General features: G+C 34.5%; 1 protein-coding gene across 2 annotated transcripts; it reads left to right on the forward strand.

The window, feature by feature from the left end:
- Positions 1–32,805: 32,805 nt before the first annotated feature.
- LOC143258234 (uncharacterized) lies at positions 32,806–48,523 on the forward strand. 2 transcript variants are annotated; one of them, XR_013032218.1, is made up of 5 exons: positions 32,806–33,060; positions 37,988–38,190; positions 46,277–46,412; positions 47,089–47,244; positions 47,550–48,523. XR_013032218.1 is itself a non-coding variant. In XM_076517221.1 (4 exons), the coding sequence occupies exons 1-4, from the start codon at positions 33,015–33,017 to the stop codon at positions 47,648–47,650; spliced, it is 486 nt and encodes a 161-aa protein (XP_076373336.1). In that variant the 5' UTR covers positions 32,806–33,014; the 3' UTR covers positions 47,651–48,513. The 2 variants fall into 2 exon arrangements, 1 of the variants encoding a protein (XP_076373336.1); XM_076517221.1 differs by lacking the exon at positions 47,089–47,244 and having other exon boundaries at positions 47,550–48,513.
- Positions 48,524–72,089: the final 23,566 nt, after the last annotated feature.

A 72,089-nucleotide genomic window follows, 5' to 3' on the forward strand; every position in this document is an offset into this window, starting at 1 on the left:
AATGAAATATAGAATATGGTGCAGGAAGAGCCCTTTCTCTTTTTACGTTTGCCGCTAGGAAAAGTACTGTGACGCAATAGTTGCCAAACAAACCGCCAACGCCAGCGCGTTGAATGTAAATAAACATAACCAGTGGATACGGAGAAACAGAGGCGGAGTCTGTTTTGACTTTGTGTTCTGAACAGTGTCGAGTAGCGCCATATCATTTCGAACCTACTCTGAACGAACCTAGAACAGTTACTTTTGACACAGATCTGACGAGTTCTAGTGATGAGGACAGTTCCACTAGCGAGAGTAGCGGAACTGTGAGTGATTCTGATAGCGTCCAGGCCGGTTGCGAGTCGGTCATACCTCCAGTGAAAGAATGATGAGCCTAAGACATGACAACAAATATGGTCTGTATTATTTCACGTGCAATTGTAAGCATCTCGAAACCTGTCTGGTGTTTATAAATTATTGGTATCACAGACTGGGTTTTATTTGTTTATACTTTGCCGACTATGGAAACTAATACTCGGGCCTTCCACAATCATTGTACCGGGTATTTGTGACTCGTTACAAAATGAATTTCAATTATACATCATAATTCTGTCAATAAAATCAAACTAGATGTAGCAGTTTGAATAGTTAATTTAATATTTACCATAAATGTATAATTTATATGACATATTCCGTATGTTTGTGCAAGGTGTAGGTGTGGTTTGTGCGAGCAGATGCCAACCAGGAGAGAGTGCGTTTGTTGTCTCTAATACGACAAGGTGTCAAACCGATTAAAAGATGAAGAGTGCATTACCCAGACTCGAGGCTTTGCTGGAAATTGCCTGAAAATCGATGTCTTGGAAGCATCATACTATGAATTTGTTGACCAGTAACCATGTTATCATAAAACAAACATAAAGTAGGAATATCAAGACAAAAAATAGTATCACAAAGTATGTAATCCGAAAAAAGCACCGACAGATTTACATAAAACACCAGCACTGAAGGGAACAAAATTCTCGACGCGCAACGAAGCGTGTTTGGCAACTATTACGTCATAGTTGTAAAACGACATGGAAACAGCCGAACGACCGAGAGGAACTTGAGTTTGAGGACCCGCATATTTTTTTTTTCATTTTTTACTCAAAAACTAAAGTGTTTAAAAATATGGCAACCACACAGGAATTATACCTAACCAAAGTACAATTTCTAAGGCAATTATTAACTTTGTTGAAAATTCATTTTTAACAAAACTCTATTGTAAGAAAGTAGCTGTGAATGTTAAAGTTATGTCATAAATCAGCTCAAAATAACCTGAATATCTAAATTTAAACTTGATATCTTTCGTTATTTTATTGTACAGTGTTTAATAAAATTGAGATATAAAATTACCAGTAATCGCCAAAAACAAAGAGGTGATTTGGAGCGCTATCTACTGTCACTATAGAACTTCAAACACTTAGTTCTCACAGGCAACTCAACTGTTGTTGCGACATTGTTATTTTTAATTTTCAAAACGCCACAGAAATAAAATATCAGTCAATAGAACATAAGAAGTTAATTCTGATACAATTCAAGTATTACAGTACCCGTATAAAGATAATTTCAAAAATTAGATGAAATAATAATAGCTTTCTGAATATCTTAGTTTTGTTTATTATCATTGCACGTGTAAATGTACAATATAACATTACATATTGTCGCACATCATCACACGTATATCTACTCAATATAACATTACAGAAGCTAATAGGATGTGCTTTCTTCTCTTAAGTCAAGATTACAGGCAATCCTTGCGGGATCACGCCTGAATCTCTCCAAAATCATTACTTGTATCGACAGATTCAAAACTGGAGTATCCATCGACTCCACGGATCCTTCAGGTTGAATATTTCTTCAGCTTTGAACCAAAGTTGACCTTCCGTACTTAAACAATCCATAGAACGCCCATCCTCAAGTAACTAACACAACCACTAAAATTATTATTAATACTTCGATCTTTCACAGAGACGTCGATTCTTCAATCATTCAGGAAAAAAAAGGAGTAGGAGAAGAACTAATACGAAACTAAACCTGATTCGTTCCAGAATAATAGGTCAAACCACTCAGTTCATCCAAATTATTACGACATCCAAACTACAGACTACACCGTATTCTACGGACCAGCAGGACAACTTCTACAAGGGACTAAGACACCCAAACAGGATGTCCACACTGAGTTCACTGCCAACCACCAGTTTGATTCTCACTCGCCGTCTTTTATTTTCCAGCGAACCAGATTCCTTTCTTTCAGTAGCCAAAAACTTCACTGACATCTCCCAACAAATTTCTCTCACACTGACATCGACTTACCGTGTCTTCACGACATTACAGCTAGTTACAGACCCTAACTTGTTACTTTAATCCACTGATATCTATCCAAGGTTTGTTTTATCTTTCATTTCTGTACGGGCAATGCCCGTGCAAATTACTTCAGTCCCCTGGGCGTGAAAGTGGATTTACTCGCCACCCCCCATCCACCCCAAAAAAAGCAAAATTATTCACGAGTATAGGATCTATAGATCCACACCCTGAGAAGGGACCGTACGTGGTCGTCACCTTTCGTTTTCCACTGTCAGTCTTTGTTTTAAGTACCTTATGTTTTGCACTTAAGGAATAAACACGTCCGCTCAAAATGTTTAATTTCATTTTTATTAAAGTTAAAACTTTAACATTACAATATTTACAGTACCTTCAATGGCTTAACCAGCATCGCTTTACGTATCCTTCTTCTTACTTCTCCTGTTTTCTGTTTTCACCTTGCGACATTCATGACTCTTCCGGATAACTTTAGATATCTATTAGTTACGCTACATCCCACACTGGACAACTTAATTGATCAACGAATCACATATTAATAGTCTTCACCCCTACTAACTTTAAAATCTGATCGATTCACCTCGGCCAACAGCTCAAAGATTTTCACATTCATTGGAAGTTTAAACCTAAATTCCGCGGACGGGGATCGAAAAGAAAAAACAGTTTCTTAGCCTCCCTTCCTTCCTTTATTGGTCTTACAAACCCCCTAGGGAGCTTTGAAATATTTTTAAACCAAAATTGCGACCTGGCATGGTCAGGTGGTTAGGGGGCATTCGACTCGCAATTTGACGGTCGCAAGTTCGAATCCCTGTCACTCCAAACATGCTCGCCCTTTCGGGGGCGTTATAAAATTACGATCAATCCTATTATTTTTTGGTAAAGAGTAGCCCAAGAGATGGCAGTGGGTGGTGATGTCTAGCTGCCTTCCCTCTAATCTCATACCAATAAATTAGGGACTGCTAGCGTGTATAGCTCTCGTGTAGCTTTGCGCGAAATGCCAAGCAAATTGTGTGATTGAGTCTCAGTCCATCAGATTCACGGCTCAGCTGCTCGGACACACCCAGCCTTCTAAGATGTTGTTAAATAACAATAACTCCCAAATATCATTTATAATTGTTCTTACATTTGTTTATAGTTTCGATCGACTGTCGATAATGACTTATTCAGTTCGATTCTACCTTGTTATCACGTGTAGCAAAGGTTCGAATAGAGCAACACCTTAATAAATTATTTTGTTGAGATAATATAAGTTCTCCCACGTCATCTAGTTCTCTTGAGTCTCCGAAAGTTTTTGGTGATTTTGTCTGTCATCTACTTACAGACGATTCGGGTTTGTGAGAGAGACATTGAGCACAGTCACGAATAAAACAGAGGTTTTCACTCTCGTGTATCGAGACTCCATTACACACGAGATATTTACATAGTTTGTTATTATTTTCTTCATTTATGAGGTAATACTATATCTCCATAGGAAAGTATGACTGTTACTCCAGTTGATACTATTGTTATGTTAGTTCAAAAAAACAACGAAAGAAGAGTCCTATAGATAGGGCTTCAATGTAAGAAGTGTATTTACTAATAAAGGTGTTACTTAGTGAAAAGAGAATGCTCAAACAATAGATTATTTGAAGTTGTAGAATCGTTTGCACAAACTTTATTTCACGTGTTAAAACATTGGTTTAACTTAAGTTGTAGAAATGTTTGTTACGTTTTTTGTTGTTTTATTGTATTTGTTGTATACTGCTTTGATATTTTCTCCGTTTGTACTGAAGTACTGGATCAAACATATTAATGTAATGGACGCAGCGTGTTTATCATTATCTATGCATGCAACCGAAAGACTTGCGCCATCTACTGAATGGCACCACAAACAAAAATCTTTTGAAAATTCACACTTTGAATGTTCAAAACTCAGCCAAGAGGGTTTGGTTATATTGATGTAACCTTTAAATGTAATACTGAGAAACTGCAATTTAAACAAAAAACTAATATTCTTTCAATAAACACCACCAATTTTATTGTATAAAAATATTACAGTTTATATCAGTAAAATTTATGTAAATTTTGAGCTCTGTACATTGAGTCATTTTGACGTAATGAGTTGCGTATGACTAGAGATCACATTCTGAGCACGTGCAATATATCACAAAAAATCTAAAATAGTTTAATTTTTTCTTAACTTACTTTATTTACGTACGAATACCAAGATAGTAGCACAAATAATCTCCCTTAGAGCGGCGTTTCTGCCTCGCATCAAGAACTTTACTTTGTTCGAATTAAGCACAAAGTTACTCAATGGGCTATTTATGTTCTGCTCACTATTGGTATCGAAATCCAATTTCTGGAGTTGTAATTCTACAGGCATTCAGCTGTGCCACAATGAAGACGAACGAACGGTGATTTAAGTTACCTAGTTAATATCATACATAAGAAATATATTCTGCTTTTGATTTCTAGTTCTGCAGAGAACGAACCATGAATTCCATTATCATAAGCACTGAACTCGCAGCGGGCTGCTGCCTATGTCCATATATTCCTTGTTTTGTTCTTATTGCTCGCAAATGGCTAGCTTAGTGGAAGTGACACGATAAAATTAAACACATCCATCTGAGACGAGCAAATTAACCTTTGGTAAGATTTTTTGAAATATATTTCAATACAAGTTCTCCACGTTTACTTCCCCCGTCCCTCCATTAGAAAATAATTAAGGTAAAGAAAGCATAGCACCGAATGAAAAACACCATTAAACAGTTTCTGATCAGTAGTTTCTATAATGTAGCTAGATAATTTGTAAAGCTTCAAATTCACGTGACCGCGAGGGAATTCTGTCACAAACAAACAATAGATGGTTTAATAGGATTTATATATAACCATGACTGGACTTATTTGTTGTTATTATAACTCCAATGTCGCTGATTATAAACCATTTTTCTGAACAGAATTGTTTGTTTAGTTGTTTGGTTTGAATTTCTCGCAAAGCTACACCAGGGCTATCAACACTAGCCGCCGTCCCTAATTTAGCGGTATAAGACTAAAGGGAAGACAGTTAGTTATCACCACCCACCGCCAACTATTTGGCTACTCTTTTACCAACAAATAATGGGATTGACCATCACATTATAACAAAAGATGTATGTTAGTGATCACCCGACTGATCTTAACAGTATTTCACTAGTAATTCAACGAACCAGCTTAGGAAGAAACTAACTACTCCTCTAGCCTTTAGGATGGCGATTTTAAGTAGCTTGGGCGCAGATAGCCCTCGTGTAGCTTTGCGTGAAATTCAAAACAAACCAAACTAATCAGTAGCTTGGAAAGATGAACCTTCTCTGGAAAATGATTTTTAATGCTATTTAAAATTATTTATTTGAAACTATCCGTCACACCAAACATGCTCGCCCTATCTGCCGTAGGGGCGTTATAATGTGACTGTCAATCCCACTATTCGTTGATAAAAGAGTAGCCCAAGAGATGGCGATGAGTGGCAAAGACTAACTTCCTTCCTTCTAGCCTTACACTGTTAAATTACGTTTAGTTTTGCGCGAAATTCAAAACAGACAAACAAGCTATAAAGTTTGCTTTATGTTTCTTCAGAGATGTACACAAGATAAAAATACAATATGAAAATGGCTAGACTATAAGCAGTTTTCACCAAATGAACTCAATGGAAGTTATGTAAATATAATAAAAGTTTTTAAAATATCGTTTCTAAAAGTGACACTTCTATACAGAAAACAAAACTGTTATGAAATATTGAAGTAATACATGATCAAAGTTGTAGTTTTGTATAGTTATGTTTATGACAAAGTTACCTAGACATTCTGCCACTTGTCCTAATTTGGAAATATTGACCAGAAAGAGGACAGTCAGTCAACAACATTATAATATCTGTCATCCATGTTTTATTTAGACACACACTGCTTTATTTAGATGTACATGGGATATTTAGACACACACTAGTTTAGTTAGGCACACACTGTTTTATTTAGATATCTACTGTTTTATTTAGATGTACACTGGTATATTTAGACACACACTGTTTTATTTAGATGTACACTGGTATATTTAGACACACACTGTTTTATTTAGATGTACACTGGTATATTTAGACACACACTGTTTTATTTAGATGTACACTGGTATATTTAGACACACACTGTTTTATTTAGATGTACACTGGTATATTTAGACACACACTGTTTTATTTAGATGTACACTGTTTTATTTAGATGTACGCTGGTATATTTAGACCAGTGGTTTCCAACCAGGGGGTGCGAGATAACATTTGTTTTGGCCACCTTCACCTTTATTCTTAAATAAATAATTACTGTGAGGGGTGCGAGAACATATTAAAATTTTTTAGGGGTGCGGGGCATAAAAAATGTTGGGAACCACTGATTTAGACACACTGTTTTATTTAGATGTAAACTGGTATATTTAGATACACACTGTTTTATTTGGACATAGACTGGTGTATTTAGACACATTTAGTTTTATTTAGATGTACACTGGTGTATTTAGAGACACATTAGTTCATTTAGACATACACTTCTTTATACATTCATTATTTTATTTAAGTTCATACTGTTTTATTTAGATGTCACTGTTTTATTTGGATATACAACGTTTTATTTAGACATACACTGGTTTATTTAGACACACACTGGACATAGACTGGTATATTTAGACATACACTGTTTTATTTAGAGTTACATCTAAATAAACCATGTCTACATAAATCATAAATTGGTTTATTTAGACGGACATTGTATCATTTCAATGTTGTTGATATGTATTTTCTGTAAAAACATTACACACTACTATTTCCGCTCTGTGCATCTCGGGGATTAAGCCCTGTATTTTATCGTTGTTAAACCATTTTATCATAATTTTCGTGTTTGTCTGTTTTGAAAGTAAAGATATATTTTGATCTATCTATCCGTCAATTTACACATCAATACATCCATTTGTTTATCTATCTATTAATATCCTACATATCTATCCATTCTTCAATATTTTCCTGTCTAGTTTATTTATTTAACTACCTATGTATACCTACTTTTCTTTCGTGGTAAAAATTCTTTTCCACTAACGTCATAGCGACAGTATGGTTTGGGTTTCAGTTTTGTTTTTAACTTTCAGCATCTGATTAAGGATTGCTTTAGGAAATTACTTACATTCACGCTATGTAAATACTGTAGCTTGTTAGGCCTATCGTGATTCAAGTCAATTCCACAGCTAAATCAGTAGAAAGTCACATAAGTTCACATAATAACCTTTCACTTCGGACTCTTTTAACAGCTTGCATATGTATGTTTACAAATGATTAATTATGCCTTAACAAATGCTTTCTTGTCGTGAGACAGCGTTTTGAAACTGTTATTTTTGTTTTGTTTTTTGAAAAAACGGTTCTATGACAATTTGCTCGAATCAGGGTTTGAATTTCTATTTTACGAGTGTGTCTATACTCTAAAAACACCGCGAGAAAAATAATAGAAAAATAGACAGATAGATAAGGTGTTAAATCGAAGATAGAAATGCATCTTTTTGTCATATTTCGATTCTTCTAATACGAACAACTAGCCCACAATCTACATATCGTATGGGATCAGAACACGATCTGCGATGTAAAGTTTTCTATGGTAAAAAAACAACAAAATTCTGCATTAATTAGGAAGAAAAATATTAAAAAGTATGCTATTCCAAATAACACATCAAAGTTAGTGGATGCTATCAATATATTCTTCTGTGACTAGCTGTTTAAGACACTTCTTGTTTTTGATTTAGCTCTAATTTATAATTATATTTAATAAAACGTTTAATATTTTATTTGGATGAAGTTACACGAACGTTTAAAAAGCTTCGTAAGAGAAAATAAATAGAATATTCGTTATTCGGAGCCTATAAATCAAACAGTGTGTTATCAATAAGTTTATGGACTTACAACTAAAATTCGGTGTTCGGTTCTCCTTGGTAGACACAGCTTTGATAACATATTGTGCAGCTTTGTGCTGAAACAAACGTGCAGATATAAACATACGCCCCCTAACTTTTTCAAATAACCGTTTTTGTGTTTTATAGGACTGTTAAAAAACACCAAAACGTTTACACAAAAATCGAACCTAATCCGTACCAAAACCAAAAAGTCGATATGATAAGAGTTCAGTTTACCAGTTTCTATGACTTCTCACTTCTTCTAACACTATGAGACAGAGTCACAAATCATTAGATTGTGTTTTTTCATCTATAATATTTAACATTCTTCGATTACCATTAGAACATTGCATCTCTGATATTTCTTTTACATTTGAACACTGGGGAATAAAAACTGGGGGTTATAATTCAAAACAAGAGTTCTGATATTTTGTAAGAAAACTTAACCCAATTAAAAATATTTATTCCGCCATATTTGTAATTTCGCGACAAGCAAACGTAACTGATGATTTTAGATGAAATTTCTTGCAAAATACGTTGAGCATGTTAGGTAATCATGTGAAATGTGTATGTGTTTTTTATAGCAAAGCCACAACGGGCTATCTACAGTGTCCACCGATGGCAATCGAACCCCTGATTTCAGCGTTGTAAACTCAAAGACTTATCGCTATCCCAGCGGAAGACAGCACGTGAAGAATACAAAATATGACAGTTTGATACGAAATGAAGTCCAAGTGGAAGTTTCAGAAAAAAACATTTGTTGTGTGGTTCCCGAAGCAGCCGCTAGGTGAAATATTGAGCATGAAACACGTTTTTATAATTTGGAAATTTGTTTGTTTCTTGAAACTCTTGCACAAAAATAGCACGTGAAGAATACAAAATATGACAGTTTGATACGAAATGAAGTCCAAGTGGAAGAAAAATAGTCGTTTGTGTATTTACTATACTAAACAAATTACAGTTAGATTACTTTTTTCCTCTTTTATATAAATAGCCTCCACTCTCAGTGGCACAACGGTATATTTGCGGGCTTGCAACGCTTGTATCTTGGTTTCCTTGATGGGCAGAGCACCCATAGCCCATTGTGTAACTTTGTACTTAATTTCTTTCCCGTTTTGTTATCAGCACAAAGTTCCGCTGGTCAGTAATGGTGGTCAATAATAAATTAGTTTTATAGTGCTTGCGTTTTTATTTTTTTAGGGCTAATGGTATCTTAATGTGTATGTGAGGGAAGGTACAGAAACCTAAATATATATATTCATATAATGTTATAATCTGGAGGTCAGGCCGTAGGGTTGAAGTGACATAATTAAGTGTTTTATGTCTGAAATTTATATCGGGGCTTTGTCGTAGTTTTGTCGAAAGTTTTCATTACTTGTAATGGAATTTCTGAGCGTAAACTCATAAAAGATCTATTAAAATAAATATACAGACAGATATATATAATGCTGTAAAATATGAATAATTAAGGAGTCAGGTGGAAAACGCAAATTTGGAAATAAAGATAAAAGAAAACGTAATTCGATATGCTCGTAGTAAAGATAAGTGACATATCGAGATGTCCCAGTAGGACGGTTTACTTATTAACTGTTGTATAAAACATATCTTAATACATATTTAATCAATCACAGTACGTGGATATCGTGAAGATTAGTTTCGTCTTCTAACACCAGGGAATCAGTGCAACATTTAAACTAACTGAAATGTATACCGTTTCTGCACGTTTTATCGCGGACAGCAGTAAGAAAAACTGTTAGGAAAAAAAAGGTAATAACTTATACGAGTCACCCAAACGAGTAAATAAAAATTGATACGTCTTATTGAAAGTAAAACATCACGAAAGCTTAAGTTACCAGCTTATACAAGTCGTGTCATAAGAAAACATTAGGAAATATTAAGTTACCGATTTGTACGAGTCTTATTATAAGAAATATATCATGAAAGTTTAAATTACCGGTTTATAGGAGTTGTCTTATAAGTGAAACACTAGGAAAGCTTAAGTTACGGATTATACGAGCTGTGATATAGGTAAATAACACATAAAAATAAGTAATATTCTATCAGCCACACACAAAGTAGAACATCAAAGTTTAGCGCGTTGCCACTTCATATTTATATTACATTCTGATAGAAACACACAAATCTCTATGAAATAGAAAAAAATTAATAAACTGAAAATTAATATGTAAAACCTTTCACGATTGGTCCAAAGATACGTGCTAGCGGACAAATGGAAGACTCTGATACACTTAAACAAACGTATTGTATGAAATAGTGGGAATCTTAATGGTCATATTTGGGGGTCAGCTCAAAAATAAAATTTTACAAACAATATGAACAAAAAAAAATACATCTAAGGAAGGTTTTATGAATTCTCATCTTTGGCTAACTGGAGTTTTCCAATCAGTTCTCACGCACTTCTTTCTTTCTTCATACCAAGGCTAGCAATGGATAACAAAACTAAAACCTAACACATTAGGTTGGCTAGCAATGGATAACAAAACTAAAACCTAACTCATTAGGTTAGCTATCATTGGATAACAAAACTAAAATCTAACTCATTAGGTTGGCTAGCGATGGATAACAAAACTAAAACCTAACTCATTAGGTTAGCTATCAATGCATAACAAAACTAAAACCTAACTCATTAGGTTAGCTAGTAGTGGATAAAAAAAAACACTAAAACCTAACTCATTAGGTTGGTTAATAGTGGTTAACACAACTAAAACCTAATTCCTTGGAGGTGTATAAATAAAGTAACTGACAATCCATCTTATGACATATAGTTATGCTGTTCATAATTAATGCTGTACTAATTGTTATTTTTGGACATTTAATTCTTTTGTTTCAAAATAACAGAGTTGATATTCGGAATTTTCATTTCGTTTCCACGTATAAGTCACTGAAGGGGAACAGAAATATTAAATATTCTGTACATGATAACTAAACACGAGTCATATAAAATGTTCGTTCAGCCATTGTTAAAGGACGTGTGTTCGATTTTGTTTTTTAGATTCCAAGCATAAGATAAATATTAGTTTGATAAGTTTAGTTGCAAGGCTCACGCAAAACTAACAGTTCAATTCTGTTAGGACCGGGAGTGAAATAGGAAGTAGTGTTCCAAATCGTGATTCGAGGGTCTGTGTTCTCAGAGCCACAAAACTGCCCTTCGCACTTTGAGAATATGGTTACGTTGTGAGAGTAGTAATATTTAGTTGTAAGAGCCCAAGAGTGTTACTGACTAGCAAACTTCCATCCACTCTGAACTAATGTTGCGAAGTGAGGTTTTGTTTTCCAGAATTTCTTGAAAAAATATTAATTCTACATAGTGTTTGTGTGTTTTTCATATAGAAAAGCCACATCTGGCTATCTGTTGTGTTCATCGATGGGAATCGAGCCCCTACTTTTAACATTGTCAATCCGAAGACTTACCGCTGTCCCAGAGGGGGACAATTCTAGAGAGATGATTCTAGAAAAAAAATAAACTAATTATCTGAACGTATACGTATAATAGAGATGTAAAGCTGAATTTAACGAAGAGAAACAAACTGAACCTCAATAGCTTCCTTGATTCTGAGTGGACATAAATGTCGATAAAAGAACAGTGTTGATTTGAAAGAAATTCTTACATTCTTCAACAAAAATCAAAAAGAGGCTTTGCCTAAAGACATTGTTGAATTTTCGTCCCTCGTCTCAAGAACACATCGAAGAATGAAATATATAACTTCAAATAACAAAGAGTTTTCCTAACCACTATTGTAGCACGTTAAGGGGTCTTCACAAAAGTTCGCTAACTGTAAATAATAAATTATGTTTACTACCCTTTGTCTTTTACGGATCTGTAAAATTATTGAGTTAGGTTTTTGTAGAGTGGATAGTGTAAACATGAATTTCTTGGTGGTACAGACTAAAGTTTCTTTTTGACTAAGATAATCTTAGTCAAAGATTTCTGTTAATCGTAATACTTTTAAACGTTACTTCAGACAGATTCCAACATCGTATTTCTGTCAATGTTACGAGTTAAGAACATCAAAGTTTATGGTTGTAACACACATGAGAGTATTGATTACATGGATTATAACCACTGTAAGATTGTTTTAATTACACAACTTGACAGATTATAACTACTGTCAGATTGTTCTGAATTACACAACTTGACAGATTACAACTACTGCAAGATTGTTCTGAATTAATTGTCAGATTGAATTACACAACTTGACAAATTATAGCCACTGCAAGATTGTTCTGAATTTTACTGAATTACACCACTTGACAGATTATAACCACTGCAAGAAAGTTCTGAATCACACAACTTCACAGATTATAACCACTGCCTGATTGTCCTGAATTACACAACTTGACAGATTATAACCACTGCAAGACTGTTCTGAATTACACAACTTGACAGATTATAACCAATTACACAACTTGCAGATTATAACCATTGTAAGTTGTTCTGAATTACACAACATGACAGCTTATAACCACTGTAAGTTTATTCTATATTACACAGCTTGATAGATTATAACCACTACAAAATTGTCTTGAATTACACAACTTGACAAATTATAACCACTGTATGATTGTTCTGAATTAGACAACTTGACAGATTATAACTACTGTCAGATTGTTCTGAATTACACAACTTGACAGATTACAACCACTGCAAAATTGTCCTGAATTACACAATTTGACAAATTATAACCACTGCAAGATTGTTCTGAATTACACCACTTGACAGATTATAACCACTGCAAGAAAGTTCTGAATCACACAACTTTACAGATTATAACCACTGCCTGATTGTCCTGAATTACACAACTTGACAGATTATAACCACTGCAAGACTGTTCTGAATTACACAACTTGACAGATTACAACCACTGCAAAATTGTCCTGAATTACACAACTTGACAGATTATAACCATTGTAAGATTGTTCTGAATTACACAACTTGACAGATTACAACCACTGCAAAATTGTCCTGAATTACACAACTTGACAGATTATAACTGCTATCAGATTGTTTTGAATTACACAACTTGAGAGATTATAACCACTGCAAGATTGTTCTAAGTTACACAACCTGACAGATTATAACTACTATCAGATTGTTTTGAATTACACAACTTGAGAGATTATAACCACTGCAAGATTGTTCTAAGTTACACAACCTGACAGATTATAACTACTATCAGATTGGTTTGAATTACACAACTTGACAGATTATAACCACTGCAAGACTGTTCTGAATTACACAACTTGACAGATTACAACCACTGCAAAATTGTCCTGAATTACACAACTCGACAGATTATAACCACTGCAAGACTGTTCTGTATTACACAACTTGACAGATTACAACCACTGCAAAATTGTCCTGAATTACACAACTTGACAGATTATAACTACTATCAGATTGGTTTGAATTACACAGCTTGACAGATTATAACTATTGAAAGATTGTTCTGTTTTACACAGACAGATTATAACTTATCATTGTTTTGATTACACAACTTTCTGCAAGATTTGTCACAACCTGACAGATTATAACTATACAGATTGGTTTGAATTACACAGCTTGACAGATTATAACTATTGTTTTCTGTTTTACGTTTGTCATGTCTATAAACCCTTGCTTTTTCTTTATATTTCGATCTGTATTCAAATTCATATATTAGAAAGTTTATTGTTTCTTTTTCCTTCTGTCTATCTTTTTATCTTCAAAGATAGCGTATTGTATAAATTACGATACTCCCCAGGAATAGTGTACGTTTCTTTTTTTATTTTTAAATTAAGACTAATTACTGTTAGTATCACTGGGTGTGTGTTGCGTGACACGTTATGGAACACGCGCGTTCTACAATTTTAGCATTTCCACTGACTTATTGCTTCGTAACACGATAACACCACCCTCCTTCATTTTATCTCCCCGTCCTTCGTGACAGGTGAGGGTTGGAAGTTGTTAGTTATGAACACGTCAACGTGAAATTAGTGGTTACATTGAAAGTCAAACAAATGTATTCGTTTAAATAGGTACTCTCGTATTCAGAATAAATGTTTATTTTGTGTAATCTTTCTTACTGAATTGTAAGAATTAAGTTAAATTGTGTTTAACGTTCCGCAATCATCTTAATATTAAATTGTGCACACTCTTGATTGGCATGGCCAGGTGATTAGGGCGTTCGAGTCGTAATATGAGAGTCGCGGTTTCGAAACCCCGTCACACCAAACATACACGCCATTTCAGCTGCGGGCGCGTTATAAATTCACGGTCAATCCCACTATTCGTTGGTAAAAGAGTAGACCAAGAGTTGGCGGTGAGTGACAATAGTGATGACTAATTGCATTCCCTCTAGTCTTACACTGCTAACTTAGGAACGGCTAGCGCAGATAGTCCTTGTGTAGCTTTACGAAAAATTAAAAACAAACAAAAAAACACACACGTGAAATTAATGGTTTGTTTCGTACGTTCGTGCAATGCAACACGAGGTCTGTCTCAGTCATCTGTCCCTGATTTTCAAGTGACAGACTAGAAGTAACCCTCTAACTCTCGGGTTACTCTGTCTGACCGAATAATGTGGCTTGACCTAATTTTTACATCCATTACTCAATGGACGAAGCACAACTTTGTTTTTATCATTCATTTTTTGCAGCAAAGGGACTCGAGCCGTGACTATCAATTGTACAGTCTACTACTTTAGGCACGAAGTAAATAAGAATCATAATCCAGTGTTAACCGAAGTTCTACACGTGTTCATGATAATATATATTTACTCTGGCCATTTCATTGAGTAAACATCGAAGTATGGTAAGCTATCGATGGACATCTTGTGGTTCATTACAAGATGCCATTCAACATTGTTCACTTTGAAGGGTATTCGTAAAAAAATGAATTAAGTAACACGACTGTAGTACAGCACATTTTTCGTGTCATTTCACAATAGAATAGTATATTCACGTTTAGGTATGGTAGGCCACCCTTTCTTGATAATTGCGTGGGCAATATTCGAATCTGTTTGGCTCACTTATTTTATTCAGAATTTAACTCGCGCATTCGCTTCTTATCTAGATGATCATAATTCGATTCTTGTTTGGTTTTTCAAGTTCGAGTTGGATAATGAAGTGTTACTTTATTTTATCTCTTTCAATATAGATAATTTCAGGTTGACTGCGTGCCCAGTTGGCTGTCACTATTATAACGCGCTCATGGGCCCAAAATGCAGAGCACGTTTTTGCACGAAATCTAAGAATTACAGTACAGGTACGCTAATCACAAGTGGCCCGGCATGGCCAAGCGTGTTAAGGCGTGCGACTCGTAATCTGAGGGTCGTGGGTTCGCATCCCGGTCGCGCCAAACATGCTCGCCCTTTCAGCCGTGGGGGCGTTATAATGTTACGGTCAATCCCACTATTCGTTGGTAAAAGAGTAGCCCAAGAGTTGGCGGTGGGTGGTGATGACTAGCTGCCTTTCCTCTAGTCTTACACTGCTAAATTAGGGACGGCTAGCACAGATAGCCCTTGAGTAGCTTTTTGCGAAATTCCAAAACAAACAAGCTCACCACAAAGTCAACTATCCTCGTGAAACGTATTACAATAGGAGAAATTCATAGTTATTCTTCAATTTAAACACATATTACCTGAGACAGAAGGGATTGACCTCTACCCCCCCCCCCACATACACAGGAGATATCCTGACGTCATTTTCTGTTTAGAAACCACATGTGATTAAACCTGGTTTATCCACAGCATAACCTTCCTGTTTACCACGTAAACACAACTCTAGGCCCAACCTTCCTATCTGATGGTTGGGAATGACGTATTTTATCACTTGTATATATGTTATTTTAACCACGCTTGATAGATAGGTCGAATACTCCCCATAGGTTTTCCTCATTAACATTTGCAATGTAGGTCAAAGGTCACACTATCTCTATTCCACCGTGTAGCATAAAGGTCACATATTTTAATGTATATTCGTAGACGTTACCATGGTTAAAATGTTGAGGGACACGAGGATTGATTGTAAAGATTGAAGAGCCATCTCTCAAGTTATGTATTTTATAATGTTTGCTGTAAGAGCCTAACACTGAAAGGGAATGTTTTATGAATGTCCTTTTAGGGTTTTTTATTCCACTTCCTCAAAGGTTCCATGTTCGAGTTTCGTAGCCTTCATTGGTTATTCAGCTGCTTTTGTTGTAGGAGTAGCTACTAACCGCCTTAAACAGTCGCGTGTGAAAATCTGATAAACCCACACTTTCGTCATAAGACTACGAACCTTCAGTTGATCACGTTTCGAAATTAATGTCGATGTGCATATATTTGTGATGTTTATTGTACAGTACAAGCGAGTTGCACCAGTAGTGGAAACCTTAAGTGCTCTATTAACAGTCTTAGTTTCAAGAGCGTTCTACGTTGAAACCGGGTATATGAAACCTTTTCGAGCCAATTGATCATCTAACTCATTTCCATGGAGGCCATGCACTTCCAGATTCCTAATGTAAAAGTTTCTATAGACTTGCTTTGCAGGAGTGATAAATAATAAAGAGTGACAGCTAGTTGAATCTACAGTTCTCAGACTTTGGTCAACTCCTGACGGTTGATTTGTCCATAAATACTGATTAAATGTTGACAGCTGACGCTGTTGTGGTCCCCAAACGTTAGTCATGTGATAAAAGTTCGTATTTTAGTCTGTGGTCCTAGAACACTGGCCAGATAATGAAATTAGATATTGTTTGAGTCTATTTCTCTCAGACGCTGGACAGGTAATGAAATTTAATTTTGTCTGAGTCTATGTTTCCCAAACACTGGTCAGTTAATGAAAACTGACTCAACCTTATATTGCAGTTAAGTGATATGTCCTGATCAACATATTTTCCTTAAGACCATTGAAAGGGGTTATATTTAAATCTGTTTACAGACAATTTTTGATGAAATTACATAAACAAAATACAGTCATTATGATGACCGCTTTGGTTTATGTTATATTTCATGGTAAATTATCAGTCAACATTGGATTATCTAAGACAAAACAACCACCAGAACGTTTTATATCATGTTTCATACATGTGTTACTTTCGAATATTTTTGTCAACCAAATCTCAAAGGTAAAGAAAGTCAGTGATCGGTTGTTTAAATTTTTACTTTCTGTTCTATATCATTTCTTTACTAACCCCAAGCGGTGACTAAAGAAACTATAGTTATTCATTCAATTATGTCTTCATCCTTGATTCACTTCTCACCTGTTTAGTGATCTTTGGTTTACTGGCCTTGTTTTAATCCACACAAAAAATAACTTCTTATTTCTTTATTCTATTTTCATTCATTATTTTTATTTTTTTTTTTACTTTCCAGCTTCCTTATCGTTATACCGTCTGACAGAACGTTTCATTCACTTTAACTCTAAACATTTTATTCTTCCTAACCGTAAATACTAACCCCAAAACACAATATCTTCAAATATCATTTTCTCGCTGTTTCTGTCTTTTGCGTTTGTAGTAATCTTCCATTGTAATTGGCAACATTACAGACAAATCGGAGTTATTTTCCTGAAAGTGGGTGGGGTCCTGACGGTGAATTTTTTAGGATAAGTTTTATATCTCACAAAAACTGAATGCTCGTCACATACGGTTCGATTAAATTTTCATTTTTTCAAATATTCGTGCAACATTAAAGATGGGTTATCTTAAGTTTTGAGCTAACGTAAAATCCAGAGCCAGACGTTGTTTAGTTAGCTTAGAACCTAACGCTAGATGTTGTGGATAAGTAATATAAAATCTAAAACTAAATTTGTTACGCAGTTGATTTCTAATTTGTAGCTAAACGTTAATGTCAGAACGTTATACATAGTTAACTGGGAATCTGGAACTAAACATATAATTTGTTTCAATGAACAACATTTGCTTTTATTAGAGAAATTTTATTATACTGGACAACGCTTGTTTATCACAATACGTATCTGAAAAATGGTTCTTAACGGATTTTTGTTTTATAATGTAACACCACAACATTGAAATTTGATGTTTTAAAAATGAACGTACTAAATGTTTAACGACTAAGATAAACATCCACTACAAGAAAAATAAAACTCACTTCGTATTCTTCATTTCTCTTATTCCCTCGTTTTCCGCTTTCTTATTTTTCTCTAATTATTTCTTATGGTTCAGTAATTGTTAATGTAGCTTTCCCCCAATAGTGTAATAATTTAGTTCTAAGACAATGGCCAACATACAAATATACTTGCCTGCAACTCTAAGTACTTCTGTGCACGAGGCTAGCTTTAAGCCTAAGTAATGGTTTGAGCTAAGCTTGACTGTATAATATGATTGAATCTTTTCTCTCCCTTTCTCTTTTATACACAAATTACATTCATCTGTAGATGAACGTTGTTTATCTGATTATCAAAGTTAGATTTGGATAACTGTAATAACATTAATCAGTTGTTAGTGAGTCGGGCTGTGAAACTGACTCTTTTAGTGAAAAGGTAGTTTGGAAAGTTGGAGACTATAACGTTGGGCTTCAAAATGAAGATATCTTTGTTTCAGGATTTTCGCGCTAAGACATACAAAGGCTATATAGTTGTTCCTAATTTTGAACTGATATTATAAACAGAAAGCAGCTAATCGACAGCGTACATCGCCAAATTTAAGACTAATTTTGTCCGACCAAATGACATAGTTTTTTCATTGACTCATACAGATCACTTGAGGCAGCAACAAATCTCAAATCCTCAGGGATTCATATATCGAACGTGCTACCTCTAAGAATATAAAAGCCTGTTTTAGAGCCTATAATTCGTATATCTAGTATAATAAGTGATTCTAATTAAATATCTCATTAGCATAACTGGGAAACCACTTACTAAACTAAATTGGCTCATGCTAAGTTATGCATTATTATACCCATCCACCCTCTGCAAATAAAACTGTCCATCGCACATTGATAGAAAGGCATATCTTTAAGCTTTTGAAATTTCACCTTTAAACTCGTATCACTTACAACATAAATCAGCTACATACTAAACAAAGCTTTTACTAAGAGAAGAAAAATACCGTGAAAGATAACGGTTCATATGAAAGCATGAGAAAGCTCACTGGGTTCGAGATTTCTGTATGAATATATAAGAAGGTCGAAACGTTGTTCACTCCTCTACATTAAAAAAAAAGAAAAAAATTATCAACCCAAACGAGCCGTTTTTACATATATATTTCTCCAGAAGTGGGTTTTCTCGACATCACTGATATATTCATTTTACTTTATTTTATTTGACTGCTGATGCTTCGAACAGAAGGAAATAGAAAAAACGAAGTCTGTTCTAAGTGTTAAATAAAAACATGAGAAACGTTCATTAGTTGAAACGGTTTACCCAAACATTGTGTGAATTTAACTTTCCAAATATTACTGATTTTCATACATTAATTTTTGAGAACACATCGGGGACTATGTGTTTATTTCTCAGGACTAATCGGTGATCGTGTGTTTATTTTCCCATTCACCAAGAAATGGCATGCGATCAGAACGTAAAAACAACAATACTTTTCACATATTTGGCTCGTTTAAGCTGTATTCATGGCAATATTTTATTGTATAACATCCATTACAATATGAAATTTGCAATATCCAATATAAAGTAATACTATAATATCCATGTAAGTGTTGTATATATATATATATATTGCACTATTTCTTTTCTAATGTATTCTACTTTACCGTAGAATAATAACACTCGGCGTATTAATCAATGAAATTTAAACTTTGTTATCTTTTTTTCTCTCTATCGTTTACAAAAGTTTTTCAAAATATTATCCAAAGCTATATAGGCTTATCTACGTATAACTCCCCTAATTTTTAACTGATAAACTAGAGAGAAGCTAACATTTCTTATGTTACTCTCATGTGACCGAATAGTTGGCAAAAACAAACAAACTCCAAACAAATACCCAAGTTTCACTATTACTGTTGCAGCCCACAGCCTCATGTTGCAGAACTGTTTCGGGAGCAATGGGAAGCGAACCATTAACTCTCGGATTCCCGGCCGGATATACTGACCATTAAACCACATGGTTTATAGAACTGAAAATAAGAAACACCACATTGATTACACTCGGCACGTCCTATAGCTTAGACTAACTTCATTGGACAGTGGTCAGAAAAATGTAAAAGGTAATCCTATTGAAACGATGTAGTTAGTAAACGAAACGTTGAAGACAGAAATGTTGACGTTAGTCATTTCAACTAAAATTATGACAGGTCTTGTAACTTGGTTTTTACAGAGATATTAATTTATAGGAACTGAAGTCGTGCCACATGTTTCTACCTGACATCAAATAACTCTTTCATATTTAAAACAAAAAGGCATTAGGCCTAACTAGTTCATGGAATGGAATCTTTAGCTGTTGCATATCTCTTCAGTACGTAAACTATAGACTTTGTTTTCACATTTATTGGAGTTGGATTTCCAATTTTAGTGAAATTTAGTGAAACATTAACGACATATTTTTCATCATTATAAAATGTCGACAGACATCAAACAAATATTTTCTCAAGTTGTTGGTATAATTCAGACAGTGAAGATAAACTTATTCTAATTATTATAGGTCTGTACTTTGAAAATACCTGTTTTAAAAATATCAGAGTTTGTTACTGTAGTCAAATAAAATGATCCAAATGTTAACCTGATTTAAGTTCTAATGTAAAAAAAAACAAACGAGCCTATTAGTGTCTAGTGGCTAGGGTGTTCTGATTGTGAATCAGAAGATTTATGGTTCGCGGCACGTTGCCTGAAAATACTCTCGGTACTAATGGTGAAATCCCACTATTCGGAAAGACAACAGTAGCCCAAAAGTTGGCGGTGTGCGCTATCGATTAGTTGTCTTCGCAACTCTACCAGTTCAAAATTAGAGGCCGCAAGGTACCTTTGTATCATACTATAAAGCAATAGACGTTAACTTATCTGTTTCAATTAAGAATTTCACAGCGATACAGGAGAGCTTTGAATTTTAACTTTGAAAAATGGTTTCTGTTACCAAATCAGAAGGACAAAACTATCTCACCTGTACAAGAGTAGCTCACCAATACAAGACTAGTTCACTAGTAAAAGACTAGCTCACCTGTACGAGACTAGTTCACGAGTGCAAGACTAGCTCACCAGTACAAGACTAGCACACTACTACGAGAGTAGCTCATCTGTACAAGACTAGCTCATTAGTACAAGACTAGCTCACCTGTACAAGACTAGTTCACTAGTAAAAGACTAGCTCACTTGTACAAGACTAGTTCAACAGTGCAAGACAAGCTCACCAGTACAAGAGTAGCTCACCTGTACAAGACTAGCTCACTGGACAACAGTAGTTCACTAGTACAAAACTCACCTGTACAAGACTAGTTCACTCATAAAAGTAACTCATCTGTACAAGACTAGCTCACCTGTACAAGACTAGTTCACTCACCTAAAACTAGACTAGCTCACCTGTACAAGACTAGAGACTAGTTCACCAGTACACGAGTAGCTCAGACAAGACTCATCAGTACAAGACTAGCTCACCTGTAAGACTAGCTCACAGTAGCTCACCAGTACAAGAGTAGCTCACCTGTACAAGACTAGCTCACCTGTACAAGACTAGCTCACTGTACAAGACTAGTTCCCTAGTAAAAGACTAACTCACCTGTACAAGACTAGTTCACTCATAAAAGACTAACTCACCTGTACAAGACTAGTTCACTCATAAAAGACTAGCTCACTTGTACAAGACTAGTTCACTAGTACAAGACAAGCTCACCAGTACAAGAGTAGCTCACCTGTACAAGACTAGCTCACTGGACAACAGTAGTTCACTAGTATAAAAGTAACTCATCTGTACAAGACTAGCTCACCAGTACAAGACTAGCTCACCAGTATGAGAGTAGCTCACCAGTACGAGAGTAGCTCACTACTACGAGAGTAGCTCATCTGTACAAGACTAGCTCACTAATACAAGAGTTGCTCACCACTACAAGACTTACTCATCTGTACAAGAGTAGGTCACTAGTACAACATTAGCTCATCTGTACAAGACTAGCTCACCTGTACAAGACTAGTTCACTTGTATAAGACTAGCTCACTGGTACAAAAGTAGCTCATCTGTACAAGGCTAGTTCACCAGTACAGGACTAGCTCACTAGCACAAGACTAGCTCATTTGTACAAGACTAACTCACTAGTATATGACTAGCTCACCTGTATAACAATAGACGACCTGTATATGACTAGCTCACCTGTACAAAGGTAATTCATCTGAAGGTACACCAACCAGACATTTGAAATACTTTTAATTAAGTACCCCAGGGATTGGACGTTCAAAAATATAGTGGGGCTGCTACCCCCTGACTGGACGTTTCAAGAAACTTCGAAATAGATCCTTTACGGGCAGGCTGTTATGGACTTGTTACTGTACAGACAAAACGTTTCAAAAAATCACGAAGTTGTGACTTCACAGACAGAACATTTCGAAAAATTTCCGAGTATCTACCTCTCGGACTGGACATCTTGGTGCTGTCACCCAACGAAACGGAACCTATCTACTAATATTGTGAGTTGACTTAGGATAATATTTTGATAAATACAAAACAGAAAAACTCAGTATTTTTAGTATTATCGATTGTTCGTGGTTTAATTTTCTGTCGGCCAGAAGAGTAAAATAAAAAAAATCCGGTAATTGATTTGTGATTTTTTTAAAACGTAAAACAATTAATTTTGGCTTAAAACAATTTTACAAAGAACAAAATATAGAAAACTGGTAGATACCTAACATTCATGAAGAGATTATTTTAAAAGGATGTGTGGTTTTACGTCACTTTTCTCTCAACCACTCAGAAGACTAGATTTTTGTGTTTAATCTTGTGGAAGGTTAAAAGAACGCAAGCGTCTTGTCTAATTACACAACCAACAATGAATTATGTGGACTCGTATCAAAACAGTTATCTTTCACAGCACAGAGATTGACTGCATTTGTTTATTTTTAAAAGATGCATTGTATCTCTCTCTCTTTTTAAACACTTTTACGTTACATGTTAAAAATGTAAGATTTTTATATAATATCGATTCCATTATAACAACCATTCTGAAAATTAAAAGGCAAATAAAATTAGGATATGACTCATATTATGTGTTCATCCATGAGAATTTGATCTGAATGTCATATCTTGTACACCATGAGCGGAATTTGACCAGAATGTCATATTTGGAACATTATTTAAATGTCATTTTTTACATAAAATCAGAATAATTTTATCTAAATGTCATATTTTGTTCATAATTATCGGATTTTGAGATAACTCACATATTTGATGCGTAATGATAAGAATTGGATCTAAATGTCAGAGTTTATGTTCTATCAGAGTAATTTAATCTCATTGTCATATTTTGCATTTCTGAGGGTAAGTTGATATGAATGTCATATTTTGTGTTATATCATTGTAATTGAAATTACTGTAGTATTTTGTGTTATATCATGGTAATTGAGTATGAATGTTATATTTTGTGTTATATCACGGTAGTTATGTCTCAATTCGTATTTTGTGTTATATCATGATAATTGAATCTGAATGTCATATTTTTTTATATAATGTTAACTGAATCTGAATGTCGTATTTTGTGTTATATAATGTTAACTGAATCTGAATGTCGTATTTTGTGTTATATAATGTTAACTGAATCTGAATGTCGTATTTTGTGTTATATAATGTTAACTGAACCTGAATGTCGTATTTTATGTTATATCATGGTAATGGAATCTGAATCTCATATTTTGTACACCATCCGATCTGAAGTTTACCAAGATAACTTAATAATAAATCATTACCTCATGAAGCGGTTGTTTATTTCTCCAGTTTTTGCCTATTTGTTTTATTGTTTATTAAGACGCCTGAAGGTGTTTCTGAGAAGATCTGAAGACATATAAATAGTTGAATTTCTGTTATTGGAAGAGTTGGAAGAAAAACAACATTCTAAAATGTGATCGAATTTTGTAACAAATGTCTCATTACTCTCCTCATTTTTTACCCCATTAAACGAAGTGCCCCCTATTTGGGTGAGATTCATTGTTAATTACATGAAAGAATTGACAGTCAGGTATCGTTCCAAGTTGCCAAATCTTGAATAGTTCATTTGTTACAGTTATCTACAGGCCACGAGGACCATAGTTCATAATGGAAGTATTGACCCACAATTCGCAGCTTTTCCTGGAATGCTCAATCCAATTTGTGTCGTCCAGTCTGGTTCTATTCAGATAGCAGTCATGGACCAAGGAGCCTCAGTACTGTGAATATGAGGTGATTGTTTCCTTAATTTGTATACTTCAAAGATTTATCAGCAGATAGCGCTGTATTATTTATGTCAAATGAGCCTGATTAATTTGTGATAAATAGTATTCTTTGTTAAGATGGCTGATATACACATGCAGTCTGTAAATCGTAAGTTAGGCCTAAGTGAAATATAATTATTTTAATCAATTATTCTAACCTTTTCCTATTTACTAGTAGAGTAAAACTTTTAAAAACTGAGAATAATATAAGGAAAGAATGCCGGTATTGAAATATTGTCTTCCAGTCCTTAATTCGTCTGTGATGGTGGAACTTTTGATGGATTTAAAATATTCGGAGCTTCCGAGTGGCTCATCGGTAAGCCGACAGACTTACGACGAAAAAATTTGGATTCGACACTAAATAAACAAACCAAACCAACATTCAAGTCACACATATGTGTACATATGGAAGGTCCTCTGTTGGATTTTACTGATACTATGTAATTATATTTTTCATCTACTTCGTAAAATCCTTATTCCTAGCTGAGTTGTAACGGAGATGTCTAGATTCCCCCATCTTCAATACGGGGAAGGGGAGGGCAACACTCACTTCAAAAATGTAAAATTAAGATATTAAGATAATAAGTAAAAAGAATTGAAAAGATAAGATTGAGTTATTAAGATGATAAGTAAAAAAAAAAAGATTTTCCGTCATGTCTTGGCTTACAATACATCAAAATAATCCGAAATTGCCGTTTTAACTATAAACGTTTCCGAAGGAGCATACTCCCCCTGTCTTCTTTAATTTAACGCCCGTGCGGTAGTACCACTAGAACAATTACTGATACAACTGTTTAAAAACGTGAAGATAGTAGGACTTATTTTACTTCTTATACAAAACAAAATTTATGGATACATCATGTCTGAGTGTTCATTCTAAAACCACACATTGCCCAATACTTACAATGGCTCTTGAATATGCTATTGTATTTACCAGTTACACATCATCTTATGCGTACTTGAACAAAACAGCCAGGTCAGAAACCTCTACCTGTCAGTTGTAGTTATTTTCAATTTTTGAATTAAATAATAGGATGATAGTGTTCCTACAGTGAGACGTCGGTAATGTTTCTCGAACTCTGGACCTTTCACCTGCAATTTATCAAGCTAAATACTAGGTTTAATTAGATCCTCACTTGGGTATTGGCCCGGCATGGCCAGGTGGTTAAGGCACTCGACTCGTAATCCGAGGGTCGCGGGTTCGAATCACCGTCGCACTAAACATGCTCGCCCTTTCAGTCGTGGGGGCGTTATAATGTGACGGTCAGTCCACTATTTGTTGGTAAAAGAGTAGCCCTAGAGTTGGCGGTGGGTGGTGATGACTAGCTGCCTTCCCTCTAGTCTTACACTTCTAAATTAGGGACGGCTAGCGCAGATAGCCCTCAAGTAGCTTTGTGTGAATATTCAAAACAAGAAAAAACAATCACTTGAGTATCTGTTAATAAATTCGTAATGTTTTATTTTCGTAACTTGTTAATGTTCATATTATTCGTACTTGATTTATGAGATCCCCCCTCTCGTTGGGCAGCATTAAACACTGGGGTTCGATTCCCTGTAGTGTCCAGAACACACATAGCCTGTGTTTTAGCTTTGGGCAAAGAAAGGAATATAGTGACCACTGAAAAAATCTCACTTTTCCACCTTTAAAACTAAGAAGAAAAGCACGTGTTTCTAACTCTGATTCTTAAACTAAATTTCAAGTAATCACTCTAACCCTAACTTCTTCTCAGTGTTGTGAACATTAGCATAAACGAGGCAGGAAGAAAATCGTAATTCCTAATGCCCGATTTTTTACATGTTATATATCATCGAATTAACAATCAATTAAACTTTCATTGGGAATCTCGAGCTTAAAGACAATATACGTCAGAGTTGCTGATTAGAGCTATTTGTTATTCCTCAAGAAATTCCATTAAAGTTTAGAAACTGTTAAGTAATGAATGTCTCACCCTTCGCTTTAATGTTTCATCGCGAAATTGTGAAGTAAAGAGGACAAGAGTAAGTAAATACGTTTACGAAAAAAAATATGCGAGTGATATGAAGAACGCATGTCAATATTTTCGTTTAGATCCTTACGTTTCCAAACACAAGTAAGTAGCAAAGGATCCAAGGTTCGAGATGTCATAGCCATTAGCATAATCCGCCCTTGCAACTGTGAGGACTTTATAAAAATGGAGACCAATCAGGTTATTCGGTTCAAAACAATTTAACAAAACTATAGTGGCTATGGTTTCTGGTTTCTTTAAGTATTTGAAAATTCTGAGTCACTATAAATGAGCCCTAAGGATCTTTGTCCTGGTACTAAAGGCGCCGTTCGAGATGGAAACTTCTATTACATTTAATACTCTAGAAATATCTTGAAAGTAAGAAAATAATAAATGGATAGACATGTCGTAAATACAAAGACAGCGGAATAATTGGTTATATAAGTAGATGGATGTAGGAATAACAGAACTGGTGGATAGATATGTAGAGGGGAAGTAAAGATATTAGAAGACGTGTATATTGACGTAGTGGGAGCAAATAAAATGGAATGGGGTGACATCTATGTGGCCTGGCATGGCCAAGCGCGTAAGGCGTGCGACTCGTAATCCGAGGGTCGCGGGTTCGCGCCCGAGTCGCGCTAAACATGCTCGCCCTCCCAGCCGTGGGGGCGTATAATGTGACGGTCAATCCCACTATTCGTTGGTAAAAGAGTAGCCCAAGAGTTGGCGGTGGGTGGTGATGACTAGCTGCCTTCCCTCTAGTCTTACACTGCTAAATTAGGGACGGCTAGCACAGATAGCCCTCGAGTAGCTTTGTGCGAAATTCCAAAAAAAACAAACAAAAAACAAACAGACATCTATGTCGATGGCAATTTAAGGATTGTGTCTAAGAACTAGTGGTTAAATTAAAATGAAAATAGGGTTGGATAGATAGACGAATGTATACGTAAACGGGAGAATATAAAGATGCAGAGCGTATGACATAAATAGAGAAAAATATACAGACCGTACAATACGGTCCAATTTCGCTTCATTTTGTTTGTTTGTTTTGAATTTCGCTCAAAACTACTCGAGGGCTATCTGCGCTAGCCGTCCCTAATTTGGCAGTGTAAGACTAGAAGGAAGGCATCTATTTATTACCACCAACCGCCAACTCTTGGGCTACTCTTTTACCAACGAACAGTGAGATTTACCATCACATTATAACGTCTCCACGGATGAAATAGCGAGCATGTTTGGTGTGACAGGGATTCGAAACAGCGTCCACCAGATTAGAACCCTGATTTGACTTCTACTAATTGCAATTACAACTGGAAATGTTTATCACTATATTAGTTGCTGGTGTCAGTGTTTATGCTAGAGTTAACTTGTAATTAATTACTAGTCATAATATAACAGGAGAAAAGGAATAAACCAAAATTTCGGCTTATACATGCTGTCAAATAAGTTTCATTCATTTAGTATTGTCGCTTAACCTTTTTCCAAAACCAGAACCTAATCTAGTGTTACACATTTAATTTAAAATATTGATGCAAGTTAAGCGTCTACGTTAATTGATCATTTTAAAAATAATTTCCATATAAAGCTACACAATGGGCTATCTGCACATAGCCCTCTCTGATATTGAGCTGATAGGCAAAAAACATTATTAGTTGATAACAGTGCACAAGCTACTGAATGTCGTATCTTGAGAATTATCAGAGGAATTAGATCTAAATGTCATGTATTGGGCACCATCAGATAAATTGGATCCGAATGTCGTATCTTGGGCACCTTCAAGGGGAATGAATCTGAATGTCGTATCTTGGGTACCTTCAAGGGGATTAGGTCTGAATGTCGTATCTTGGGCACATTCAGGAGGATTTAGTCTGAATGTCATATCTTGGGCACTTTCACGGGGATTAGGTCTGAATGTCGTATCTTGGGTACCCTCAAGGGGATTAGGTCTGAATGTCGTATCTTAGGCACATTCAAGAGGATTTAGTCTGAATGTCGTATCTTAGGCACCTTTAGGGAGATTAGGTCTGAATGTTATATTTTGTTCAATTCTCCCCCTTCATATGAGATCAGATTTCAGAAAGCTTTATAGTCGCACCACGTGAATTCCGATTACTTATGGAAAATAATCTGAAATTTAAAATTGAAAGAGTGTCGGATTTTCAAACTGAAAAAAAAATATTCTTGCCGAAGATGAATCTTACCAGCGAGTTGACTCTTTTTGTGGAAGTTATCTTTTACGCTAACTACTTTATGACTAGAAAAACATTATGATACAAAGGTTTTGTACCTGATGTTTACAGTTCACAAAGGACATGTAACTCTAAACTGTCAAATTAGGCAACGCAACTCTTTTTCTCGGTAGCTAAGTTAGGACTGAAGATTTATTTCGTTTTGTTTTTCTTTTGTTTTAATGACTTTTTAACAGAGACCTTTTTGTCTTCCAACAGTCCTTAAAAAACTGAGACGGTGATGCTTTTCTGTTGATCGTGAAAATAAAAATGAATTCTTCTACTCAGATAATTTCGTGAGGTATTTCAGCTTCCTGTACACCTGTAACCTGCATCAGGAAAAATTGCTTCGGTAAAATGAGGTTTAGAATAATTTCCAGCTCGCGAAAACTTCCTACGAAAGAAAAAAAGACAGCTGAAGAATCTAAACATATTAATGCCATTGAGTAAAACTTAACTAGAAAAATAAATCTATGAAACGCATGTCATTGCCCAATCTTTCGTCTTCAATGAATTTTTAATGAAGCACTTAGAATCGGGAAAGATTCGGTCAACTCCCAAGGGTTACCATCTAAATTAGGCTTATACGAAGTTTAAAGCATGGCGGAACAAGTGTTTACGTAATGTTCCTTATGATCATTTTTTTTCTCACACCATATTTCAAGTGACATCCTTCAGTACCTTGGTGGGTCAGCAGTAAGACTACGGACTTACAATACCAAAATCTAGGGTTCGATCCCTAGCGGTGTATAATGTACAGACACCTCATTGTGTTGCAAAAAACTCCTTTAATGCGACATTCTATAAAAATAAAACAAGCGCTAAGCTGTAAATAAAACAGGGTTATGTAATTTGAATTTCATAAGATAGTTTTATGAGTAATACCTAATCTTATTTCTAATTTACAATCGTTTTCTAGACGTTTGTGTGTTCTAAAACTATTTACATCGACATTGCTCTAAGTAATCGGTTTTTATTTTTAATTTCTCACTCCTTTCCTTTATATTAGAATACCTTCGGGAATTCTAAGTGTAGTTTTGTATAAACTGTTAACCCAACCCACCACTAATACAGATTTGTAGCACTTATACACTTTGTCCGTGGTGTCATGCAGTTTTAAAAAAAAGAAGATAAAATAACTGCGTAAATTGTTTCTAAAAAGGCTTACAAAATTAATTGAAGAGCTTTCCCTTCCTGCACTATGACTGTAGACCTAATATATAGAGTAATTTTATTGGTGAAAAAACTGTAGATCCAATATATAGTGTAATTTCATTGGTAAGAAGAGTGTAGACCTAATATATAGAGTAATTTCATCAGCAAAAACACTGTAGACCTAATATATAGAGTAATTTCATTGGTGCTAAAATTGTGGACCTAATGTATAGAGTAATTTTATAGGTTAGAAGACTGTAGACCTAATATAAACATGAGCGGAACCTTTTCTATCGCTGTGAACTGAGATTGCTAATTGTAAGTACACAGGGGGCTAAGAACAAATACTGGGGCTTCATTCTATTGTGAGGTATATACTTCTACTGCTGTGTTTAATATCTAGATAACCATAATGTGGCTATTAGCTACGTCAGAAACTTCTATATTCAGAACATTTCACCTTATTCATATATTTGAGTGTCAGTAAATGTGCAGATAAATAAATAATCAATATATCGATGTACATTCTTTCTAAAAATTCTAAGTAGTTTTAACGTACGTGAGAAATAATAACACAAATGCACTCCAATCTCTGTTTTAAATATTTTGGTTTACTAACACCCTCTAACGGCATAGTTTGAAAGTAGACAATGTTTATGATTTTAAATATCATTTTAAAAAAGAAAACAAAACTAAATTCTTACTTATTTTTATGCTTAATGGTTTAAATAGTTTGCTCACTGCTACGGTTCCAGTTCTTTGAGTCCACAAAAAAGTGGGTATCTTCAAACTGTACGTTTATCCCTCTTGAAATCAATACATCAACTTCCGCTAAATTTATCAATTCGCTCGGATGACTGTGACACGCGCTAAAGGAAACAAACTCGATAAAATTTCCAATCCCTTAAGTTATTTTTGCGTTACGTCAAATACAAAATAATTTGTTATTTCTAGTTAAAAGTGTAAATAACAGGCCCTAGTTAGCATCTCAACAAAGGCACTAATCAGAGCAGGTTAATGAAAGACAAACAACGTGTCATTTTTATTCAGTCAAGATATATATTCCACACTTTGAAAGAAGAGATGATAAGTTTAATTAATGGATGCTACACAGAACCTACGGGACATCGATTGGTAGTGTCATTATCTCATTGAGATATTCTCAAAATTAAAACACGATTACTATCATTTGGTATACGTTATTAAAACTGTACCGGACATTGGTTCTTAGACACAGGACCCTGCGGCGATTCTCTTATAGCCAAATCACGGTTACAATAATCTGATAGGCGTCTGATTGTATCGGAATTTAAATGGTAGTCATGGCTATGTAGTGCATGTTTAGAGAACGGTTAACAAAAACTTTACGTTTGGATAAACTACTCAACTAAACTATTTTATGAAGAGAACTTATTATATAAAATCTTCAAAAAGCTATGTCAAGATATTGTTACTAACGTGGTCACTTAAAGTTTACTAAAGCTACTTAAATAAGTTTACTAAATTAATTTGTTATCACTGTCTTCTAATGATATTTTAAGTAGACATCTACCAACACGTCTGTTGATAAAGTCCGTTATTACTGTTTTTAATTATATTTTAAGTAAACGCCTACCAGCTCGTCTGTCAATTAGGTCTATTATCACTGTCTACTAATGATATTTTAAGCAGACATCTATTAACACAAGTGTTAAGAAATATAAACATGATATGATATTTAAAGTTATTTTGTTATCAGTAGTAAACCTATCGCTTTTTGGTGGACTTTTAAAAATTTCTACATCAATGCTGAACGATACATGTATGTGACTGTTAAAGCAAACAGAACACTAGAAAAAACCTAAAATATTCGATGCTTTCAGGAAGTGTGACGTGGTGTACTGATAGTGTGTGACGTGGTGTACTGATAATGTGTGACGTGGTGCAGTGATAGTGTGTGACTTGGTGTACTGATAGATTATTCCATTCCATTTATTGAATTTTACTCCCGCTATTTTCTTTATTTACTGCTACGCCCACCTCACTTAGGTAATATTGCTTTGTTCAAAAGTGTAATTCTTTTTTGTTGTTGTTGTTTGGAAATAAATTAATTTATTTTCTTTTTGAAACTAATATATCTTTGAAATACATTATCCTAATTCACATTCTTTAATAATAATAGAAGTTATTATAAGAGTTATAAATTCGAACCTCCATAAGTTCTAATATCTGTTACGTACGTAAACGTTAAAAAAAAAAAAAAATGCCCCTGGTGGAGGACTCGTCAAATAAAAGGGGTGGTTCAGTTACACGCGTTATACATAGCGCAGATAGCTCAGTGTGGAGTTTTGTTTTGAAACACAAAAAATAGTCCAAAACTACACAATAAGCTATCTGTACTACCCTCGTCACTGACATCGAAACCTTATTCTGAGCGTTATAAGAGGACAAATAAATAAATATATAAAAAGATGGTGAACTTTTGCCTTATATTTCTTTAGATTATAACCGATTCAGTCGTTTATGTGTGACTCAAAACAGTCACAGATTGTTGTTCAATTGCGTGATTAAAGTATATATAAGAATGTAAAACATGATTTATTTCTTTTACTTTCTATAAATTTTGATATCGCATCCACTTCAGCGTCTCCCTAAGAGTGGCACACAGAAACTTATAATTCATTTATCGAGTATCTTTATAAAATCGTATTTATATCATTTTTTCTCCTCGAAAATTATCCCCAGAGAAAAGGAATGAACAATTTCCTGGTCATTCTGTTGTCGTCACAAAATTTCCTATATCATGCGGTACGTAATCCATGATATTCATAGATTTGTAACGCCACCAAGAAGGCGGGAACTTGCAGTTACCGCCAAATAGCACGCATTCTCAATAAGTTCTCAAACCCTCCGCTCATAGCGCTGGTAGCTCTACCTTATCAAAGAGGCAACTCTAAAGTCGGAGCGTTTGATTCTTAGTTGTTAACGGTTAAGGTTCAAGATACAGCCAAGGAATTAATGGGATAGCTGATGTTTTAACCATTAACGAAGATTAATCATGTATGGAACAATTTATGTCTTTTCAGTGCTTTTTTATGCGTCTGGTAAGTTTGAAATATTCACTTAAATTATTGATAATTATATAATTTCACTTTTTAAAAAGTGAATAATGGATTTGTACATAGACTAAAAACAATTCAATGTGTCTAGAGAGATCAACATGAAACAACTGTGCCAGTACATGAGTGATATGGAACTCATTGAAACCTGTACTTTAACAATTTTATTTATTATTATTATTTATTAAGTGTCAATAAGACAGTTACACACGTGGTAAATTCGCATTTAATAGAATAATTATAAATCTGTTCGTGTTAACAACAGAAGAAAACAGTCTAAATAAGTTAGTTCAACTAATCACAAGTATGTAGAAAATATTGTTTCTTGACTCTGAGTAATTCATTCAGTTTGACTCTTCTCCACTTTCTTACTTAGCAGTGACCAATATATTCAGTTCCACTTTCTTACTTACCATTGACTAATTTATTCAGTTTCACTTTCTTGCTTACCATTGACTAATTTATTCAGTTCCACTTTCTTACTTAGCGGTGATCAATATATTCAGTTCCACTTTCTTACTTACCATTGACTAATCTATTCAGTTCCACTTTCTTACTTAGCAGTGGCCAATATATTCAGTTCAACTTTCTTACTTACCATTGACTAATCTATTCAGTTCCACTTTCTTACTTAGCAGTGATCAATCTATTCAGTTCAACTTTTTTACTTACCATTGACTAATCTATTCAGTTCCACTTTCTTCCTGAGCAGTGACCAATCTATTCAGTTCCACTTTCTTACTTACCATTGACTAATCTATTCAGTTCCACTTTCTTACTTACCATTGACTAATCTATTCAGTTCCACTTTCTTACTTACCATTGATCAATATATTCAGTTCAACTTTCTTACTTACCATTGACTAATATATTCAGTTCAACTTTCTTACTTACCATTGACTAATCTATTCAGTTCCACTTTTTTACTTACCATTGACTAATCTATTCAGCTCCACTTTTTTACTTACCAATGACTAATCTATTTAATTCCTCTTTCTTACTTAGCAGTGACCAATATATTCAGTTCAATTTTTTTGCTTAGCAGTGACCAATATATTCAGTTCCACTTTCTTACTTAGCAGTGGCCAATATATTCAGTTCAACTTTCTTACTTACCATTGACTAATCTATTCAGTTCCACTTTCTTACTTACCATTGACTAATCTATTCAGCTCCACCTTTTTACTTACCATTGACTAATCTATTCAGCTCCACCTTTTACTAATCTATTCAGCTTGCCATTGACTAATCTATTCAGCTCCACCTTTTTACTTACCATTGACTAATTTATTTAATTCCTCTTTCTTACTTACCATTGACTAATCTATTCAGTTCCACTTTTTTACTTACCATTGACTAATTTATTCAGTTTCACTTTCTTGCTTACCATTGACTAATTTATTCAGTTCCACTTTCTTACTTAGCGGTGACCAATATATTCAGTTCAACTTTTTTACTTACCATTGACTAATCTATTCAGCTCCACTTTTTTACTTACCAATGACTAATCTATTTAATTCCTCTTTCTTACTTAGCAGTGACTAATATATTCAGTTCAACTTTCTTACTTAGCAGTGACCAATATATTCAGTTCAACGTTCTTACTTTGCAGTGGCCAATATATTCAGTTCAACTTTTTTGCTTAACATTGATCAATCTATTCACTTACAAAGTCAATAAAATCTATTATTTTTAACCTAAATTAATCAAATCCTCTTATCCAAATAACAGTCTTCTAAACTAGTCCAGATGAAATTAAACTGATTATATCGAACTTAACAATTTAAACCTAAATTATCCTGTCGTACTTTAAGCTAAGTTTACCTAAAATGATTTGGTTCAAATAGTCAATATTATCCCAATCTTACAATTGTAATGCCAAACTAACTTAACCCTTATTCTCAATATTAATAGTAAATGTTCCAATACTTTTGAACTTAAATCCATATGAAAATATTTACAGACAATAACAAGTTTGTGAGTTAAACTTCTCAAACAATTTATCCATATCAATGAAAACTTGTCCCTAAGGATGAGCTAATTTAGCTGTGTTACGCTTTCTTATCTAACCTACAATGCTTATAATATTGTCTTGTCTTAACTATTACGATCACATCTTGTCTTGCCTTAATTAACCTGCGATAGTCATAACTTTAACTTGTCTTAACTCATCTACACTGATTACAGTTTTCCTTCTCATAACACATTAAGACATTATTCAACCTTATCTTAACTCATCTCTACTGGTTACAGTTAAAGTGAAACCAGCTATCGGTGTTTTGTGTGAATTTCTCAAGGGTTTTAGAGAACACGTCAGTATTCTGAAAAAAGTGAGAAATGTATTTAATACACTCATAGTTTGCAGTCGTTTCTTTGTTTGTTTTTGAATCTCGCGCAAAGCTACACGCGACCTATTTGCGCTAGCTGTCCCTAATTTTGTAGTGGAAAGGCAGCTTGTCATCATCACCCACCGCCAACTCTTGCGCTACTCTTTTTCCAACGAATAGTGGGATTGACCGTCACATTATAACGCCCTCACGGCTGAAAGGGCGAGCATGTTTGGTGCGACCGGGATTCGAACCAGCGACCCTCAGATTACGAGTCATTTGCAGTCGTAGAGAAATACAAAGATACGCCATATAAATATAAAATACAATAAACTTTATTTTTCTTGTGTTATTTCTCTGTATTTCTCGTTCTTTCAAAGTTTCTTGTAGGCTTTATTGTATTTGAAAATCTGTTTTTTTATTTGGTTTAGTTATCGTGATAGAGCAGGCAGCAGTGTCCATGCCAGTAAGTGGACAATGTAGCTGTAACCTGTCTCATGCTACATTACCTTATAATCTGTTGTACTAGTATGATATGGGTGTGATTTATGTTACCAATACACTTGCGTCAGGAAACCACAGCTGAATCCATTTCAACAGAGGGACTTTACAGATGTAATAGAAGTGTGTGTGTTTTCGTTTAGCAAAGCCACATCGGGCTATTTGGTATGTCCATCGAGAGAAATAGAACCTCTGATTTTAGAGCTGTAAATCCGTATACTTACCTCTGTCCCAGCGAGGAACGAAAAGGAAGAAATCCTTCCCATTATTACAAAGTAACTTGTCACCTCTTCAGTTTATTTAGTTATTTTGTGCAAAATGTCATGACAACTTAAGATAAAAGAAAATACCAACCTTTAAAAGGTTCACCAATATGTGATGATGTTTAAGTGTCATCTCACATGAAGTGTTAAACCAAACTGATTTTTCTTGTATATGAAGTCTATAAAGAATTTGGAGTTGGATATTTTTTTATTTTTGTTTAGATTTTCTCTCAAATAACGAGAACAGTTCTTAATCCCAGTTCTATGTCTTTTTCCTGTGGTTTTAATGGAAATGTTTGTCTGATTGTTGGTTAACACTTCGCTAAAAGATATGTTTCAACAGCAGAGGTAAAAACAGGACGTTATAATGACTGGTTAAAGTTACGGTTTCTGTTGATGTTAGCCAACACCAACAGTGAGTTAAACAAGAGCTATCATGAAGTAATCACTATAGGGCTAAACAAAGTAGTGAATCGGAATATATGAAACTTATAGAATTCCAAAGAAACTTTAATCAACCATTAAAAAATATAAGGGCTAATCAGAGGGGGCAAAGGGATATACATATATGTACGTTTTTGTTGTTTTTGCATTGTTTTCGGAATTATTCCCAGCGAATTTAGGACTGGTTGATGATTGTTGAGTGCCAATAAGAGACTTACATCCAGATAGCTAGCCTAGTCAGCTATCATGCAGAACAAGCATGTTTGATTTGATAGCGAGGATTCGCTATCTTTTGAGCGCAGATATTTGTCTTTCCATCCAAATCATTTCAGTACTTCTGTTTCTCGCATCTATTCATCTTTCTCTCTGTATACATTTATTTTCATTAATCCATTTACTTTTTACACAAAAAAACCCTTTGTCTCCATTCAATTTCTAGTGTATATTTTTGGTACAAATGTTTCTTTTCCCTATTTTATTTCCTTCTTTGTTTTAATTAATTATAGTTTTCTTTAAAATAAATAATTAGGCTTCTTATGTTAATTTATCCGAGTCTTTTGACTAATCTTTTATTTTGTCTTTCCATTGTTCTTAGCCACTACTTTATCCTGGTACCCGGTACTTTAGCCACTACTTTATCCTGGTACCCAATACTTTAGCCACTACTTCATCCTGGTATCCAGTACTTTAGCCACTACTTTATCCTGGTTCCCAGTACTTTAGTCACTACTTTATCCTGGTATCCAGTATTTTTTAGGGTCATAGAATTCTACCCTAATTCTCTGTTCTTTCTTTCGTGCTCTCATGTCTAATTATTTTTCAAATACTTGTGTTTTGTTTCGTTTCGTTTTTCTTTTGTAATTTTTCTCTCATTACCCGCGTTTTCTTTCCTTGCTTGTATTATATTCCTTTCACATTAAAATAATTTTAGTTATCTACAAGTTGCTTTCCAGAACTCTTCCTTTCAAGTACTAACAATGTATCTTAGATTCTTCTGTGTATTTTTTTACTTTGTATCTTAGATTCTTCTGTGTATTTTTTTACTTTTGTTCATGGCTACATACTGTTTTGTTTTGGTTTTTTTCTCCAACTCCAAATACAATTTGTCATGCTAAGGTCGTGCGACTTTCTTTCCAACATGTATTTATTTCCCTGTGGAAATTAATTCTACATACATTAACCAAACTTTGCTTTAAAAAGTTTTCTGTGAATATAAAATGTTGTAGTTATTTCTTTCGGTTATTCTTTCCGGTATACCTTTCTTTATTCTTTCTCAACCTCAATCTGTTGTTAAAATTTAAAATTTTATTTATTTTGTATTTTGTAACCTAACAAACTTTGTTTCAAATACTTTGCATCGTGAAATATTTTATTTAGTCTCGGCGATTCACGTCGTCTCGTTACATTTTCCGGACGAAGTGGAATCTGGACAGGAGCTAGAACTTCAATGCGATTATAATTTAGACGGTAAGAACCTCTACTCCGTCAAGTGGTACCGGGACGACATGGAGTTTTTCCGGTACGTACCCATGGACAATCCGGTAAAACAGGTCTTCTCGCTAGACGGCATTGAAGTCGACGTAAGCATCATTTTTCCTACTTTTCCCGCTTCTTGAATGCATCTTGAATGTTGTGTTCTTTCTAGATCGTATCTTCCGCAAGAAAATATAGTTCAACATGATTGTGTTATATAACTTTTCTTTACGAAAATAAATTGCCTCAATGTAAACAGAATTATATTAACGTATCTTCACTTCCAGAAGTCTCAGACTAAACCTGGTAATAAAACCGTCCAGCTTCGCTTATATCCTATAAATACCTCAAATCCACACAACAGCTAAGATTCATAATCAGCTGTGTTTTTTTAAAGAGCTAAGCCTTAAAGAAAAATTGAAGACTTTCATCCCGACAATTTTATCATAGCTTTCGCAGGTAATACGTTACTTTATATTTGTGCATTTGTTTGCAATGATAATAATATCGTCTTAAAACAACCAGATATTAATAATTATAAAAAATGGATATTAAATGAAAGGAAATGTAAAGTATAATGATTTCTTCTACCTATAAACCAGCTAATATTCTTTTATCAGGAGAGATTTGATATTCCTCCCTTAAATAAATTATAATTATTTGAACTACCGTCTTCTATCAAAAAATGTTGTTTAATTTGTCTGGTCTTTAAAAATGTACCTTCGATTAATATATTTCTGCTCTACAGTTTGCTTTGTTTTTAACAATTTTCAGGTTTCACTTCTTGTTACCTCATTTCAAAGAAAGGACAGGAGAATAGCTAATATTTCTCAAAATATCATTTCTTTTGTAGGTTTCTCCATAGTTCGTGACAAAATCCATTAGGCCTAATCTAAAATTAAATTAGCTAAACCTAGGTGATCCATCCAGGTCGTGCTTTTTTTTTATATCCAAACAGACGTAATCTTACAAAGAATTATTTGTTTTACATTGATCTGGACGAAACGTGGAGATGACTTTAACTCTTATACCGGTAGGGTCATGTCATTGGGGTATATTATGTTGTAACATTAGGTGTAAAGAAATGGCAAGATACATTGGGAGAACTGGCGAGTCGAGTTCGAGTCTTTGCAATACCATAAAATATTACTCTCACTTCAAGTCATTCCCTGGTGGGACAGCGGTAACTCTACAGACTTGTAACGCTAAAATCTGGGGTTCGATTCCCCTTGGTGGACACAGCAGAAAGCCCAGTGTGGCTTTGCTATAAAACAAACACATCAACATACACCACGGGTGGTGATTGCTTTATGGATGGCAGATAGTTCTTGTCACTGACAGGCTGTCTTTCCTCAAGTCAGTAGTTTAAAAGTGGGAAAGACAGTACGTAACATTTTATCGTATTTTTGCCATACAAGATTCAATTGCGCGATATTTTGCATTTTTCGAGACCTAATTTAGTATTAAATCACAATAAAGTACAGTAGTTGTCATGGGTTCTAGACTAGCGCCCTCTTTGACTAACCATTTATCGTACAATCATGAAAAACAATGATTGGAAAAATTCCCCAACATCATTCAAACCCTCTTAATAGTGAAGGAATGTGGATGAAATTTTCACTGTTTTGAGGAATATTGGATTTATATGCTGCTTAAGTGCTTTAAAACATCAACAATCTGCTACCCATCAAAAGGGGTAGAAGAATACATCTAGGTTTTATTTTTAAATGCATACTTTAAACCATGTTTCAAATTAATTAACATACGCAAATGATGTACAGTGACTGTAAACTATGAACGAAATTATAAAAGTATGTTATAAATATCCCAACCATATTATACCTGCCACATCTAGGGCAGATAAAGGCTTTCACACAATATCAGGAGTCATCAGGCCGGCAAGAAACTATAGGGAGATTAGTTGTCTAGAATCCATTCGTATTATCAGTTACTACTTGGGTTTGGACTAGAATAAACTTGTGATGTCGTTGTTTTAATATTTTAAAAGTGGTTAACAACAAAACTAAATATTTTTTAACGATTTGCTAGCTTTTCTTCTGGTACACATTACGTGTCAAACACATCTTGGAGACGACTGTGGTAGTGTTACGGTTTGTTTATTTGTGAAAAGCTGCATGAATGATACCTGTGCTAACCGTTTCTAATTTAAAACTGATGGAGTACAGGGAAGGTAGCTAATCAATACCACTCTCCGTCGATTCTTTGGCTACTTTAATGAATGGTGAGAAAGTACAATCAGCCCCACTAGATGACTATGCCCCACCCGGCCCCATATTACGTCACGCCACGTGTCATGACACAGTTATCGATCAAAATTTTTATTATCTTTTGAGTTCCTTAAGTAAGATGAAGTCTTTCCATGGTTCATCTGTCACCTGCTATTCTCAAGTTTCCACTACCTTAGTCTAACACTACTGACATCTAGTGGTAATTATCAAAATAGTAACAACAGTTACTAGTCGGAAAGCTTTCAGAAATGGTAACAATTGGCTTAGTGAAGCCACTGCACGAGAATCGAATACTATTAGCTATTAAGTAACCCAATGATACTTCCTTGTTCTGGCCGCCATTATTATTCATATTTATCGTCACATCATCAAACAACCTCTATAAAAATAAAAATAAAAAAACGAAAACAACCTTAACATAAATTACTTTTAGAAATAACCTTTCTTCATAAACATGAAACAATTTTTATTTAAGTTTGTGACTTTAACTTCTTCAAGTTGTTTTATACTATTATAAATAGCCTTGGTTGGTGGGATAACCATTACGTAAACCAATGATACAATGACAATATTTATCTTCTAGATCATCAACAGACCAATAACCATCACGTAAGCTAATGACAAAAAATATTTTCCTTTATTATCTGTATATTAGTGGCCGCTATTTCGTGGTATATTTGTAGAACTTGGAAGCAAAAACAACTGTTCGAAAACGTCATTCTAATAAATATATATTACAATTCTACTATAAACACAAAATAAAACATCGGACACTATTATTCTGCTACTTGCAAATATAAAATAAAGTGTTGTAGATTATTATGTTGTTATTTCTAAATACGAAGTAAATATTTGCTTTAACTTGAGAACCGAATTTTAATAATAAATTTTGTTTATTTGTTAGTAGTTAAGTATTAAACTATACAATGTGCGATCTGTGTTCACTTCAGGTATTGAAATCCGGTTTTTAGGAAGTAGACTTTATGTAGCTTTGGTCAAAAAAATCCAAAAATCATTTCAGACAAATATCGCGTGGAGTCTTTTACGACATTTATTATGTTGTTGATTAATTAAATTTTAAGAACTGTCTTTCAAACGTTTGTATAAATCTAACACAGTAACTTTTGAAAAAATAATTAACCATTATATATTTTCAATAATAAATATTTAAACTTGAACTTTTATAATGAGGAAGTTGAATGTAAGTGTCTAGTTGTTTACCGGACCATTAAGACAAGTATTCTGCATTTTTACAACATTTCAGTTTTTTTTTAAACTGCTCCATATCTTGTTAGTGATCTCTAAACGAGTCCTAGAAGTAGTATTAATTTGTCATGGCTCTGAAGATGTGCTTAATGATGCCAAAAATTATATTATCGTCAAACGACAGTCTGGACTGTTAATTAACATATTACGTCACGCCACGTGTCATGACACAGTTATCGATCAAAATTTTTATTATCTTTTGAGTTCCTTAAGTAAGAATTTTTCTCATCAATAACGAGGATTTGGAGGGACAATTTTACCATCTTCTGACTGACGAAAATCGAACAGAGTTTCAATCCGGATGGTAAAATGTTCACTCTCAAAATTAAATATGGCGAATGAGATTCAACTGGGCAATGAAATCATGAAATACTGAACTTCCATTGGTCGAAATATTTTAATTGATTGATTAGAATGAAGCACAAAGCTACACCAAGGGCAATATGTGCTCTGCTCACCACGGGTATCGAAAACTGGTTTCTAGCGGTGTGAGTCCTCAGATGTGCCAGTGGGAGACATTTTAGTTGGAGGTTTTTCTGTGTTTATTGGATTTAAGCATAGTCGAGTTTTGTTTTTCCATTATTAACAGTTAATAAATCCAAGTGAAAGAAGTTCGTAGCAGAAACGTCATTTTTTCTTGTGTTTTTCTTCAAGTAGCTCGTTACTAGATGCTCATCACAGAAATAATAGTCGTGAATACTGAATTGTTTTTTATCCTAAGACCATATCTAAATTCAAAGTGCTTTTTATAATCATAACATTGTTGGAGACTTTGAAATGATGCATATATTTAATGATTACACAGTCATGGTTGTGTAGGTTGTTTTTCTCATCCGCTAGCGGCATAGTGACTAAACTGTGAATTCGAGAATTCATGGTTCGAGACCGGTTTTGCAAAACCTCCTTCGGCAATTTGGAGCCTAATCACTTATTATAGTCATTATTTTAGCCAATCGTGATATAACTATCAGTATGTATAGACTGAGAATTCTTTGATTGGTGGTTCGAGGCACGTTGCGCAACACTATGTTCCACACTTTGTAGCCGTGTGTGTACTATAAAAGTAGCACACTATATGGTGACACAAAAACTGCCCGAGAATCAGAGTCAGTGACTTTCGCCTTCCTCTCTAATCTAGTTTTGTTTTATATGTATTATAACCATGACATTCACGATTTTTTTCTGTCATTTTAGTGTTAGTAAAGATTGGAAACAAACAAACAAATTACATCACTCTACAAATCTTTGATTTGTTATGAAAGACCTGAATTTTCATGAGAGGCTATTTGTACGACTGTTAACAATATTCCAAAGCACATAGCGAAAAGAACGCTATTTAACGTCAAATAGAGAGATATATATACAGACTGTTGTACTGATAAAAAATATTGTTGTGCCAGTGTTTCGAGAAAGGTAAGTTTGAATTTAGAAAAACTTGTATCAAAAGTAATTCGATGACAGAACTTTTGAATAAAGAACAGCTTAGTACCAGAGGTTCTGTCCACTAATAATTTCTCAGGAAAAAAGTCTTAAAGCATTTTGTGCATTTCTCCTGCAAACAGAAAACATGATAGGCTATAATCAGTCACGTGCAATGCAGTGCAATCTTACGACTCACGTGGCCCATTTATTTATTTGGTTACACAAAGGAATTTTAGTTCTTTTCTCACCGGAGGTATCGAAACCCAATTTTTAAGGTTATTAGCCCACAAACTTATCGCTAAGCAATTAGGAGCTCTTATTTCTCATATATCATTTCCATAAATATTGATCTGTTAGTTAACTCACCTTCAATTAACATATTAGCCGTATTTCACATAGCATTATGAAACGTATTCGGGTATGGCTAGTAAGATTAGAATTTCTAAACTGATATCCTTTGTTCTAAAACGTGTGTCTAGTTTCTGATAAATACCCGAAACATAAACATAGTTTAATATCGGAAATATCATTTTATCTGCAAAGAACTTCGTGTATTAAACAACGTGTTATCACTATAAACGATAGTCCGAGCTCTCTAGCTTTCAAATAAAGAATTCTAATTCTGAAGAGAGGCAACCATTCAACATCCCGCATTCATAACCAGAAGTGTGGGATGTATTTAGCGTAATCACGGATAGAACCTTTAATTCAATCTACAGTCTAGGCATAATAACCACTAGATCACGACGACTGGCACGTTCTCGGGAATTAAACAGGGTTTTCTGCTTTATACTAGAACCTAAATTATTCGGTCAAACAATCAAAATGTTGCTGTTTTTAGTTTATCTTCGTTACCGAGTAGGCTTAACACAGTTTACGTACCGGTCTTATTTGGTAAAAGCTAAGATTAAAATATATTACTACAGTAATATTATGGTATTACAGACAGAAAAGCAAACTACCAAGCTTCCTACTTAGATGCACCCCAGAATGGTTCAGTGGCAAGTTTACGGACTTACAACGCTAAAATCCGGAATTTGATTCTCTTAGTGGACATATCGTAGATATTTGCCCATTGTTTGGTTTTTTTCGCTAAAAAACAACACATATATCCAATTTTAAAACACATAAAATATTAAACTAACATTATCACAAAGTTTTTATAACCTGTAAGTTTAAGAAAATCAAAATGATTATTCGTCCACTTCATAAATAATAACACCCTCTCAATGGTACAGCGATATGTGCCGGGTTACGATACCCGTGTTGTGCAGTGCACAGATAGTCCCTTGCTCAGCTTTGTGCATAATTACAAATAAACATAAACAACACCTTCTACCGTTAACACATTTGCACGATTGTGGACTTATAACACTACAATTTGGAGTTCGATACCTGTAGTGGACACAACTCAAATAACTCATTGTGCAGTTTTGTTCTTAACAATGAACAAATATATGTAATTCATGTTTCCTAGGAAAATATCAGAAACTTCACGTTCATAAATACCTAAAATATTCTCTCTGGTTGTAAACATGCTAGCTCTTTCATGCTGGCGTTGGTTAATAATTATCAAACACACAAGGCCTGGCACAGCTAGGTGGTTAAGGTACTCGACTCGTAATCTAAGGGTCGCAGTTTCGAAACCCCGTCACACCAAACACGCTCACCCTTTCGCCATGGTGGCTTTATAATGTGAAGGTCAATACCACCATTCGTTGGTAAAAGGAAAGCTCAGGAGTTGGCGGTGTGTGGTGATGGCCAGCTGCCTTCCCTCTAGTGTTACACTGCTAAATTAAGGACGGCTAGTGAAAATAGTCCTCGTGTAACTATGCGCGAAATTCTAAAACAAACAAAGACTGTAAAACTGGCACGAAAACGAACTAACAGCGTGCCGTACTATTGTACGAAGCTAAAGTTCTAAAGTTCGCGTCCCTTTAACGCAAAACTAGCATCGCTCTCTATACTTCGGAACCGTGGCTGGGTCATAAGGGTGACGTCAACACATACTGTTCGGTCTAACTAGAATATCCCAAGACTTAGCGGTCGTTGTTGTTAACTAGCTACCTTCTCTCCAGTCTTCTACTTCAAAATTAGAGACAGCTGGCGCAGATACCCCACTTATTGTTTTAGGCGAAATCAAACAAACGTGTGAAAAGTTTGGGAGTATTTGTACATTTCAAGGCAGACTTTAAATTTCAATTTTATTGGCGATGGTGTGAAACTAAAATTAAGCGTACATAATGGTTTGAACGCCTGGGCTGCAGATTATAAAGTCCAATACGTTCTGCATTTTAAGCTATGAAGGCGTTATAATTGCAACAGTCAACCAAGCTTGTTTTTCGGTTAAACGATTAACGTGTGGGGAATGATATTTGCTGGATATCCTCTCTAACTAACGGTTCAACCTATGTGTGCCATAAAGGGCCGTTTATATTGAAAGTTTAGATGGAGTAAAATGTGTAAGAGCAGCAAGTTGGTCAGTTTTAAAGATTGCACTTTGTTATTATAGTGTAATAATTAAATGGTAAACGTATGGTAATGATTGGTTTCAAATTTACTTAAAAATATGTGTGAATAATTAACTTACCGACCAATCAGAAGCATCCTAGTTCTTTCAGATCGACCAGGACCACAAAGAACATTTATCCAGATAAAGCAAGCCTAAAAAGGACATTAATTTCTCTTGATAAAGCAAGTCTAAGAAATGTTCTACTTCTGCCTGATCGAGTAGATCAAAGAATGTTATCCTGACCAAAATATTTTTTTTTATCTTCACTGATAATAATACTAAACTAATTTGCACAAAATAAATAGGGTGAAAAACGAAAGAACAAACTTAATCACAGAGGTTTTTCTCTCTACTGGTGATACTAAACCTATCCTTAGAGTCAGTCATTCCAAGAAGTTTATATTGGTCTTACCGAGAAATATATTCGGTACTCTTAATGCATATTCTAGCAGATTAACCGGTCCAACAAGGACATTGTGGTCCTAACTAAAAATATATTTACAGATCGAACAGTCCAACAAGGACATCGTAGTCCTAACTAAAAGAGATTTTTCCTACTACTGACATTAAACATATCGTTGTAGATAGAGAGGTCCAACAAGGACATCGTAGTCCTAACTGAAAGAGATTTTTCCTACTACTAACATTAAACATATCGTTGTAGATAAAGGGGTCCAACAAGGACATCGTAGTCCTAACTAAAAGAGATTTTTCCTACTATTGACATTAAACATATCGTTGTAGATAAAGAGGTCCAACAAGGACGTCGTGGTCCTCACCAAAGTGACTCCTTCTACAGAAGGAATATTTCGTTGTGAAGTTTCTGCTGACGCCCCTTCTTTCCAAACGGTTTCTGCTGAGAAGATGATGACCATTCAAGGTGGGTTAACTTTTTGTGAAACTTAGCCAATAATGTAACCGCGATAATCTAAAACCATTTCGCAACGTAATTACCCAGACGTGGCCTAGTAATTAATGTGCCCATACTTTGAAGTCTGAGGATATGTGACTCGCATCTCTTAAAAAGCCGCAAAAACACTCTGGACACATTGAGCCAGGTGTACAGTGAAATGAGAGCAGCTCAACAGTTGGCGGTGGATGTTTTAGCTAATTGCATCCTTTTAGTCTATAACTTCAAGAGAGTTCATTAAAACAACGTCTCTTCTCAGTTTCATTTTTCAATATTTATCGATCTTCCTAAATTTCACTGCGGAGAATCGAACTTTGTAAGTCCGCCGACCTTTAAAAAATTCCTTTGAATCCCTAGTGTTTTCATCAGGTGTACTTGTCTTCCTTTGGTATATAAATACAGATTCTTGGTTTCTTTAGATAGTATAGACGTATCTATCTGATTAAAGTAACCAATAACCAGGTAAGGTGCAGTATGATAATCACTTCGGTATAACCACTCATATTTCACATTGTAACTATGAAGCACCGATAATGAACTTTATCATTGCTCTTTAATTTCGATCATTATGTTTTCATGATTGTTTCTTCCTCCCTTAACCTAACAATGTTTTTCATTATCTGTAAGATGGTTTTCTATTATATAGGAGCATTCACACAAATCATGTCCTGGTGACTAGGGCACTTTACAGATCACGGGTTCGATTCCCCCACCGAACTTGTTCGTCATTTCAGACATAGTGATATTACAGTGTGATGATGAGACTCATTATTCGTATTAAAGAGTAGCCCAACTGTTGGCGGTGAGTGATGTTGACTAGCTGCCTTCCATCTATTCTATAATCTTTAATTTAGGGACAGCTAACAGAGATATTATTGAGTGCGAAGTGCAACAAACAAAGATAATATTAAGATTTTTATTTATTATACCCAATGTCTAGAACTTGCGCATTACGACAGTGTCCACACAAATGTGGACATTTCCAATTCTTATCAGATTATACCTTCGTATTTATTCGATCTTTCTTGACTGGTTTATTTTTGTACATGTCCATTCGTCAAAGTTTGTAATAACTGTTTCTTTTTTCCATTGAATATATTTGTACAGTTAGCTCCGCGTGCACGATCAACAGCGATGATTCTACAGCAACAGTGGTTCTCCTGTTTATCCTGGGGAAAACGTTTTGGAAATTCGCTAACAAGAAATAAAAGCACGTGCATGTACGTATGACTATAGAGAGCTGGAAAGACGAAGACATAAGTAAGATCTCAGTTGAATAATTAATCACAAAGAATTCCCGTCGTTAGGAACATTCCATTAACTTGTGTGCTTTGACCATATATGGGGGTGGAATATGTGTATAAGTGTTACTGGCAGTGAGAAGAACCAGACGAAAAAGGAAGACCAGGAAAGTGTTATTATACTTTTTTCGTTTTTCGGTGTATGGTTAATATACTCCTAAGCCTAATGAAGGTTAAAATGTGTGTATATATATTATTATTATTTTGCTTCAAATTTAGGCCTAATTACATAAGTGCGGAGGTGGTGACCTTTTGGAATTTCTAAGTTTGTTTTCCTCAACTGTTCAATTGCTTTCATTTCTTCAGTATGAAATTCTAAACTTTTGTTTATTTGCCACAAACTATTAACATTCCTAACATATCACATAAAATCCCATAATTTTAATATGGTGAAATAATGGTACTTTAATCAATTAATATTTATTTGGTGAAAAAATGTGAAAATTTTATAAGGGTTACAATAAAGCATCTTTATCATTGTATGTATAATAAATGTTATCATATTTTATGTTGTATGAAACTCTGATTGTTTGTTCTCTTCATGCAGAAAAAAATAAGCATTCTCAGAATTATGGTTATATTGCTAAATTATTAATGAGTTTGGGAATGTCATTGGTTTCCTGGCGATGTTTTGCTATTATGAAATGAACATTCATTCTAGTCACGTGGCTGACAGCAAGAGAGAAAGTTAAAATCAATATTTCAAAATCAGGATGAAATAAAAGAAAAAAAAGGCCTAAGTAAATAAAGGCTGTAATTACGACAATTAATAAAAAGATCTAGTGAGATATAATAAGAAACATAAGCGTTATATAATGTTATGAAACAGATAAATATTTATACATTTGTGGTCTATAAGTATAAAGTTTTGAAATAGTAAAACCGTAGATGGTGTGTTACCAGAACAAGCAAAATCTACATTGAATGTTGTTAATGAGAATCGTTTGTGATTGGGTATTCATGAAAATACATTTTTGTTTCACTTTTATTACGTAATTTCCAGCAAGAGACATCATATATTAAGAAACTGCGCGTTTCTCCTGCTTCTCATTTAATTGTTAAAATTAAATTTGGAATATATGTTGAATGCCACACTTGAAGATTACAGTTTAGATTTTGCACGCAAAGTATTCAGAACGTAAATGCCCTAACAATTTACTTTTCTAAATAATTTTAATTTGATTGATATGAAACGTTTCTTCCTTGTAAAAATAAAAACATAACAAATTAAAGAAATGCGCCACTAGTTGAAATGAAATGCACAAGATAAATCTAAAATCACGCAATGTTTTACAGTTAAATATTCATTGTTGATAACATATCCAACAAGTAATTTGTTTGGAGCTATGCGTTTAATTCTACGTTATGTACGTTGCCTTAAAAATAAAAAAAAAATCTTGTTGTACCCCACCCGATCTGATGAGCTCTGGAATGAGCGACAAGCGTCGTTGGAACACTTTTATTATATACTCTTATAATTGTTGAAAAGAGACAAGATAAAGAAAGTAGTATTTAAAAGTGCAGTATTCCAACTACGAATGCCTCATGATAACATAACATTATGTTTATGGACAACAAGAGTCTTATTAACTCTATCTCGGCTATCCTGTCCTTTAAGCCAAACTGAAAACATTAAATAAATTAAAAAAACACATGAAAGCCAGCTTTTATCATAAACATATCTATCAATCCTTCTTTTAAACTCACTCAAATTTTACTGTCTCCACAGCATCCAAGTATAACTGTAATAACAGAATTATACCTTTTCTGATAAACCTCAACACTGATAATGATTCCTTGATAATTGTACGCCCCCCCAATGGCTCAACCCGATGTCTGCGGACTTACAACGCTAAAAACCGGGTTTCGATACTCGTGGCGGGCAGAGCACAGATAGCCCATTGTGTAGCTTTGTACTTAATTCAAAACAACAACAACTCTTAATTATACGTGTTAATCACCTGTTTATTGAAGATATTCGTTAATGAAAGTTATAAGAAGCAAACCGAATTTTTTAAGATATTTTTCCGAGTTTTTAATTGAGAAGAAATAAAGTGAAATAAACACTAATCAAGGCGCTGATGGCTATTGATTATTTACGAGCTCAAATATTTCATAGCAAAATGTTACCGATTGAGTGAAGTACATATTCAAGAAAATCAATTTTGGTGGAAAGTTTCTAAGCAGGATGAAGTGTAAAACCTAAACGTTACAAACACTGCTGACAGCCGGAAAACAATTATAGTTTAAGTTTAAATACCATACTCAATTCTATTGGAATATTTCTAGTTATTTTGGACAGTAAGTATACAAATGTCTATTCATTCGTATTACTGATGCTATATCGCAAACTATCCAGTCTGAAATGGATTTTCAAAAATAAAACTGTCTTAAGTCTTCTATTATTTTCGCCCGATGATCGATAAACTTAAACTTACGTCACAGCACGCGATACTTTACGTATCTCATCAATATTATTAATGTTTCAAAAGCGGTGGACGTATGTTTGCGACACCAACTTAAGCCTCGTATAATTAAACTATTTGTAATTATACCTCTTATTGCAGCTTGTATATTCGACACGTGCAGTTATGTAACGTGCTTTTATTTAAACTCTAAAAGATGGAGAAACAAACATTTTAGGGTCGAACTAACCACCTTGTTCTCCGAAATCACAGCTTTACAATAATACAGCCCGATTATACAAGATTACGATCTGTAACACAGCTAAGCCTTTTTAAGAGCGAAATATGTAACATGGATCAGCCTCACTGAACTACAATCTTTAAAGCAGTGTGGTATTACCATGTTACGATTTGTAACACATCTAAGCCTTGTTAAAATAGTATCTGTATCACAGATAAGCCTTATTATGGTAAAATTTATAGCACAGCTTAGCCTTGCTTGACGAAGCAAGCCTAATTCTCTAAATCTTTAGTTGACTGTAAGTAATAAGTAAGAGTAATTGTCTAAATATTCAGTTGGTTCTCAGTAATAAGTAATACTAATTGTTTAAATCTTTAATTTGTTCTCAGTACGAAGTATGACGAAGTGTCTAAATCTTTAGTTGGTTCTCAGTAATAAGACTAATTGTATAAATCTCTAGTTGGTTCTCAGTAATAAGTAAGACTAATTGTATTAATCTTTAGTTGGTTGTCAGTAATAAGACTAGTTGTCTAAACCTTTATGTCGTTCTCAGTAATAAGTAAGACTAATTGTCTAAATCTTCAGTTAGTTCTCAATAATAAGTAAGGCTAATTGTCTAAATCTTTAGTTTGTTCTCAATAATAAGTAAGACTAATTGTCTAAATCTTTAGTTAGTTCTCAATAATAAGTGAGACTAATTGTCTAAATCTTTAGTTAGTTCTCAGTAGTAAGTAAGATTAATCGTATAAATCTTTAGTTAGTTCTCAGTAGTAAGTAAGATTAATCGTATAAATCTTTAGTTAGTTCTCAGTAGTAAGTAAGATTAATCGTATAAATCTTTAGTTAGTTCTCAGTAGTAAGTAAGATTAATCGTATAAATCCCATTTGTAATATTCCCCCCGGTGGGCTGAGCAGATAGCCCTTTGTGGCTTTGCTATATGAAAAACACACAAACACACACCATTTGTAATGAAAAATATATATGTAAAAACGGCTGGTTTGGGTTGAGAAATTTTTTTATGTAGAGGAGCGAACAACGTTTCGATCTTCTTCGGTAATCAAACCTGACTATTCCTCATTAACCCCAAAATAAGTAGTTATCTTAAAAACTCATTGTAGTGAGACTGCGGGGAGGTATGAAAATACAAAGCTAAGCTGATTTATAGGTAAAACGTTAGCACGCGGTCAGAATACGACATCTACAGTATACATGTATATATTGTTTTTCATCTCGATATTCTATGCATAAGTAAACCAATAGAAAAAATAAACTAAGTCAAGTTATTGTGAAAAAAAAATTACCTTCGTAAAAGTTCAAACTTGAATATTATTTTATCAAAACATAATTGGAAAGAAAAACTAAAATTCGAGAAATTTGTTTCCCAAACTCTATCTAAACTGTGGCAAGTGGACGGAATTTTTGGTGTGTGTTATTTTTAATCTTTTTACATCATAAGATGGCCCAGCATGGCCAAGCGTGTTAAGGCGTTCGACTCGTAATCTGAGGGTCGCGGGTTCGCATCCCCGTCGCGCCAAACATGCTCGCCCTTTCAGCTGTGGGGGCGTTATAATGTGACGGTTAATCCCACTATTCGTTAGTTAAAGAGTAGTCCAAGAGTTGGCAGTGGGTGATGATGACTAGCTGCCTTCCCTCTAGTCTTACACTGCTAAATTAGGGACGGCTAGCACAGATAGCCCTCGAGTAGCTTTTATCCACAGATAAAAGTATTCCAAGACTCAAAGATGTGTACTGTCGATCAGTTACTATTTCAGTAGTCCATCAACTCGCAATTAGGGACTGTTATGCGCAGATACTTCTTCTGTGGTTTTTGTGTGAAATTTCGAAACAAAATAGGCCTAACGTTAGTTAAGCCTTATTAAATACAGTCGGTATTCGAGAAAAAGATAAATTCACGCTGACACTTGTGACCGTTTTTTGTTAATATAGATCTGTTACCCACTTTGAGATTAACAATATATGGAGATGGGTTATTAAAAAAACTATATGCAGAATAAAGAAGTGCTATTACAATTAGAATAATAATTTTATACCTGCTTTTCAGGTATCTGCTAGTAATATATTAAACATTTCTGGAATAATACAAAATAATTCTAACCGTAGACTCCTAAATCAAAGTTATACGTTCAGTTGTTTTAGGCTTAACATTAAGCCTTATTAAGTGCGGCCGCTATTCGATAAAGAGATAAGTTCACGCTGAAACTTGTGACCATTTCTTTGTTTTAGTTTAGTTAGGGTTAAACTTAACACTATCATTAAGCAAATTAAAAATGTTATTCTACACCCGAATGTTTTACCTTCACAAAAACTTTGGTATGATCTTAATATACTGTTGTACAAATACCTACTTATGTCCATCAAGTGCGCGTGCATGTGCATTTAGAAAATAAAGTGCGCGCGCATTTTCAAGACAGACTAAAACCTAATATTGTAATGATGGATTTTTTATACACCTCTGTCCAACGCAAACGATGCGCTAGCAGTGGAAAAAAAAAGGACAGGTGAATAAGGCTCAATCTACTTTTTTACTTCGCCTCTCCCTCTCAGTAGACTAGTTTCACTGAATCGACAGCTTGTCAATATTACTTGGGAAATCAAAACAAAGAAATACAATTCAACCTCCTATAGTGGTATAATTATATTGAATATTATCAGTCGTTAGTTTGAACAGACCGTTTCTTTTTTATTGTTGAATATTATTAATTGTACCTAAATTGTTAGTTGCCAGTTTGAACAAACCTTTTCTTTTCTATTTATGAATATTATCAGTTCTATCTACAACCGTTTCTTTTTATTGTTGACTATTATTAGTTGTACTTACACTCGACTCGTAATCTGAGGGTCGCGGGATCAATCCCCGTCACACCAAACATGCTCGCCCTTTAAGCTGTGGTGACGTTATAATGTCACGGTCAATCTCACTATTCCTTGGTAAAAGAGTGGCACGAGAGTTGGCGATAGGTGGTGATGACTAGCTGTTTTCCCTCTAGTCTTACACTGCTAAATTACGGACGGCTAGCGCAGATAGCCCTCGAGTAGCTTTGCACAAAATTTAAAACAAATCAAATTACTTCTAGTTATCTATTTGTTAGACTGAATTAAAGTGAAAAAGTCATATCTGCTACAAAATACTCGTCACGTCTTAACAAAATACGTGACATTAATAAGTTTTTCATATTCAGTTCGTTTTGAAGTATACGCATAAATAACAATTGTTATAGTCTTTGTGTGATGAAAACATTACAATATTTTTTTTCCATTATATGCTGTTTTTTTTAATAAATCAAAGAAATGGATAAGGGACTGCGACATGGTTATCTATACATATAGTTAACTTATTCTGAGGTTGTGGAAAATATATAAAGATTTCACATTCAAGAAATGAAAACTATGATAAAATACAAGTATTATTAGATTAGGAGTTTTGTACTTACTATTGAACAGGCTGTGGTAGAAAAATGGATAAGCGTAAACACTGAGTTTCTAATTTATTACCAATTTAAATGTTTTCTTCTTACTATTGAAAGGCCTGTAGTGAAAAAATAGCTAAACCTAAACACTGAGTATCTAATTTAGTATGAAATTTGATATTTTGTTTGTACCACTGAACAGCCTGTGGTGAAAGAATTTTTAAGCCTAAACAGTGAATGCACAATTTGCTACAAATGAGATGTTTGATGCTTCTATTTAAGCAACTTATTTCGTTGAATTAACATAATCACTCACTGGTGGGAGATCTTTACATAGAGATTGTGTCATCACTGAGTCAAGCTGAAGCCAAGAATAAGTTAATGTAATTTCATCGAGAACGTGGATTTGATAGAACGTTCAGTGTACTAGATGAACTTCAAAGCCCTAAAGCATCAACAATCCAGTTAAACTCCGAAGTTCCCTGAAGTGAGAACAGACTAACGTTATCACATTTCAATGTTTCATCAAGCGCCTTTGGCGCTACCAACCACATTAGCAAGTCTTTTGTCGTGTGACAGTCGACTAAACTTTCCATCATTTGTGTAAAGTATCCAACAGAGGGAACTTATATTTTTGTAATTTTTCACTACTACATCATTGAGCCCGCCAAGATTCATTGATAAAAAAAAATTAGGTAATCTGATATTTATCCCTTTATATAAAAGTAGCTTAACGCAGAAGATAATTTATAGATTGTGTTCATTTGATTTTAACGCCAGATGTGGCCTAATAGTTACCGTGTTGGATGTGGCTCATAAGTTACAAAGTCCAAGCCATGATTTCGCTGAATACGCTTCATATTTTTAGCTGCTGGAGCATTAGAAAAGTGACAGTCAATTCCGTTATTCGTTTCAATGGTCTAGAGAAAGACCTTGATCATCGAGTGGGGCCAACTGACACACCTCCCCTGGTCAGTATTTCACAATTACGAAAGGTCATATCTAAACATTATGGTTGCCTCTCAACTGGTCGTTTAGTGTGGCTGAAAATGCTAATACTGGTACTGTTTTGCCTAGTGTAACAGCATGCATATTAACCGTTAAGCAGGTTAGACAAGAAAACCAATAGCGACCAAAATATCCTATATTAACGGACATGCTCATTAAGTTAAAAATGGAGAAGATGTGAGGCCTAGGGAGGGTGATATAGGGATATAATGTCAATTCTCTGGGAACTTAAGGATATTTGCCAGGTTTTGTGACAATCGGTACAGCAATTCGCTATTTATGAACGGACAGAACACACGGGTAAAACATTAATCCCAAAGGCAGCGTAAGTGGATGTAATTTAAATGTTAACACTTATATTATTCTTGGGGGATTCTAAGGGTACATGCCAGGTGCCATGTTTGGTGACAATAGTTACAACGATTTCCCAACTATTATGGGAACACACAGAGAAATGTTTGTCAAATAATAATTTACACTTTGCAATTGATGATTCGTTTCGCGTGGATTGCCTTGTGTGTTTGTGTGTGATTTTCTTATAACAAAGCCACATTAGGCTATATGCTGAGTCCACCTAGGGGAATCGAACCCCTGATTTTAGCGTTGTAAGTCCGTAGACGTACCGCTGTACCAGCAGGGGACATGGATTACCTCATTCAGGATAATTCTGGTAAAGTTTCAAATAAGACACTCTCGTGGTAGTTATCCCTAAATATCTTATGCAAGAAAACGTTTTCTGTCTGAATATGTAATTAGGCCAGGTATTTAAAATGAATAAATTATGTTCGTTACCGGAAAAAAAAAAAACGAATTAATGAAATTTATGCTTCTTGAATTTCCGCGCAAATCTATTTGAGGGCTATCCATACCGTCCCTAACTTTGAAATGCTACACTAAAGGGAAGTAGTCGGATTCCAGATTCTCTCTTATAATACACACACGACCACAAAATGCAAATTGTCGGGAGTGGTAACTAGAAATGAGTCACCGAAGCTCGGATACGTAGTCCGGAAAGTTAACCGTGGGGTACTCAACCCTTGAGTAAATGGTCCTACAAAGGTCATTTTAAATTACTCAAAATTTGCAAGATCCTCGATCAATGGATGTTTTTAGGGCATGAGGAAACAAGGTTTACATCGAAAATCTGCAGTAAAATTAACTACATGTTCAGAATATGTAAAGTGATTGCTCAACCCTTCAGCTGCAAACACAAAGTTACACAATGAACTATCTTTTCTGTGGGCCCGTCTTGACCAGGTGGTTAGGGCGCTTGAGTCGTAATATGAAGGTTATGGGTTCGATTCTCCTCGTTTCAGCTGTGAGGGCGTTATAATGCACGATCAGTTCCACTGTTCGTTGATAAAAGAGAGGGGATTCGAAACCGCCACCCTCAGGTCGCGAGTCGAGCGCCCTCACCACCTAGTCATAAAGATCCTCATCAAAAGAATTGTTGAAACAAATCAGTTGATGCAATTAGTTCAAGTGATTTAATGACAATTTAAATTGTGTATCGTGTTGTCATTAACCCCATATTAACAGAAATACGTACATTAGCCGTATTTTATAATACTAAACTCTTATTAGCTTGTATTACTCTATAATAAATTATGAAACAAATTATAACATTTCATAAAATTGTTCGTCTTATTAATGCACAAACAATGAATTTCGAGACAAGACATCAGCACCGAAAATAATATAAATATAGGAAGACCTGATATCTTAACCTAGATGTGTTAACAAACAGAAATTAGCTCTTATCTACATCGGTCTCTGTTCCAACTTGACCAAAACATTTTCAATTACTGTAAATCCCACTTTGTCTACAACTGATATCACTAGATTATTTCCAACTACTACGTAACTGATATATCTAGAGAGTACCTTCAACTGCTAGACAATTCATATAGTTAGATATCATTTTCAATACCACTGAAATAAACATATTTCACCTAACCCTAAATGTAATTAAACCTACTTAATGACTCTGTGAAAGGTTTACTAACTTTTGTTGTTTTTTCACACCACAAACCGACAATTACAACAAAATAAAACACCTTATTGCCAACATCTTTATTTCCTTGTGTAAAATGTTCTAGTTATGTTTTTACTTCAAAGACTTTTGAATATAATAATTTTAATTAGTAACTTATTTTTGTGTTGCGTAAAATCTCCATTAAACATACGTTTTAAAACTTATTTTAATTTTTATATTCAGTAACCTTTAACACGTATTTGATGCTATTTTATTTAAATGAATAAAGAATTTTCACAATAAACATCTTTACTTGTAATATTAATGTAATGAGAACCAGGCCTAATCAGTTCACCGAAATTTACACTAAAGTTAATTTTTAAAAGCTCTCATTTCTCCTAGGCATGGCTTGGTGGTTAAGGCACTCGTCTCGTATTCTGAGGGTTGCGTCACACAAAACATGCTCGCCATTTCAGCATTTGGGATGTTAGAATGTGACGATTAATCCCATTATTTGTTGGTAAAAGAGTAGCCCAAGAGTGGCGATGAGTGGTTTTGTTTTGTTTTGGAATTTCGCACAAAACAACTCGAGAGCAATCTGTGTTAGCCGTCCCTAATTTAGCAGTGTAAGACTAGAGGGAAAGCAGCTAGTCATCACCACCCACCGCCGACTCTTGGACTACTCTTTTACCAACGAATAGTGGGATTGACCGTCACATTATAACGCCCCCACGGCTGGGAGGGCGAGCATGTTTTGGCGCGACCCTCAGATTACGAAACGCACGCCTTAACGCGCTAGGCCATGCCAGGCCGCGATGAGTGGTGATGACTAGCTGCTTTCCCTCTAGTCTTACACTGCTAAATTAGGGACGGCTACACGGCTTTGCGCGAAATTAAAAAAACAAATAAACCAATAATAATTTCTCCTTGTGCAAGTTTTGTTTTGTTTTTTTACGCAAATTTTAAGCTTAATTTCTTTTCGACTGGTCTATTTTATGATTTCGTGATTAAAACTACACTATCCAAAAATTACATTTCCCCTGCCATTTTATTGGCTAAATAAAGTATTATTAATTATTTAATCGAAAACAAACGTGAATTCGTTTGAGCTGTGTTTATGCAACGTTATTATATGAGTTCTATAAGAGTTTAATTACTGTTGAATTTAATTATATTTCGTAAAAGACACATTTTTTGTTATTTTTACGAATTTCACATGCGATGATTAAAACAACAGTGGTGCTTCCATCCAGTTCGATAATCCAGAACTTCTGATCTCAAGATAACACTTAGAGTCGTGTTGTCTTAAAAGTGTTCTCGTTCTGTTATTTGCAACTTAAATATTTGCTTTTGCGTTAAATTTCATCGGTCTCAGGAAAAACATATTTTTTTTTATATTCTGTTTTTCAACTACATTTTTTAATTATATTACAACCCGTTTTCTGTGAGAATAATTCATTCAGTTAATCTATTTATTATCAGGTTTAAAACGATATTATAAACAAGTACAGACGTGAATCTGCAGGTTTATGATTCGTAGTCCGTTGTCGAAAAAACACACTCCGCATCATGGGTCGTGAGTAAGCCATAATTGACAACTGAAGTCCATTGTTCAGTCAGACATGAGTAGCCCTAAATTACGGACGGTTATACACAGAGTTAAATAAGCAAACCTTAAAATCGGTTAAATTAACTTGAGATACTGCTGTGAAAATCCATTGAAACTGTTTTTGTTTTCATGGCACCAACATTATTTCATAGTGTGATATTCCCTTTATGTTATATTTGTGTTTCAATAATTGTCTGTTTTTATTCTGTAATAATGATTAGCTTTGCTTGTTTCGTTGTAATCAAACACAAAGTTATACAATGGCTACCTTTTCTGTGGACCTGGCATGACTAGGTAGTTTGGGCACTTAACTCGTAATCTGAAGGTTGCGGGTTCAAATCCTCGTCACACCAAATATGCTCGCCCTTTCAGCCTTGAGACATTATCATGTGATAACTATTTCTTGGTAAAAGAGAAGCCCAAGAGTTAGCGGTGGGTAGTGATGACTAGCTGCCTTCCCTCTCGTCTTACACTACTAAATTATGGACGGCTAGCATAGATAGTCTTCATGTAGCTATGCGCTAAATTCTAAAGAAACATGTAAAAATCTTTGCTGTGTCCATAAAAGGTGTCGAAACCCGGTTTTTAGCGTTATAATTCTGTAGTCTTTCTTACTTTTGTACCATTGGAAAAGAGACAACATTTCAAATTGATAAGTATTTGGATTGGTTATCAAAGTGGAAGCCGATTTTGACATCAACTGAACCCGCGACCCTCGGATTACGAGTCGCACGCCTTACGCGCTAGGCCATGCCAGGCCCTTATAAAAGAACAAAAGACTAGTGGCTCAGCTGTAAGTTTGCAGGCTTACAACATTAAAAATCGTGTCTCAATACGCACAGTGGACATCGTACCGTTCCGCCACTAAAGGGATAATAATGGGTTGGGATTAATAATTATAAAGGCAGATCTTATAAAAAAGACTGTTTGTTTGTTGGTTTTAAAATTTCGCACAAAGCTACTCGAGGGCTATCTGTGCTAGCCGTCCCTAGTTTAGCAGTGTAAGACTAGAGGGAAGGCAGCTAGTCATCACCACCCACCGCCAACTCTTGGGCTACTCTTTTACCAACGAATAGTGGGATTGACCGTCACATTATAACGCCTCCACGGCTGGGAGGGCGAGCATGTTTGGCGCGACGCGGGCTCGAACCCGCGACCCTCGGATTACGAGTCGCACGCCTTACGCGCTAGGCCATGCCAGGCCCTTATAAAAAGAACAAAAGACTATTGGCTCAGCTGTAAGTTTGCAGGCTTACAACATTAAAAATCGTGTCTCAATACGCACAGTGGACATCGTATATCCAAACCGAATCTTTATCAATTTGATACACCAGGTGACAGCAGTAAGTGTGCGGACTTATAATGCAAAAAAAGAAAGAAAAATCGGGTTTCAATACTCGTGTTGAGCAGACAACACATTCTGTAGCTTTGTGTTTAAATACAACCCAACTGAATCCCTTAAAAAGCAATGACGAAGGGAGGTATTTCCATGGTTCTGTTTAGCAACTAAAAATGCAATTAGACAAGAGAAGGAAACACACAACTAGCGCAATTAGACTGTCACGTGAGAAGGTAAAAAGGGTAATGTATTTGATTAATATTAAGCTTACATCATTCATTCATTAAACCAATAAAAATGATCCGAACGAAATGACATCACCAAGATCGAAGAATGACTAAAAGATTTTAACCACGATAAAAGAATCGCCCAAAAAATCAAATAAAGTCAAAATACTCCTAAACATCAGCACTTTTTATTCAGGAGTAAACATTTTAAAATTAATTAATCAGACTCACTTGTAAGGACTTAAAAACGTCACGTAGTTACAGAGGTAAGTTGTTGGTTCTCTAACTGTGGCTTTAGATGTACTGTTTATTGATATGTAATTAGTGGGTTGAGAATTTTTTGTGAAGTGTGAAATGTTCGACTGTAAGATGTGCATTTACGTAGAAATGGTTGGGTTGTATGGTGTGAACTGGCTTGTCTAAATTGTGAAGTCGTGAACTTAAACGTGTAGACGTTAAGGTAATTTGTTGTAAGGCAAGAATTTGCTTTTCCCATCGTGAACTTCTGAATTTGAAATACCAAGATATTTAATCTGTATAGAAAATTTTGGACGTCGTTTCGAGTTCTTATCTCATGCCAACGTCAGATCCTAGCAACTGAAACGTCCTAGACAGTTGTAGTGTAATAATAATACCTCTTCTGTCTAAACCTTTTCTCAAGCAAGTACAGAGATGTAGTTGTTGGCGTTTATGGGTGTCAACTTGTATGATTCTCGAAGTTCAGATATCGAGACATAAAGCTAAGTTGGGGTTCTTCAGTTTTCTGTATTAACGTATGAGGTTTGAAGTTATATCGTTGGCTGGGCTAACAAATGGAATTGTATCCTAAGTGGCCGCTAGGGTTTGAATCTGTTTCTACAGTCCTTGTTACTGACCTTTATGTCATGGGTTGTGCATTATGTGAATTTCGAGTGGCATTATTCACTAGATTATTGTTGAAACATCAAGAAACGCTAAACGTTACTTGAACTTTGGTAAAGATTTTTTTATTCATTCCAACTTTATGACAAGATAAGGCGTGTTATAATAACGTACCGCTTAGCTATCTATTTACGATTTTAAACATACCACTTTCACTTCCTTTGTAACAGACAGCACATACATAAATCAATTAAAACCCGGCCTTCTTGTGACACATATACAAAACTGTCTCGCGAAGAAAAAATATCCCACCGGTTTATCCTGTCCTTCTTATTACTGTTATATTTCTTTCTTTTATTTGCAAGGTAGAATGTAATAACTAAGATAGAGTAATTAGTTTCTACGATAATTGGGAAAAAATACTGATATTCCTTCGAAAAGAAAGTTAAAAGTTAAATAGAACAGAAGAGGAAATAGGACTTTTGTAATTACCTAAACAATCAAGACTTTTAAAAGTTCTTCAGTGGTTTGCGCAACACATATCATTGTTTAAATTTTCTTTAAAACTTCGAACTGTCTTACTGGCGCCATCTTTGGTCGTCATTTACACATCTGAACACAAAACTTTGAGTTTATAAAGAACCTGGATGAAAGCGAATAATTTTTTTCAGATGCCCTAATCCATAGTTAGGCTAAGACTAACAAAAAGATTAGCTCTTCAACTATAACTACCGACAAGATTAGCCCTTAAACTAGAACTAATGAGAAGGTAACAATAATATTAGCTCTTAAGCTGGGATTAAAGAGAAGGTTAGCTCTTAAGAAAGGACGAACGAGAATATTAGCTCTCAAACTAAGACTAATGAGAAAGTTAGCTTTTAAGCTAGGACAAACGAGAAGGCAGGCCCTTAAACTAGGTCTAACAAGAATATTAGCTCTTAAATTAGGTTTGTTTGTTTGTTTTTGAATTTCGCACAAAGCTACTCGAGGGCTATCTGTGCTAGCCGTCCCTAATTTAGCAGTGTAAGACTAGAGGGAAGGCAGCTAGTCATCACCACCCACCGCCAACTCTTGGGCTACTCTTTTACCAACGAATAGTGGGATTGACCGTCACATTATAACGCCCCCACGGCTGGGAGGGCGAGCATGTTTGGCGCGACGCGGGCGCGAACCCGCGACGCTCGGATTACGAGTCGCACGCCTTACGCGTTTGGCCATGCCAGGCCGCTTAAATTAGGACTAAAGACAAAATTAGCTATTAAATTAGGACTAACGAAAAAATTTGTGTATAACATTATTAGTATCTTAGCCTGTGTGATGCCACAACGAAACAAGCTATTTATATAAAAAAACCAAGAACTAATGATAACTGCTAGATTAGCCAGAAAAACTCGCATCCGTTTGATCTGGTCATTTAAGACGTCACCAAACCGTAGTGCTAAAAGTTTTACAAGCTATGTAAGAAAGGCTCTCTAAAGTTTAAAAAATAGCTTTGCACATCCAAGTATTAAAACTAGCAAGGGAATAAAAAAGTGCTGGATTAAAAACGTGGTGTTTTAGATGGGGCCGTGGGTCGTCCCCTGCCACCATTTTTCCATTGCGGATGAACTGTTCATCCGAATCAGAAGTTCTCTTGCCATGCATGGCTTCAAACATCCCTTTCTTTGACGTCAATTCTTGCTCAGACATTTTCACTCTCAAAACGAAAACGGTAAAATAGATATAGACAGCATTAAACGAAATTTAAATAATGTGTTTTTCCGTTGTAGTGAATTAAAGTACTTTATAATTTCGCTTGTTAATTAGAATAGGAGATTATGATATTAATTGAGGTTTTAGTTTAATTAGTTTATTGAGGTTATATTTTATATAACCCTAAACCTTAATATGCGGATAATGGGTTCGAATCCTGTCATCGAACATATCCGCCTTTTCAGATTTAAAGTCATTATAATGTAACGATCAATCCCACTTTTCATTGATAAAAAAGTAGCCCAAAACGGTGAATGATGTAGAGATGCTGGCCTTCCATAAGTCTATCATTGTTAAATTATGGATGGCTAGCACAGATAGCCCTAACTTTACGTGAAATTTAACAATAGTAACAACTAAAACTATAATTTAAGTTGTATTCGATGTTGACGTTTTTCCTGCGTTTCTTTAGATACTAGGTTTTTAAAATATATTTTAGGTTCAGTATTCTACAAAAACTAAAGTTTTTTTCTCAGCAAATTTAAATTACAACCTTCAGCAGAACATGTTACAGTTGTTTGTTTGTTTAGAATTAAGCACAAAGGTACATAAGAAGAGTATCTGTTATTGTTTAATAGGTTTAGGTTTCATTTCTGTATTATTCCAAACATAGTAGTATCGTTAGACTGTGGTAAGGCGTCGATAAAGAATCGAAATTTCCATGGTTCGAACCCATTATATACAACTCAATATACTCCGAACTCTCACCCATGGATATTATATATAGAAAGAGTGAATTCTGCATATTAAGTATACGGGCAGTCGTGGCCTAGTGGCTAAGTTGCCGGGTTGTAAATTAGATAGTCCATGATTTAAGTCATGTTACTACAAGAAAGGAATGTCGCGTTTCACATTTTAGGCTTAAGATGTGCTACAAGAGTGTCGGTCAAATCCATTATTTGATTAGAATAATCCAAATAGCCACCCAGTGGCACGGTGAAAGGTCTGCGGACTTATAGTGCTAGAAACCTATTTTCGACACCCGTGGTGGGCAGAGCAAAGATAGCTCTTTGTGTAGCTTTGTGCATAATAACAAACAGCAACAACTGAGGCTCTAGTCCCGTAATTGAAAAAAAAATCGTTTTTCACACAATAGGCCCAGGGTGCATTATAAGAACGACTGTTAAATCCCAGTGTTTTCTTCAGTACAAAATTAGCAACGAAACTTGTCTTATTTTGCACGAATATGCAAAGCAAATGACCAGCCAAACGTAAACAGGTTGGATTTAAATGCTCACAGATGTCCGATCGTGTTTAATAACACTTATACAAACAAATTATTTTTTTGCTCGTATATTCAAGGCTGACGAGCTAAGACCAAAGCTGTGTGATGTCACTTAATATTTCCTGCACATTAAGCTGTTGATATGTTATAAGAGTGACAGTCAATCCCTTACCGTAAATGATAAGTGGAACATAGGGTACTGCTGCCTCCATCTAGTCAGTAGTTCATAAACACAAATAAAACAAATTCAAAATGCCAGTTGGTGTTAATTTTGTGCACCAAAACGTCGTTAATTTTAGTTTTGAACACTTAGCTCTCTAGAGATAATCTAATTTATCGTTGAAAGACGATATATTCTCTCAGAATATTAAAAGTTTCAATCAAAATAAACTTCGTTGCAAATGCGAGCCAACAAAGTGCGGTTCAAATTTATTTCCTTATTTTATTCAGACAATGTGATAGTTCTTTGTCCATTTTAAATTACCGTATTCGTGACGCTTAGGAAACTAAATTATCACTAATTTTTATTATTTCACGATAGAACGTGTTTAGTGGACTTGATGAAGTATTTCAGGAATAGTTGTTTTTGTTACTGAAATTCAAACGTAAAGTTTCATCGTTAGAGCTCCAACAACAAAACCTAGTCCATGAAGTTCTAATAATTTCAATAAATATGATTACAGACTTAAATAGTAAAAACATGGTCGTGTTTTGCATATCTGTTAAAGTTCAGATAATACTTTTGAAAATATGATACAATAGACTAGATGGAGTGGTCCACCCGAATTAGCCAGTTAGTTGAACAACTGGAAAATCGTTCGGGTAGCCTGAAGCTGAACATGAACAACTGTTAGAATTGTACAGTGAAACACGGTTCAGGTTCTTGTCTCATACAAAGCATAACGTTTTTATTAGGGATCACATTCCTACAATTGCAGGTCCTCATCACAGTTATAATGGGTAACAATCGCGGGTCCTCATCACAGTTATAACGGGTAACACTCAGTCGTCATCATGAGCTATAATGGGTAAAACAGAGTAAATGAAAAGGTAGAACACAATAGCACAACGTTAGGTTAGACCATTGGAGTGTAAATAAAGGGGTAGAACACAATGGTTCAGTAAACAGTGACAGTACACGTCACATCGGTACACAGTGTCATTAACAGTGACGGTACACGTCACGTCACTACACAGTGTTAATAATTATCTTCAGTGATCGGTTAATACGGTGCCTGTTTCTCACAACTACTGTACTATAGAATGTCAGCGGAGACACGTGCCGTGTTCTGGAGACAAAATAACACTTTCAGGTGGTCAACTTAGTTTTTTTAATTGTCCATGCTTAACAATGTGTACTTAATTACAAAAAAATAAAAAACTTCACAGTTGAACCAAAATAACAGCCTATTATATAAGTAGAAAGATAGAGGGTATTTTCAACAGATAGAGATATTGTTACACGTTTTATAACGATAAGACCCTTATTACAGCAACATAAATATTTACGTAACTATACCGTAGCTGGTTATCATATTCATATTACGTAACACACATATACATAAATTACACACGCACATATATTATAGGTTAACAATGAATTATCAAATTTTCAGTACAGATAGACAGGAAAGTTCTGTAAACCGTACAAACCAGAGCTGGTTAATCATTGTTAAAACATTTGTTAGAGAGACACAATAAGAGAGAGGCCTAACCAGCATTATATTTCTCTATCCTGAATTTCGGTATGAATGTTTGCCGCTTCAATAGCTCAGATTATCGATTAGCGAAAGCAATTCGAGGTGTTTGCAGATTTGCTTGGTTCCAGAGGGAGGAGGAAAGGGTTTTTTTTTATCCTTTACCCCTTGTAGCCACTGCAAAGAGCTGAGCTGGAAGTGAAGGGATAAGATACATTAAAATTTTTCAATGAATCGACCTGAGATAAGAAAATTTTAAAAAACAACGTTTTTCTAAAGTAAATTAAGTGGGTTTCGAAGTTTCTCAAGCGTGTTAGAACAGCCTTTTGTTAGATTGTTTTTTTAAATAACAAATTGAAGAATTTCGGGCTACGTTATATCTTCACTTTGAAAATCTAGAGGGTGTTTTTTGCCACAAAATTCCGCAGAACATTAAAGGATTTGCAAGACTCTTTAGTAAGAACCGATTAAAAAAATTGTAACAAAAACAAACAAAATCTTTACATATATTTTTGATTGTAAGACTTAAATTTCTAAAAAAAATCGCTAGATTTTCATTTAATTCAATTTTAGAAAATTTAGTTTTCTTTGTTTTTGTCCCTCGGTGGATCAGTGGTAAGTTTATGGACTTACAACATAGAAATCCAGGGTTCAATTTCTTCCAGTAAGCAATGCTGATAATCCAGTGTGGCTTTGCTCTAACACAGACGTTCTATTTTCTAACTCTTTCATCAAAGTATCACTTAAAGAAAATTGTAACTAAAAAATAAATAAGAAACAAATAAACTTTTCGAACAACTGCTTAGAAAGAATTTTTAATTAATTTATGAGAAAGGGGTACGAATATGTTCTTTGTTAAATAAGATGTGGTTGCTGCGCTTCACCCTAAAATCAAATACGTTGCATTGTGTTGACCTAAGTAAGTGCATGACAGAGAAGATGACATCTTGTATAATCCTGCCTGCAAATGTCTGTTCACAAGATAAAGGTTACGCAGAAGTATCTTGCTCATTCGCTATTGCTGCTGCTGACCAGCGTTTCGCCTATTTCTAGCCAACATAAAGTTGCAAACAATCTTCATTATTTAACCAGTTTCAAGTGGTTGAAATATGACCTGAAAATTGCTGTCCCTGTAAAGTCAGATTTGCTTAATCAAAGAAGTTTACTGAAACTAACAGTCAACAAAAGTTGTGCAAATATTGTTCAATGGGACTAGCTCTGGTCACTTTATTTTGAATCAATTAAACCAATAGTTCACTGACAGCACAATCAAGGACAGCTTTGGTCACTTCAATCAGATTCAATTACACTAACAGTTCACTGAATCTACGGTCAACGACAGCTCTGGTCACTTCAGACAGCCCCCCCCAGTGGCTCAGCGGTGTGTCTGCGGACTTACAACGCTAAAAACCGGGTTTGGATACCCGTTGTTGGCAGAACACAGATAGCCCATTGTGTAGCTTAATTCAAAAACAACAACACTTCAGACAGACCTAGTTGTACTAAATGTTCACTGATAACTATAAACAGATCATCAACAAGGCACTAAATTGTAACATGTTTTATGATAAATCTAAAAGCCTTATAGTTAGCCGAATTGCCCAATGAAAACTTTTAAATATCAATAAAATATTTCTGATCTCCAATCGACCATTAAGTAATTTATATAATAAAGTAATTCTAAACAACTTCGAATATATGTACTACAGTTACATAGTCATCTCAGTTATAGCTTGTTGACAATAACGTAGACAGATGAGTAAGTTGATGATAAACAAAGTGTTAATGTGAAACGTTTAACGCTCTTCTTACAATTGATCAAAGAAAGAGGTCAGATGACGAGAGGTCAGTGGGAATTAAGGCACGATATACTTGTTTAATTACTTTGTTGTCCCTCAGTAGCACAACGACATGTCTGCAGACTTACACTGCTAGAAACTGGGTTTTGATATCCGTAGAGGGCATAGAAAAGATAGCCCTTTCTGTAGCTTTGTCCTTAATACCAAACAACAACAAATTACATTGTTAATTCAGTGTACTTGCGTATATAAATGAGATATAAAAATTGTAGATATGACCAAGATTGGTTTAAGATAATTTAAAAATAGTAATTTTGTGGAGAACTAAATAAAACTTCCATGAAAACAGAAAGAAAAACTAAATACTTTTAAAAGGCTGGAAGTGTCTTGTAACAAAGGGAATGTTAAAATTCAATGATATAAAAGGAATGTTTACTTAGTACATTATAGAAAGACAGCGGTTCTACAGCAATGAATAATTCACGTTAGACAAAGTTACACGAAAGAATGCACTCTGTGGATTTGTTTCCTTTTTAACTATCAGTTACTAGTTATTCAGTTTACAAAAAATAGAATTGCATGAGTTTCTCTGGGTTCCCATTTCAGTACTGGAGTAAAATATTTGAAATTCCTAAAGGTTTACTTTCTTTCTTGTTCGCCTTTTGTTTCTTACAAAACGGTGATAGAAATTAAGTCTTACAAAGAAGATGATAAAAGATATTCATTTTAAAGATCTGCATGATAAAAATATTCATTTTAAACAGCTACATGATAAAAATAATCATTTGAAAGATCTACATGACAAAAATATTCATTTTAAAGATCCGCATGATAAAAATAATCATTTTAAACAACTACATGATAAAAAATATTCATTTTAAAAACGTACATGATAAAAATATTCATTTTAAATATCTCCATGATAAAAATATTCATTTTAAACAGCTACATGATAAAAATTAAACGTTTGAAATAGTTGCGACATAAAAAAATTAAGGAAACGTCCGGTGTATTTCACCCCTACTGTTTGAGATTTCCAAATCTATATAATTATTAAACTCCAATATGTAACTAATTAATTTTCCTACAAATAGTGCAATCACTAATAGATTTAATAAAGAAAAGGAAATCTATTTCAAATGTTAGTTACTATACCTTTAATAATTTAAATATTTCTTGTATACGATATGTATTTTGTTTACCCAGTGAACAAACTTTAAATATAGCTGTGCCTGCAATATATATATACACATTCGTCCTAAAAAATATGAATAAAGTATTTAGTTTTCGATCTATAATTCGTACAGAGTTTTTATTCATTAAGTGTTCACTTGTGTTTTGATTCCCACTTATTTACAACATATGCACTTTATGGCCACTTTCCTTGTTGTCTATTCTGTAATAGTAATTACTTAGTTTTTATGGTAGTTTAAAAATAAATCAGATGTATTTTATTCCTGGCTTTACGAGTTATTTAATATAAGTGTTGAAAACAAAGTGTTTGTGTGCAGAGATATGAAGATTGAAGGAAAATTATTATTGATAATAACGTCTGTTAAATACGAGGAATGATCCTTTATACTCTAGCTTAGAGAGTTATTTCTTTATCCAAATATTTACGGACGTTTAACAGTGTAAAACAAGCAATACATATTCAAAACAATATTTAACCATCTTTTACTAAGGTTCATATAGTTACTATATTACTAAGAAACCCTGTCTTTGACATGATATTCCTCTCCATCATAAAACTGGCACAAAATTATAGAGAATGATAAGAATTTAGGCGGAATTCAAGGATGAAACAAACTCATTTAATCATGTAAATCAGTGTTTTGTTACACGAAACGTACTACTTTTTCATTTTAAAGTTTCAAGAGCTTTTGCTAGAACGTCCGCTAGCTTATTGTCACATGATAAAATAGTATGTATTTGAAATAGTTTTATTCTAACTCACTACATCTTTGATATAACTTCTTTATTCACAAACACTCCGATATTTCTATCTTTGATATAACTTCTTTATTCCAAAACACTCCAGTGAAAGATACAATTGATACTTATGTGGGAAATATTTTCAGAGAAAGTTCTGTTAGCTACTGTTAATTAATGGAAGAATGTAGACTGATATTTATCCACTCTTTAAGGAACAACCATTTTATATTAAATAGAAAACTATATGACCTCACTGATGTATTAAGTATATGTTACCCACTAGAACCACTTCTAGCTAACTGTTGGTTCAATAATTGCCCAGGGAACTTCAGATCAATATTTCACACACAATATGTTGATGATACTTTCGTTATTTGGAGATCAAAAGGTGTCTAACTTTTTTTATCTAATACTAAACTCAAGGCATTAATGTCTAAAGTTTACCTCTGAAACTGACGAACACAAACTTTTCGAAATCAATTTATCACAAGTTGTATAGTTTGATAAATAAATAGAATTGCATGTTTTCTTGGAACGATGCATTGTCTTTCAGAGGGTGGTTCGGTTCTTTCTGCAGATGTGCGTGTGCCGTGTCAACTTATTAAAAGAACTAAAAGAGATAGGTACAAAACTCATCTGAATAGATTTTATTTGCACAAGTGTTAATTTTATCCATTCAAACTCTAACTAAAACGAAATGCGTTAAAAAGGAATGAGTAAACGTAATAATTATTTATTTCGTTTTCTAGCTGGAATTATTCTGTTTCTTTGTTTAATTTCGTTGGAAACTTCTCGAGGACTACTTGCGTTAGACGTTCCTAATTTTTAAGTGATAGAGTAGATGGAAAGCAATTAGTTATTAGCGTTCACCGCCATCTTTTGGACTACTTTTTATCAAAGACTAGTGTGATTAACCGTCACATTATATCGCTCTCGCGAGAGAAAAGACAAGCACGTTCGGTGACAGGGTTCCTGCAGATTGTGAGTGAAGAGACCTAACTATTAAACTGTGTTAGGCCGAATAAGTTTATGAAATAAACATTCCTACTCTAAATACACTATTTGCTGCTCTCATCCAATTTATTGTCATTAAATTTGGTTATATATTTTAATATACAAAATAATTCACCTAAGTCAACACACAATCTGTATACTGCCTATACTAATACACAAGCTGTATACTGCCTTTATTAATCCATATTTCACAGGGCTTTATTTATTGATTAACTTACCTAGATGCACAACTGAAGCTCCGAGGTTCGAGCTCCAATAAGTCGCTGAAAACATTTTGCATTTTCATCTCTTAGGATGTTATACTTACGACAATCAATTCACATTTGGTTAAGAGTATTCTCATAGGCGGTAGAAGCCAACGATTGGTTGACTTCTCTCTGGTCAGCTTTTCTGAGCTACTGATGGCCATACCAGAATGTTAAAGATCTTTGACCCAGTCGTTTAACCAATATTTGACAAGTGTACCAAAACTAAAAATTGAAAAATAGAATATTCCAAAGGTATTCTTCCTGAATCTGATGTAAATACGTACATTATTGAAGTGCAAGTTTCTACACATCCTGTACAAACAACATCAAATGGCAAAAAAATATTATAAAGCTAAGACAGAAGTTTCCTTAAATATGGTTTGCACAGAAAACGTTTTTAATAAATATAGTTTAGCAGAAATCTTGTCTATTTCTTACATTAAACTGAAATAAAAATTTAATGACTCAAATGAAGCAAGATACGACGTTCTTCCCTATTGTGTTTTCACGTGTAATTCGCGGTAAAGTTTCAAAAGAGATTTTCATGTAAATAAAAAACGAGTAATTATAAGAAAGCTATACTTTCTAATAGACCAATTCTTTCAGGGACTATTTATAATAAAGAGGGGAGTGGCGAAACTAGTCACGAATCATCTCGATTCAGTTGTTTCTGTTGTCGTGGTTACGAATCTCTGTATTTTTATATAAGGAACTTCCCGTTCTGTTCATTATTCAATTGTCATTACACAGGTAACAATCCATTAGAAAGTTTCTGCTAATTTATGTCTTCTTACACACATCCACTTTACCCACATCTCTTTGCAACCATTTTCTGATGCAGCCAATTAACCTCTGCATCTTATCCTCTTTACACCCATATTATACAGCTAGCTAATCACTCCATCTTCTGTTGTATCATTTTTTTTACTCCAATTCGTTTCATCTAACTTAGAAAATCTACAATTAAAACATTTAAATACGGTACTACGTGTATGCTGCCTAACAACCAATAAAATATCATGTAAACTAGCACGTGCTGTTTTCCAAGCTGTTTTATAAAGTTAGCCGACAGAGAACTGTAGGTAATATGGCAGATTTTACAATATTATAGTTTCATTGCATTTGCTGTATTCGTCCACGAGATTTAACCAACAGGTTATTTTATTCTTCGGTGATCAACTAGCTGCCACAACTTAGTTTAGAAACTGTTTTCAACATCCTATCACGTCTTTTGTCAGCAACGTAAACTTGATTAGTTTATACATGTACTTAAAATGTTACGCCATCATGTGAAGCTAATTTTCCTGAAACAAAAAAGGAGTGAGATTTGGCGGAATTCAAAATCACTAATTTTGTCCTTACTAAAAAATAATCATGTGTACTCATACTTCCGGACTAACTGTATTTCTTTTGTTTATTTAGTGCGAAGCTACTCGGGGAATCAAACTCTAGGTTTTAGGGTTTTAAGTTTGTAAAATGATTGCTTATCTATCAAGATGGTTTGTTATCCTGCTAAATATCTCTTTATTGTATTAATGGTGTTTCGGGTTCGAATCCGGTGAAGTACATTATGTTTCAGAGC

Source organism: Tachypleus tridentatus, chromosome 7 (assembly GCF_004210375.1).
Source record: "Tachypleus tridentatus isolate NWPU-2018 chromosome 7, ASM421037v1, whole genome shotgun sequence".
NCBI lineage: Eukaryota > Metazoa > Arthropoda > Merostomata > Xiphosura > Limulidae > Tachypleus > Tachypleus tridentatus.

Excerpts from the sequence above, each read along its gene's own strand:
- LOC143258234 (XM_076517221.1), top strand. The coding sequence starts at position 33,015 with ATGTATGGAACAATTTATGTCTTTTCAGTGCTTTTTTATGCGTCTG. Across the intron at positions 38,191-46,276 it reads TAGACGGCATTGAAGTCGAC|ATAAAGAGGTCCAACAAGGA; the intron begins GTAAGCATCATT and ends ATATCGTTGTAG. Across the intron at positions 46,413-47,549 it reads GAAGATGATGACCATTCAAG|TTAGCTCCGCGTGCACGATC; the intron begins GTGGGTTAACTT and ends ATATTTGTACAG.